At 47.8% G+C, this 70474-nt stretch overlaps 1 protein-coding gene and 1 pseudogene across 3 annotated transcripts; one reads left to right on the forward strand and one right to left on the reverse strand.

Annotated features, from left to right (window-relative positions):
• Nucleotides 1-6171: 6171 nt before the first annotated feature.
• On the reverse strand, nt 6172-7938 carry LOC104677723 (annotated as a pseudogene).
• A 9725-nt stretch (nt 7939-17663) lies between these two features.
• Nucleotides 17664-46256, forward strand: OGDHL (oxoglutarate dehydrogenase like). Of its 3 annotated transcripts, none has more exons than XM_010382838.2 (23): nt 17664-17733; nt 21479-21683; nt 23443-23613; nt 27627-27729; nt 28130-28245; nt 28397-28551; nt 29398-29544; nt 30564-30654; nt 33103-33282; nt 33415-33543; nt 34311-34490; nt 34792-34944; nt 35535-35637; nt 36171-36299; nt 37273-37423; nt 39976-40103; nt 40975-41153; nt 42549-42620; nt 42739-42864; nt 42953-43025; nt 44302-44465; nt 44642-44796; nt 45540-46256. In XM_010382838.2, exons 2-23 carry the CDS (start codon nt 21480-21482, stop codon nt 45661-45663), a joined length of 3033 nt encoding a protein of 1010 aa, XP_010381140.1. In that variant the 5' UTR covers nt 17664-17733; nt 21479; the 3' UTR covers nt 45664-46256. The 3 variants fall into 3 exon arrangements, with proteins under 3 accessions (XP_010381140.1, XP_010381141.1, XP_010381139.1); XM_010382839.2 differs by lacking the exon at nt 17664-17733 and adding an exon at nt 17778-18003; XM_010382837.2 differs by lacking the exon at nt 17664-17733 and adding an exon at nt 17807-17964.
• Nucleotides 46257-70474: the final 24218 nt, after the last annotated feature.

Here is a 70474-nt window from a genome sequence, read left to right on the forward strand (position 1 = left end):
CCCCGTCACTTTCAGGTACACCAATCAGACATAGATTTGGTCTTTTCATATAGTCCCATATTTCTTGGAGGCTTTGTTTATTTCTTTTTACTCTTGTTTCTCTAAACTTCTCTTCTCACTTCATTTCATTCATTTGATCTTCAATCACTGATACCCTTTCTTTCAGTTGCTCAAATCAGCTATTGAAGCTTGTACATTTGTCACACAGTTCTTGTGCCATGGTTTTCAGCTCCATCAGGTCATTTAAGGACTTCTCTACACTGGTTATTCTAGTTAGCCATTTGTCTAATCTTTTTTCAAGGTTTTTAGCTTCTTTGTGATGGGTTCGAACTTCCTCCTTTAGCTCAGAGAAGTTTGATCATCTGAAGCCTTCTCTCAGCTCGTCAAGTCATTCTCCAGCTTTGTTCTATTGCTGGCAAGGAGTTGCCTTCCTTTCGAGGGGGAGAGGTGCTCTGATTTTTAGAACCTTCAGCTTTTCTGCTCTGTTTTTTCCCCATCTTTGTGGTTTTATCTGCCTTTGGCCTTTGATGATGGTGATGTACAGATGGGGTTTTGGTGTGGATGTCCTTTCTGTTTGTTAGTTTTCCTTCTAACATTCAGGACCCTCAGCTGCAGGTCTCTTGGAATTCGCTGGAGGTCCACTCCAGACCCTGTTTGCCTGGGTATCAGCAGTGGAGGCTGCAGAACACCGAATATTGCTGAAGAGCAAATGTTGCTGCCTGATCTTTCCTCTGGAAGTTTTGTCTCAGAGGGGTACCCGGCCATGTGAGGTGTCAGTCTGCCCTTACTGGGGGGTGCCTCCCAGTTAGGCTACTCGGGGGTCAGGGACCCACTTGAGGAGGCAGTCTGCCTGTTCTCAGATCTCAAACTCCATGCTGGGAGAACCACTACTCTCCTCAAAGCTGTCAGACAGGGACATTTAAGTCTGCAGAGGTTTCTGCTGTCTTTTGTTCAGCTATGCCCTGCCCCCAGAGGTGGAGTCTATAGAGGCAGGCAGGCCTCCTTGAGCTGCGGTGGTCTCCACCCAGTTCAAGCTTCCTGGCAGCTTTGTTTACCTACTCAAGCCTCACCAATGGTAGGCACCCCTCCCCCAGCCTTGCTACCACCTTGCAGTTTGATCTCAGACTGCTGTGTTAGCAATGACCTAGGCTCCATGGGCATGGGATCCTCCAAGCCAGGCACGGGATATAATCTCCTGGTGTGGCCATTTGCTAAGACTGTTGGAAAAGCGCAGTATTAGGGTGGGAGTGACCCGATTTTCCAGATGCTGTGTGTCACCGTTTCCCTTGGCTAGGAAAGGGAATTCCCTGACCCCTTGTGCTTCCCGGGTGAGGCAATGCCTTGCCCTGCTTTGGCTCACACTCGGTGGGCTGCACCCATTGTCCTGCATCCACTGTCTGACAAGCCCCAGTGAGATGAACCCGGTACCTCAGTTGGAAATGCAGAAATCACCTGTCTTCTGTGTCACTCACGCTGGGAGCTGTAGACTGGAGCTGTTCCTATTCGGCCATCTTGGAACCGCCTATCAGAAGCATTTTTCAACATAGCACTCTTCATGAACACATTTCTTAAAGATTAGAAAATAAGCCATCATATAGCCATATATTAATTTATTTAGTCATTTCCCTACACTTAGACTTTTAGGTTGTTTCTAACTTAGGGCTATTCTAAATAATGCCGCAAGAAACATCTCTATGTGTGTAACTTTGCTATTTTTTTTTTTTTTTTTTTTTGAGGAGGAGGAGTCTCGCTCTGTCGCCCAGGCTGGAGTGCTGTGGCGTGATCTCGGCTCACTGCAAGCTTCACCTCCCGGGTTCCCGCCGTTCTCCCGCCTCAGCCTCCGAGTAGCTGGGACTACAGGCGCCCGCCACCTCGCCCGGCTAGTTTTTTGTATTTTTAGTAGAGACGGGGTTTCACCGTGTTAGCCAGGAGGGTCTCGATCTCCTGACCTCGTGATCCACCCGCCTCGGCCTCCCAAAGTGCTGGGATTACAGGCTTGAGCCACCGCGCCCGGCCCAACTTTGCTATTTTTAAACTTGCTTCTTTGGGCTAGATTTGCCAACACAGCATTCCACAGTGGACATTTTGAGGTTTCTGATATGTAGTTACGACTGGCTGTATGAATACTCCTATAATCTGGATGCCCCGAGATGCCACGGAGTCCTTTACCAGGTCACCCAGTAATTGACCCCCTCAGAACCCATAGCTCTGGGCAGAGGAGGAGGAAAGAGATGCTGGCAGAGATGTATAGGAAGGTGGAAGGTTTGGCAAAGGAGAGTACTGCCATGTTGGTCTTGGTTGAGCCACCATGTTTAAATACCATCTTGTCACTTTCAATACTTTGGGCTCAGTAGCATAAGATCATTTATTCAGCTTTTATAACATTCTACTCCCCTGACTGTAAAGTGCTACACATTAGTTTTTTGTTTTTTTTTTTTAATGAATTAATTCTGAAGGCTAGAGACATTTGAGATTCTGTGGCTCCCTGAGATGCTGTAAATCCAGAGCTGGGAATTGTGCCTGCAGTGGCAGAAGCTGCCAGGTCACCAGATGGCAACAGAGCGGAGGTCCAGGCACTGCCTTTGGTCCTGAAAGTTCAGATGCTTTCTGGCTGCCCACTGCTCCACACTTGGTGGGACAAGAGCATTAACCTTTCTTCCGTGATGCAGCCAGATCTCATTTCCTTTAGTAATTATGCTAAAATCTCTAGCTTTAGGAATTAAGACAACAATGAGCCAACCTCCCAGAGATTTATTTCTTTGGCCCTGTCTTAAAATAAGGGATTGCACAACTGTAACCTCAGCCGGGCCCTTTCTCTGAGTTAGGGTCTGGTCCATGATATGACCATGGAAGGATGAGAAACCAAAGAGAAGAATAGAGCCAGACATAAATTATTAACAATAATAAAAACTTTAAAAATACGCTATTTTAAAATGTATATATTAATGCAATGCAAGCTTTCCTAAAAAGAAATGTCTGTTTGTGAATCACACACAAGCAAGGCCTTCCCATTTCATATTTCTGTGGTCTTCCATAAAAGTCATAGTAGGAAACACTCCCTAGTGGCACTTGGAAGAGAAATAACTGCCTCTGAGGAAGTGGAAAAAGGAAAAATGTTTCCAAATATTGGAACTCTTGAACATACAGATAGTCAAGATGGAGTTCTTGTTTTTTGGTTTTTTTTAGAAATGAGCTATCGCTATGTTGTCCATGCTGAGCATGAACCCCTGGGCTGAAGAGATTCTTCTGCTTCAGCCTCCCAAATAGCTGAGAATACAGGTACATCACCACACCCGGACAAGATGGAGTTTTTTTTGTTTTTTTGTTTTTTTTAGTTGCTTTTCTTTTTCCACTTTTAGATTCAGAGGGTACATGTGCAGGTTTGTTTCATGGGTATATTTTGTGATGCTGAGGTTTGGGATACAAATGGTCTTATCATCCAGGTACTGACCAGGTACTGACTTCCTCATTTCCTCTCTCCCCAAGCTCTCCATTCTCTACTGGCTCAGTTTCTAGCATTTTAGTATCTTCTTTCCTGCTAAAGAACTTGTCCAAGTAACGAGTGTAAGTGTTTTCCTTCTCAACTTGTTCATCCTTCCTTACCTCACAAAACTGATTGACCTGACAAAACTGATTGACCATGTTAGTTTTTCAATCTTGGCCTTCCCCGAGTAGTCCCCAGTGTCTATTGTTGCCGTCTTCATGTCCATGTGTACCTGATGTTTAGCTCCCACTTATAAGTGAGTACATGCGGTATCTGGTTTTTCTATTCCTGCTTTAATTCACTTAGGATAATGGCCTCCATCTGCAACCGTGTTGCAGCAAAGGACATGATTTTATCCTTTTTTTCTTTTTTGGCTGTGTAGGATTCTGTGATATATATGTACCATATTTTCTTTATCAAATCCACTGTTGATGGGCACCCAGGTTGATTCCATGACTTTGCTATTGTGAATGGTACTGTAATGAACCTGCAAGTGCATGTGTCTTTTGGTAGGACAATTTGTTTTCTTTTGAACATATACGCACTAATGGGATTGCTGGGCTGAATGGCAGTTCTAAGTTCTTTGAGAAATCCCAAACTGCTTTTCATAGTGGTGGAACTAATTTACATCCCCACAAGTGGTGTGTAAGCATTCCCTTTTCTCTGCAGTCTTGCCAACATCTATTGTTTTTTGACTTTTTAATAATGGTCATTCTGACTGTGTGAGATGGTATCTCATTGTCGTTTTGATTTGCATTTCTCTGATAATTAGTGATGTTTAGCAATTTTTCATGTTTTTTCGCTACTTGTATGTCTTTTTTTGAGAAGTACCTGTCCATGCCTTTTGCCCCATTTTAATGGGGCTATTTGTTTGCTGCTTGTTCAACTGTTTAAGTAAAGATGGAGTTTTTATTTAACATATTTAAAGATGAACTCACTGAAAATTAAGCCACAAAGTTGGTCCTCTTTATGCATCCGTTTTGTTGACAGCCTTACCTAGAGCATACTTTTCTCTAAAGGGCTGAAGCATTCTTGATATTATGCAGAGCAGTGCCTATAAAATTTAATGTGCACATCACTTGGGAATATTGTTTAAATATGGATTCTGATTCAGTGGGTCTTGGGTGGGGCCTAGGATTCTGCATTGCTAACAAACTCCTAGATGATGCTGATGCTTCTGGTTTGTGGATCAAAGCCTGAATAGCAAAGACATAGGCAATGATGAAGTCCAGTTTCTAGAAGACGTTGAACACTCTGCTGCTGATTCTCTGAGCTCAAAACATTAAGGCCTGTTTCCTGGAGCTTCCTGAGTGATCAAGAGAGATCCTCTTTCTAGCTGTGATTCATGGTGTGAATAAGGGCAAATATCTCCTTTCCCCTCCTAGGTCAACCACTGAGAACATGTTGCAAACTCTCTCTTGGTGGAGTTTAAATAATGAAGTGATGTCTTGATCTGCCGATGTTTCAATAGCTGAGTACTTCCTTATGAAATCAATCTGAACCCAACCAACAATGGCATTGATTATTCCCTAAGGCCATCATCTCTAGCCCACACACTTCATATAATATAGGAGGCTCTCCCAATCTTATTAACTAACCTCAGCCTGTACTTCCTCCCTGCTTCCACTGGAAGTAATTACCCTGCTGGGATTTCTAAGTCACCGTGTTTATCATTGCCTAAAGATTTTTCAGAAAAGAATAGGATTAATAAGTGTCAGAGCCAGCTTTCTTAATTTTTATTATAATGCAAAAGGAAAAGAAACCAGGTGGCATTTGCATTCATATTTGTAGACTCACTGGAATTTGGGGTTCAAGAATGAAGCTAAATCTGGCAGATCAGGACTGAGTGACCTGCTCAATATTGTAATTACCTGCAAGTTTATCATATGATGGAAAAATGCTCCTGAGATAATTTTTTTGTTTGTTTGTTTAACCTAATTTTATTCATGCTTGCCTTGGGATGGGGAATAGATCATTCAGTAAAAACATACAGTGAAAACAAAATGTCTTATCATGTGCAACTTTAAAACTACAATAATGATGTACCTTAATTACTTCCATGCACACAAGTCTAACACTCTTTTTTTTTTTAATATACACAATTAAGACTTCTAGGAGCATTTTATAATAAAGTAATTCCTAATTAATTTTTCTTTGTAGATAGATCAAGCACCTCCAAAACACAAATTCCTACACACAGTGAGCATGTTACTTAAAATGAACACTTAAATAAATTAAGTACCTGGACAGTCTTAGGATAAGCTTACTTTATAGATTCAGCTAGGAAGGCAACAGACCATAGTGCCAAATGGAAAAAGTGTATTTGCAAATAAATTTTAAAAACTAAGTGAATTTTTTTTTTTTTTTTTTTTTTGAGACAGAGTCTCGCTCTGTCACCCGGACTGGAGTGCAGTGGCCGGATCTCAGCTCACTGCAAGCTCCGCCTCCCGGGTTCACGCCATTCTCCTGCCTCAGCCTCCCGAGTAGCTGGGACTACAGGCGCCAGCCACCTCGCCCGGCTAGCTTTTTGTATTTTTTAGTAGAGACGGGGTTTCACCGTGTTAGCCAGGATGGTCTCGAACTCCTGACCTTGTGATCCGCCCGTCTCGGCCTCCCAAAGTGCTGGGATTACAGGCTTGAGCCACCGCGCCCGGCCAAAACTAAGTGAATTTTTATAATTAAATACAGAAAATATACTGATTTACTAAAATAAGATGTGATGTATTAACACTTCACTATAAAGAATGCACACCAGAACATTTATAAAGAGTGAATGAGTCTCATTAAGAATAGTTTACTACAATAAACCCTGGCTAAATAGAAGTGCATATTGTGAAGCACTATAGTGGTATATGTTTAGCCACATACTCTTGTTACCTTGAGGTAGATAACACATGCGTACCAAATTTGGCATTCATTTTCAGTTGCTGCTGGTATTAGGTATTATGTGTTTTAAGAAATGTGTACACTATGAAAAACTTGAAAATACTCATGAATGAAAAATGTCTTAGAAAAAATAGCTATTTTCATGCAATTATGTACAGTCTCACTGTGTAAATTTCAAGGCAAGGTTTGTTTCCTGTAAAACAGATCACTGTTCTATGAGAGAATGTTCTTTACTTGTCTTAGCGCATTTCTTTTTTCCTCCTGCATTGCATTATTTTGCTCTAGTCTTTATTTTTGTGTGCAAATGACATGCCAGTTAAAATAAAAACTATCTCACGTGTAGAAAAAGAAAGTCTGGATTTTAAAAACCAAGAACTAATAAAATCCTTACTAAATGACACCATCTGATTCAAGTAAAAAATGACTTAAACATAGTAATAAAAAAAGGCAAAACACACTTCATGAAGAATACAAAGATAAATGTCTGCTGAGTGTTTTAGTTCAGATGTTTCAGAATGCTACTGTATGTTTTATGAGGAATTTGAGGGGAAGATTTCATAGCAGAAGGTGTTAATGTGGCCTGTATTGACTTATGTGGTGACCCAACTGGACTGCAAAACTGTGGGACGTCTATGGACTCGAGCTGCTTGTTAAAGAGGAACTTCCCACTGTTGTTCAGAAATCCTTCCTCATTTCCTCTCTCCCCAAGCTCTCCAATCTCTACTGGCTCAGTTTCTAGCATTTCAGTATCTTCGTTCCTGCTGAAGAACTTGTCCAAGTAACGAGTGTAAGTGTTTTCCTTCTCAACTTGTTCATCCTTCTTTACCTCACACAACTGATTGATGAGATAACAGTCCTCCCCACCACTCACAAACTGGCTGTCCCAAGAAGACTGGTACAAGGTTTCTAATTGAGCCAGATTTGCCATTCCTTTTTCCTGTTTTGCTTGGCTTACTGACTTTGATATCAAACTTTTCAATTCTAGTTAGGACACTGAGCTATTCAAGTCATTTAATTTATCAACAACATCAGTAGACTCATGTTGGGAACTAAGTTGAATAGTTCCTGCAATAAAGGAATCAAAATCAAATCCCTGATTCTTTTCTCTTGCCTTTTCCAGCCAGTTGCTGTGATGTTTCCTCTAGTGCTATCTGGGCTTTAACCAATCCATTCCTTTCACGTTTTGATTTGCCTTATCAGATTTTTCTTTGCTTGTTCTTTCCAATTGGAAAGATCTATAATGAGCTTGGGTTCACAGTAATGGTTCACTCTGTGTCTCCAAACTAAGTTATCTAAATATGATGATGACCTCGTTTTGTAGTTACAAGTATGGCTACACTCCAGATCACAATATTTGTTTTCATGATCATCTGGGTACTGCCAACAAGGCTCAGTAGAGTAATTGGTACAAAAGCAGGATCCTCCAGATACTTTTCCTGATCGCCATCCAAATATTTTCAGGGGTCGACCTGTACTTCTTCATCAGTGGCAACAGACAGAGCTCTTGGATCAAGCTGAACTTCATCAATGTCAAAGTTGTTATGTATAGGCCAATCATTGCCAATCATATTGCCTTTTCCTTTAGAATTATTGAACTTGTGTAAACAAGGAAGAAAACCGGCATCAAAAGGAAAGATCTTTCAAAAAGAGAGAAGAAAAATAATTATGCTTTCACAGCACAATGGTTTCTTGATGCTCATTGCATACGCCAAACAGACCTGTTGAGTTCCCCTTAGATTTGAAGCTCAGAACGTTCTACTCATATTGAGAATTAAAAAGATTGCAGTACTCATAGTTCAAGAAAGGGGCAGCAACTCTGCACATATTTAAATAAAACACTCAAGAAACTCAAACGGAATGAAATGATACACTATGCACTCAGATTACTGTGCTAAACGATTTAACAAATATGTGAATAAATGTGCACACAACAGGCTTCTGTGAACATTCTCCTCACAGTGCATATACATTCAGTGTTGGACTGATCCTGAGCAGCATCGTTCTAAGGTGCTGGTAAGCACTATTTCTGTTTTGCTTCTTTTCTTCCTTTGTTGCTGTATATTTCTTTCTTTTTTTTTTTTTTTTTTGAGACAGAGTCTTGCTCTGTCACCCAGGCTGGAGTGCAGTGGCCGGATCTCAGCTCACTGCAAGCTCCTCCTCCCGGGTTTATGCCATTCTCCTGCCTCAGCCTCCCGCGTAGCTGGGACTACAGGCGCCCGCCACCTTGCCTGGCTAGTTTTTTTTTGTATTTTTTAGTAGAGACGGTGTTTCACCGTGTTAGCCAGGATGGTCTCGATCTCCTGACCTCGTGATCCGCCCGTCTCGGCCTCCCAAAGTGCTGGGATTACAGGCGTGAGCCACCGCGCCCGGCCTGTTGCTGTGTATTTCAACAGGAAGCCCTGGCGGCTGTTGGTTAACAGAAGGTGTCTTTTGTTAGTGTTCAGGTGATTCCAGCTCACCGCAATCACAATCAAAGCTACCATTCATCTTACTCTGATTCAATGGGACTTCTCCGACTCATCCAGAGAGTGCAGGGACCGCGGACAGCCCCCAGTGTCCGCTCAGGTCTCCAGCTGTGCTGGCGGCAGTGGCCTCTCCCAGGCTCTCGCTCTCGCTTTGCCGCAGTCGCCGCCATGTGTCCTGCGAGAGAGCGCTTCTGAGGTAATCTTAAGTGAAAAGGGACTCTGCAAATTGTGAAGACACTATAACCACAACTTTGGTAAAAGTTTGAATGCCATGTAAGGGAAGAAAAACTGGAAGGAAAACACTAAATGATAAACTCAACTAAAGTGGTTGAGTTTAAACAGGAAAATATGAATATGCTTTCCTTTTACAATTTTTTGTGCTTTTTACTGTTTTTATAACGAGCAAGTATTGACATTGCAATTGAAAAGAAAATCTGGACTCTAAAATTAAACACTCAGTTAATGGGCCAGGTGCAATGGTTCACACTTGTAATCTCAGCGCTTTGGGAGATGGATCGCTTGAGCTCAGGAGTTTGAGACCAGCCTGTGCAACATGGTGAAACATGTCTCTACAAAACATACAGAAATTAGCCGGGCCCGTGCCTGTAGTTCCAGCTACTTGGGATGCTGAGGTGGAAGCATCACTTGAGCCCAGGAGGTGGAAGCTGCAGTGAGCCGTGATCGTGCCACTGCACTCCGGCCTGCGTGACAGAGTGAGACTGTCTCAACAACAACAAAAAGACAACAAAAAGACACTCAGTTAAGAGACCTTAACTTCTGTCTGATTTGTTAACCATGTCAGTGTTCTTTCTTTTGTTTTATTCTTTGGTCTGTCTTCTCTGCCTCTTCAGAGCTGAGGGTTCTCCCTGCACCTGTCGGAAGTCATCTGTACTCTGAAACCACTGTGAAGGCAGGGACTGCTTACGTCTCTCTCCAGCAAGATCAGGTTAGTTCTCCAAGGGTAGTGAGGAAACAATTCTCTTGACCTCAAATAAATATTAAGGCCCAGCCCTGCATAAGGTGAGGCCTCCTAGGAGGTGGTAACTGTGCCCCACAGAGGCCGGGGGACTGGGGCACACCTTCAGGGGCCCATAAGACACCCTTGACTCTTCTTCCCTTACTACCCAAAGCTAATCTGTCCCAGCCCAACTGACCCTGCCTGTGTAATGCTCTGCGTGGGTCCCTCCTTCCTAGGCCTCACTGGTAAAACCTCCATTCACTGGGGTGTTTATGGGAGCTCACCAGTTCCCCAACCAGCCTCCACAATGACCTTTCTTTTCCTTCCTTTCTCCTTTCCTTTCCTTTTTTTTCTTTTCTCCTTTCTCTCTTTTCCCTCCCTTCCTCCCTCTGTCTCCCTTTCTCTCTCCCCTCCTTTTTTCCCCCCTTTCTCCCCTTCTTTCTTTCCCAGGCTGCAGTGCAGTGCCGAGATTTAGGCTCACTACAACCTCCACCTCCCAGATTCAAGCAATTCTCCTGCCCCAGCCTCCAGAATAGCTGGGATTACAGGCACTCACCACCACGCCTGGCTTTTTTTTTTTTTTTTTTTTTTTTTTTTTTTTTGAGACAGAGTCTCGCTCTATTGTCCAGGCTGGAGTGCAGTGGCATGATCTCAGCTCACTGCAACCTCTGCCTTCCAGGTTCAAGCAGTTCTCCTGCCTCAGCCTCCTGAGTAGCTGGGATTACAGGGGCAAGCCACCACACCCGGCTAATATTTTATTTTAGTAGAGACGAGATTTTACTCTATTGGCCAGGCTAGTTTCAAATTCCTGACCTCAAGTGATGCGCCCGCCTCAGCCTCTCAAAGTGCTAGGATTACAGGTGTGACCACTGTGCCTAGCCAGAATGACTTTTCTACAAAATCTGACTGCGTCCCCTGCTGAAACCCTGAAGAGGCCCTACAGCGGTTTGAGGACTGAAATGTCAGGTAGAACATCTGAGACACTTGGCTGGACCTGGCTATCTCCAAGCCCTGCCTTGGAGCACTTGATGCCGGCCGCAGAGAACCCCCTTCCCTCCACCCGGTCTCGCCAGACACCGCAGACCCTTGCTTGCCCTCCAGGCCTTGGTCCACAACACTCCCCTCACTCCATTATCCTTTCCCTCTCGCCCAGAGAGGGCGAGAAGGTCCAGGAAAGCCTCCCTGATGTATTTGCCTCAGAAGGGCAGGCGCAGGGGTCTCGACGCTTCAGGGGCCGCTGGCATCTTTCCCGGGCTTGCCGGGGAAGATTTCCTGCGGTGGGCGCGGGCCTGGCCTACAGGCTCAGCGTCAAGAACCGTTCGCGTCCGCCTCGCCTCGCACCTTCCCCAGCGGGCGCGGCCGCGGCAGGAGGTTGAGGAGCGGAGCCCAGGGCGGCCGCGCGGCTCTGGCCTCCTGGAGCGACGCGGACCGGGCAGGGAGCGAATGGGGAGGTCCCGCGCGTCTGGCCCCCTGCCAAGGTGCCTGCACCTAGCCCGCACGCAGCCCAGGCCCCACCACACCGGCTCTCGCAGCCCCTCCCCGCCGCCCTGGGACATGACCCCGCGTCTCCTCGCGCGACTTTTGTCTGCACTCGGACAGACACAGCCGGAAAAACTTGTTCAGCCCCGGGGAATCTCCGCCCCTCCGAGGGCCTCCCAGCGCCGGGTTTCAGAGACAGATGTCGGCTCCTCCCAGCTCCCAGTCCGGTGCGCAGGCGGCGGCGTGCGCTCGCCCTGGGTCGAGAGGGGGTGACCCGGGGTGCCTGGCCACGCGGGGTCCAAACCCGGAGTGGCGACTAAGGAGACGCAGAAAGAGGAGGTGTCCTGAGAGCCGGGCTAGACAGGCGTGGGCTCCCCGCCCCTTGGGGACTCCGCAGGAGGGCACCGCCCCGGCCAGGCCTGCTTAGAGAGGGGCTTTCCGCCGGGGCCAGGAGGGCTGGGGCGAGGGCCGGAGCATGCAGCCACCTGTGAGGGGACGGGCAGGGATGCGTGGCCCTCAGCCCGAGGGCAAGCGATGGCCTGGATGCTGTTTTCTGAGGTCCAAAATCTTGGCTGTGCTCCCCGGAGGGGGGCTTCGCTCCAGGAGGTGGGAGGCCTCAGTTGCTGCAGGGGAGGTGACAGCAGAGGTTTAAGGGGCTAAATTTGCTTTTGAATCCTGCCGCCTCCAAACGGAAACTCGAGTCCCTGCTGTCTCCATGTCCTGCCCCACCTGGACTGGTGGACTGGGGCTGGTGGAAAGGCCCGCTGTAATGGAGCTGGAGGACAGGATCAGATGGTTGCCTTAGGGGCTCCATCTTCCAGGGAGGAAAACCACGGGTATTCTGGAGGTTGGGGCCCAAAGGCCAAGGCTGGGAGCAGAAGAGGCCTGTGGGAGGCAGTGGTGGAGGCTCAGAGCTTGTCAGTGGGCCTCGGCAGTCTCATGGAGAAGCTGACCATCCGGGCCTAGGATCAAAACATGCTGTGTCAGAGGAGGCGCCTTCTGCACGTTAGGGCACCCACAGATGATTTTTAGTATGTTGCAGGTCTTGATCAACTTGATATTCTTAAGGTGGTAAAATTCCCCTTTCAAAGGTTTCTTTGTCAAATAATGAAATGTTCTAAAATTGCATGGTCGGTTGCACAACTCTGGATATGCTTAAAAAAGAATTGAATGATACATTTTATATGGGTGAATTGTATGGTATGTGAATTATATCTCCATAAAGCTGAACCCAGTAACAGACCCATACAAATGTGCTTAACTGATTTTTTGACAAAAGTGCAAAAGCAATTCAGTAGGGGAAGAACAGCCTTTCAACAAATGGTATTGGGGCAATGGGCTGTCCATAGGTGAAAAAAAGAATTTCAGCCTAAGTTTCACACTTTATACAAAAATTAAAGGATAATATACTAAAATGCAAAATGTAAAACAATAAAACTTTTAGAAAAATGGGAGAAAATCTTCAGGATCTCGGGTGAGGTGAAAAAATCTCAGACTAAATACCAAAAACATGAGCCATAAAATGAAGATTGATACACTGGATTTCATCAGAACTGAAAATTTTTGCTCAATGCACAACCCTACTAAGAGGATGAACAGAGAAGCTACAGGCTGAGAGAAAATATTTGCAAATCATGTATCTGACAGTCTAGCATCTAGAATATGCAAAGAGCTCGCAGACTCAACAGTAAGAAAAAAAAAGTGCGATCCAATTAGAAAAGGGCTAAAAGACATAAAGAGACATTTTTCCAAAGAGGATATACAGATTACAAACACACACATGAAAAGATGTTCATTAGCCATCAGGGAAATGCAAATTAAAACCACAATGCGATATCATGACATACCTGTCAGGATGGGTAACACACAACACCAAATGCTGGTGAGGATGCAGAGAAACTGTGTCACCTACACATTGTTGATGGGACTGTGAAATGGCACATCTACTCTGGAAAAGAGCAGAAGTTTTTTTAAAAAATGAAACATGCAACTACCATATGCCCAGCAATTGCACTCCAAGGCATTTACCCCAGAGAAATGAAGACTTATGTTCACACAAAAATCTGAACATAAATGTCCATAGTAGGTTTATTTGTAATAGCCAAAATCTGAACACAATCCAGATGCCCTTTATGAGTGAATAGTTAAACAAACTGTGGTACATCCATACCATGGAATACCACTCAGTAATAAAAAGAGACAAATGACTGATTCACACAACAACCTGCATGAATCTCCAAAGAAGTACAGTGAGTGAAAAAAAGCTAATCCAAAAAGGCTACCTACTCTATAATGCCACTTACATATAACATTACTGAATCCAAAATTATAGAGATGGAGAACTGATTAATGGTTTGGAGGGGTTAAGGAGGAGGTGAGGTGGGAGGGAAATAGGTGTGGCTATAGAAGGGCATTTTGAGGGATCCTTGTGGTGATAGAAATGTTTTATACAGTAGTTTGTCCTTATCCTGAGGGGATACGTTCCAAGGCCCCCATGGATGCCCAAGTCCTCATATAGTATCAAACCCTATGTATACCCTATTTTTTCCTATACATACCTATGATAATTTTTTTTTTTTTTTTGAGATGGAGTCTCACTCTGTTGCCCAGGCTGAAGTGCAGTGGCACTGCTCACTGCAACCTCCACCTCCCAGGTTCAAGTGATTCTCCTGCCTCAGCCTCCCAAGTAACTGGGATTACAGGCACCTGCTACCACGCCCAGCTAATTTTTTGTATATTTAATAGAGATGGGATTTCACTGTGTTGGCCAGGCTGGTCTCAAACTCCTGACTTCAGGTGATCCACTTGCTTTGGCCTCCCAAAGTGCTGGGATTACAGGTGTGAGCCACTGTGCCCAGCCCATACCGATGATAAAGTTTAATTTATAAATTAGGCACAGTAAGAGATTAACAACAATAAGTAAGAATATAAAAGAACAATTATAATAACATACTATAATCAAAGCTATGAGAATGTGGCCAAAGCATTTATAAACAAAGTTAAGACAAGTGACAGACTGGGAGAAATGTTTGCAACATTTACAACCTACAAAATATTCTTATTCAGAATAGGTACAGAGTTTATGTGAATTCAAGCAAAACATAAACAACCTGATAGAAAAATGGACAAAGTCTATCAATAGGCATTTATAGAAAAAGAATACAAAATAAGAAACATATAAAAAGATTTTCAGTTCATGCCTGTAGTCCCAGCACTTTGAGAGGACAAGGTGGGCAGATCACTTGAGGTCAGGAGTTCAAGACCAGCCTAGCCAACATGGTGAAACCCTGTCTCTACTAAAAATACAAAAATTAGCCAGGTGTGGTAGTGTGTGCCTGTAATCCCAGCTACTCAGGAAGCTGAGGCAGGAGAATCGCTTGAATCCAGGAGGCAGAGTTTGCAGTGAGCCAAGATCACACCATTGCATTCCAGCCTGGGTGACAGAGCGAGACTCCATCTCAAAAAAAAAAAAAAAAAAAGAGAGAGATTTTAAAATTCACTTATCAGTTTTATGCAAACTAAAACAAAATGTGATTTTTCACCTATCAGATTGGCATAAATTAAAGAAAACTGATAATAAATCTTGGCAAGAATGTAAGGGAGTGGGGACTCATAAAACGCTAATGAGGAAATATTCAGTGGAATGGTCTTAGTAGATATTTATTATACATATTAAATTCTAAAGCATATATATCTTTTGACTCATTGTTAAACTTAATTTAGAAATCAGGCTGGGTGTGGTGGCTCACGCCTATAGTCCCAGCACTTTGGGAGGCCAAGGCGGGGGGATCACGAGCTCAGGAGTTCAAGACCAGCCTGGGAACATGGTGAAACTCCATCTCCACTAAAAGTATAAAAATTAGCCAGGCATGGTGGTGGGAGCCTGTAATCCCAGCTACTCAAGAGGCTGAGGCAGAGCAATTGCTTGAACCTGGGAGGTGGAGGTTGCAGTGAGCCGAGATCCAGCCACTGCACTCTAGTCTTGGTGACAGAGCAAGACGCCGTCTTGGGAAAAAAAAAAAAAAAAAAAAGAAATCAATGTTACCATAGTAGTTTCGCATGCACTAAAGGGAATATAGAGGAGGACCCTTTTCTCCTTTCTTTCTGTAAATGTCAAAAGAAGTGGAAATGTTCAGTCAGTGGGAGAGAAGTGACATACAGTCACCATACATCCCTACAATGAATACAACATACCCATGAAAAAGAATGAGGTGATCCTACACATATTGAGTTCAAAATAAAAATCTTCAAGACAAGGGAAAAAAAGAAACAAGTTGTGGAACTGTATTCTAGTGTGATCTATTTCGTGTTTTTATGTGTATGTTTGTGCAAGCAATATGGATATAAATACATAAACAGTTTTGTAAACATGTTTGCCAAACTGGCCAGTAGTTATCTCTGGAGGGAAAAAAAAGAGGTGAGGTTGGGGCAGGTGGAAGGGGGCCTTTCACATTTTGTTCTGTATCCTTCTGTATCATTTATGTACAGCTAGAATAAATAAAAACTTGCATGTTCATACACACACACAAACACACACACACACGCCACAGGGATAGGAAAAAAAGAAAAGTGTCTGTTTCTGAAGATCTCTGCAAAGCCTACAGCCACTGCCGCTAATCCTCTCAGGCTTCTGAGAATGACAGCCACCCTCATGGGAGTGTTGATTGCCCCAAATGTTTGCTTTAATCAATGCAATTAGCAGATCATCAATTAGGCTAGAAGGCTGAAAGGCTCGAAGCCTTTTGATTTGCAAGAGCCTTGTTCCTGCCTGCTGCTCTGTGTCGGGTTTTCCATCTTTCTTAATTGGTGACTCTGACTTGTAAACTTTTCCACTATTCTCCCAAACTGCATCGTCTCCTTTTCCCTAGCTCGCTGAAAAGTTTCACTGTGCCCATCACTAAAGCCAGACCACCTGTGAGTTATCTATGTCTCCACCCTCATATCTGGTCAACCACTAAACCCTCTGGAACTGATCCCCAGAAGTCTCCCAAATCTGGCTACCTTACTCCATCTCTACTGTAAGCATATAACTGCCTCTTACCTGGAATTTGAATTTTGAACATCAGAAGAGCCTTGAAGAGACAGTTCCTCTATGGCTCAGCACTGCTTCCTGAAGTAAATTTTTCAGCTTTCCTCTGATTCTGTGAGTTGCCTTGTATACAATCTTCTTATCAACTCGTTTTTGGCTGAAGCTAGCCAAGTCATTTTTGGTGCTTGTGTCCAAAGAATACCCAATGAACCCTGCCCTTCTGCACCAGATAAAATTTTACTCATCCTTCAGGAACCAAGTCAAGTGTCCGTTTACTCACTCATTCATTCACTCAACAAATATTTACTGAAAAATACCATGAGCTAGTGCTGTGCTAAGTGCTGAAGATTCTTGACCACATGAACCCCTAACTATCTCCAAATAAAGAACTTCTGGGAGATTTCAGGTGCAGAAGTTAGTTGTATTCCTTTCTTCGTGGCACTCTGTCAGCATTGATCTGGGTAATTGATTAATTACCTCATATCCACATTCCCCATCCTCCTCCCCCGACAAGCAACCATATTAATTGGTTTGATATGTATTTGAATGTATTATTGTGAAATGCATACTGTAATTTTGAGATTAAAATTCAAGAGTGCAATAATCCAGGAGAGAGTTGATGGCAACTTGAACCACAGGTGTGTTAGCTTCCTATACAAGAAATCCCTGCATTTAAATGAGAACAAAACCCAACAGAAAGCTGAAAAAAATACAACAGAAAACCCCAAACTAACAAACAACGTAAGATGCAAATCGCTAATAACGAGAGAAATGCAGATTAAAACAATAATAGCACATTGCATCTGGTATTTTGATAATAATTAGAAAGCTGATCTCTATCCCAGAGAAAGTTCCACGCAGGATCCTAAGGGAATGTGTATGAGGAAGTTCATTGCAGCCTTGTTTGTGGCCACGGGGTGGTGAGGACAGCCTGGGTCACCATCACTGGGAGGATGAATGGGTAAAACGTGTATCAGATTTGGGGTAAGCACTTTTCACGCATTATCTCATCTTTCTTTCAAAACATCCCTAAGACAGTGGAACTTTTCATAGTATTCCCATTTTACAGACGACAAAACAAAACCTATCCTCTCCTACACACAAAGGCTGCTTGTCCTTTGGTACATTCGTCCTAGTTTTAGAACGAACACACAGGGTTCAGGGCCTCAGCCCCATCCTGCTGTCTCAGAGGGGCGTCCCCCTTTCGGCCGTGGGCGACCTCGGGCCTGGGCCGCCAGCACCGCGGACAGCGCCAGGCGCAGGGCGGGGCGACCATGGAGACGTCACGACGTGCGGAGTCTGAGGGGCGCGCGCCCGTGGGCGGCTGCGTCACGTGCTCCAGGTAATTGGCACAGTGCGCGCGCACCCCTTCCGCGCAGCCCCCTGACCTGTAGCCTCCGGACCTGGCTGCAGCGTGGACCCCGCCCGCCCGGTGAGCGCGGCGACCCGCCCCTTCCCGTTCCCAGGGCCGCTGCTTCTCCTGCCGTTCTGGGGACGGGCGCCGCAACGCCTCTCTCCCGGGTCCTGGGGCGCCGCTGCCCGCAGTCCTGAGCCTGGCCCGGCCGGGGGGAGGGGGAGGAGGAACAGACCGTGACCTTGGCTCCGCCCTTGACTGGCTGCGGCCTCCCCCGGGACCCCCAGCCCATCGCGCGCGTACCACCCGGTTAGTCCAGGGTCCTGCGCAGAGGAGCGGGCGCTCGCGGTGGGTTTCTTCAGCCCAGGGACTGCCGACTGCTCCGCGCCTTCTGTGGCCGGGGGGGGGGGGGGGGGGGGGGGGGGGGGGGGGGGGGGGGGGGCGGGGGGGGCCCGGGGCTGCGAGAGCTATGCAGGGGATGGGGAGGGGCAGCGCCGTGCGCCTGGCGGGACCCGTAGGCAGCTTCAGACTTCCAAGGACCCTAATAGACGGTTTTAACCGCGGTCTCCGATCACAGATGAGAAAACTGAGTCCCGAGAAAGGGCGGCATGGCCTAAGGTCGCTGCTAGCATGGAAAGTGCTTCTTCTGCCCCTAGGGAGTTGTGGGAGGGTGACGGGGTAATCCCGAGGCCACAGCAGGCTGCAGTACGCATTCGCCCAACCGGAGAGACCCCTTTGACGCCCCTGGGCCGCCTGGCTCAAGCAGGCGCTAGCATCCCCTTCCCAGTGTCTTGGAACAGGCCCCATCTAATTAGAGTTGCGGTTTGTTGCTGAGCAAAGCTCATCCGCTTCTCAGAAAGTGGGGTCAGAGTAGATCTGCTGCTGAGGGAATCCAGGGTCTGCTGCTGCCCAGCTTGGAGGGCCCTCTGGGGAGAACCCTTCCTGGCCTCTGTTTACTGATCTCTGCAATGGGTGCATTAGGGAAGAGTCCTCACTAGGGCACCCCAGACAGGGTCATGTGTAGGGGAGTCTTAGTGGGCATGGTGTCGGCAGTTTTCTGGGGTTGGGTTGAGGTTCTGAGATTGGGTTGGAGATGCTGTGTGACCGTGTCTTCAAGAGAAGAGATCCCCAAGAGATACCCAGGGCGACTCTGCTGGAGTCTGGACTCGGCAGGGGGTTGCACAGGGTACCTGACTCTCACTCCTTGCTGCTGTCTTTGACTGTATGGGCAGGAACTAGCAGGGCTGGCTTGGGCTCTGGCTCTAGATACTGAGCCCTCATGCCCTGCTGGGATGCAGGTGGGGGTGAGTGGCAGGCTGCCCTCCTGCCAGGCTGGGTCAAGGCCACAGCAGTGTCCAGTGGCCAACCCAGACTGTTTAGTGTTTATAAAACACAGTGTTCCTGCACCGGGCCATTCTGGACACAGCCAGACTTTGTCCCTATCTGGCCCAAACTGCCCCATTCTCCTGTGGGGGTGGGAGTGGGAGTGGGGCTGGCAGAGGGAGCAGCTCTGACTCAGCTGATGGGAATTGCATCGCTAGGAGAAATCTGGCTTACATCTTGACTGCAGTAATCAGGGCACAGTCCCTGGAACCACACACAGCCCTGTCACTCTCTAGCTTAGCCTCTTGCACCTCAGTTTCTCTGTTTATAAAGTGAAACTGATCTGAGTGCTCACCCCATAGGATGTTGAGAAGGATTAAATGAGCACAGTATCTGTCCCAGAATCAGTGCTCCTGATGGTGCCTATTATGTTTTTTCCCATGACGATGGTCTTAATATCTAGTTTCCTTGCCATAGACTGGGGATGATAGAGCGTCCTGGGTTGTTGGAGTCTTTTGATGCTCCAGAAGACTCTCCCTGATGCTTCAGGAGCTCCTGGGCCCAGTGGCCAGCTGGGCTGGCACAGACTTCTGTTTGCCCAGTCCTCTGGGATGGTCAGAGGCGGAACAGGAGTTGGAACCCTGGCTGCCTGACCCCAGAGCTCATGCCTGGCGCTTGGAGAGGTCCTGCTTCCAGAGGAGCCGTCCCTGAGTGCCCCGCACTCTAGGGCTTGGCATCACTGGCTGGTGGGCTGGGCCACATGGCCCGAAGCCTCAGGGGCTGAGGATGTGGGAGGGAAACTTAAGGCACTCAGAGGCTCCCAAGCTCACCTCCCTCCTCCCTGCAGTGGAATCTTTTTTGTTTTGAAATTTTTCTCTGTTCAGGCTTGCTGCTGGTTGCCCCAGGAGCCTGTCCTCCCTCCATCAAGGTGACATTACGCCTTTCCTCTGGCTTATGTGAGTTAGAGGGAGGGCTGTGCCCTGCCCTCTGGTGAGGCCTGACCTTTTATGGAAAGTCCAGCCAGTGAGTTCCTGGTGACGTGGTTGAGCTGATGGCAGGGGTGAGGCAGAAGGGTGCAACAGGTGGCCTGTTGGCTGAGCACACCTGACCAGGAGCATTGGCTCAGGGCCTGGCCTGGGCAGTACTTGGGAGCCAGTTATACCCCAGAATGCACATTTTCTGGAGCCTGAGCTGTCCAGGGATAGGGGACTCCTGCGTGGGTGACCCCTGGTGGGGTGGTTCTTGCACCCAGCTTACAAGCTGGGCAGTCTGGGCAGGAGGGCATTAGCTGGTGTTGACGGGGAGCTCTGTCCAGGCAGTGGCTGTGCTGGAGCAGAGGAGGGGGTTCTGCTCAAAGTTGGGTGGGGAACAGAGGTCCCACTTTACACATCATGTGTAGGATGAAGTGGCAGGGGTGATCTGGGACCTCAGCGGGCCCTATCAACCCCTAACCTGCCTGGATAGGGAGAGTTGGGGGTTCTTCAGGATTGGCAGAGGCTCTTAGAACTCTTACCCTCTGAGGAATGGAGAAAGCACCCATCGCTGAAAGCCCAAGATTTAGGTATTTACCCTGGGAAGGCACAGGTGACAGAGTGAGGTGAGATGAGCTGCAGGGCCTGGTTCCCCCTGGCCTGGGTGGGTTTCCAGTCTGTAGCTGCCTGGGCTGTTAGCTGTCTTGAGTGGCACTGGTCCTGGGTGTAAGCTCTCAGGGTGTCCAGAGTATGGGAGCCAGGGAGGGCAGCTCCAGTCCAAGGGCTGTGCTGGGCCCGGGGCCTGCCTTCCATTCTACTCTTCATGCCCCTCCAGACCTTAGCCCTTCCTACAGTGAAGTGGGGCCATTGTTGGGCCTGGTGTCACCATCCTTCTGGCTGGGCCTGGGAGAGAGGGCACTCTGGGCCAGGATCGCAGTCACAGGGAGTCACTGGTCACTTTTGGTCTCTATGACTAGAGCCACAGACCTCCTGAGATACTGTGTCTCTATCATCCCCTGACACCTGTGCTCATTGAATGTTTTTGTCCCTGCTTTTTCCTGACCATGCATGACACACCTGGCCCCTGGAGGACTCCCTGCCCTGGTTCTAGGGTGGTGGGCCTGTGACCCACTCCTTCTTGGTGGTACTCCCTGCACCTGCCCTGTGGCTCTCTGAGTGGGCTCCAGGACCTAGGTTGCGTGCTCCCTGAGGCAGGGCATGGGTTCATGTCTCTGCACAGGCTTTGGGGGCTATCAGGGAAGGAGTGTGGTCTGGATGTATGGGGCACAGCAGTGCTGGGGCTCAGGGCTGTTCGATAGCTGTTATGGAGTTTACTGAGCTGGGGGCTCCCACCAGACAGTAAGCCCAGGGAGCTGGGAGAGTGTCACATTCCCAGTCTCATCACTGCCTAGCCTGGCACCATCTGCCCAGTGGGATTGACAATTGCTGATGAGCGGACAGTGGCTTGGTAGAGCCTGTTCCTGTCTTGGTCCTGTCGTTTATGCCTCTCCTTCATTGCCTGTGTCCAGAATGAATCAGCTGAGGCTGTTGCCGTCCCGTCTTGGGGCACAGGCTGCGAGGCTTCTGGCCGCACATGAAGTCCCAGTGTTTGGCTGGCGCAGCAGGTCCTCTGGGCCACCGGCCACCTTCCCAAGCAGCAAAGGTGGAGGCAGCTCCAGTTACATGGAGGAGATGTACTTCGCCTGGTTGGAAAACCCCCGGAGTGTCCACAAGGTCAGCACCCCCACCCTGCCCTGGGCCACTGCAAGGGAGGGAAGCCCCCAGGGGCCAGGCTGTGGCAGGGCAGTGGGGAGAAGCAGCTTGCTTGCTGTGTGATCCTGGGCAGGTTTCTTTGTCTCTTAGGTCCTCAGTCATCAAAGCCTGTTGCTTTCCAGTTGCTGGATCAGGCAGTGGGCGGTGGTTTTGATGGAGAGGCCCTGGCCATGCCCTGCTCTGCCACACCTGAGCCCTGCCGTGCCCCTTTTTCATGCTCTGCTGTCTCCATATGCCCCCTTGTATGTAATTAGGGACATACATGTTTGTATATGTATTGATCGGATAAGATAAACGCTTGCTGATGGTAAAGAAAAAATTAAATCAGATGGGAGGATGAAAAGTGAAGTTGCTCTCTGACACCTTCACCTGTAGTGGAAAGCAGTGCAGTCACATATAGCCAGAAGGTATAAGAAGTTACATAGTCAGAAAGCTCCCTCCTAATCTAGCCTCGTCTGCTCAGTTCCTGCTGTCCTCCAACTTAGTGTCCTCTATATCCTTTCAAAGACTTGGCATTAGGTAAACTTACTGCAAATGTTAACTCTGGATTTGTCTCCCTTTATGCAAAAGTAACCTGTAACACATACTATTTTGCTCCCTGCTGTTTCGCTTGGTGATGTATCTCCAAGATCTTTCCACATCAGTACATAAAGAGCCTCATTGTTCACTCTGTCCAGCTGTGTAGTATTCCATTGCATGTATGTTCCACCCCTATTCCTGCTGACAGACATCTGGTTCATTTCTAGTCTCTGGCTGTGGCAAACAGTGCTGCAGTGCGTCATCTTACACCTTCATCATCTTGCACCTGCACAACCATCTATAGGATAAATTCCCCAAAGTGGAATAGTTGGGTCCAGGAGTGGCTGTGTGTGTAATTTTTTGTTTTTCTTTTTTTTTTTTTTCTGAGACGGAGTCTTACTCTGTCGCCCAGGCTGGAGTGCAGTGGCACAATCTCGGCTCACTGCAAGCTCCGCCTGCCAGGTTCATGCCATTCTCTTGCCTCAGCCTCCTGAGTAGCTGGGACTACAGGCGCCCGCCACTGTACCTGGCTAATTTTTTGTATTTTTAGTAGAGATGGGATTTCGCTGTGTTAACCAGGATGGTCTCGATCTCCTGACCTTGTGATCCACCCAGCTTGGCCTCCCAAAGTGCTGAGATTACAGGCGTGAGCCACCGCTCCTGGCCTGTGTGTGTAATTTTAATGGGTATTGCCAAGTTGCTTTCCATGGGGATTGTACTAACTGAGCCTCCCACCAGTGCCGTATGGGAGTGCACGGAAGACAGCGCTTTTACATTGTTCTTCTGGAAAACACATGCAAATGCCTGTATGTGTTCACATCTGCTTTTTGCTTCTACACAGAGAGTAGCAGCCATACGTCCTCTTCTGCTTCGTTCACTTTAAAACATATCTTGGCAATATTCCATATCCACAATACCGAATGTACCTTTTTAAAAAAGACTATGTAATCTTCCACATTCTAAATGTAAAATCATTGTTTAGCCAGTTTTCTATGGATAGCCATGTAGGTTGTTTTCACATTGTCATTTTTATAAACAGTTCTGCAGGGAACATCCTTGTATGTACATCTAGGCACCCTGGGAAGACCCTGAGAGCTGTGGTCCTCAAGGAAGACCTGACACTCCCTGGGGCCCCAGCCTGGTCCACCCCGGCTCTTCCCAGGCCCTGACCTGGCTGCGTTCTTACTTCTGCCCTGCCTAGTCCTGGGACAACTTCTTCCGGAAAGCCAGTGAGGAAGCCTCTTCTGGCTCTGCTCAGCCACGGCCCCCTTCTGTTGTCCGTGAGAGCAGGTCTGCAGTCTCAAGCCGGACCAAGACCAGCAAGTTAGTGGAGGACCACCTGGCCGTGCAGTCCCTGATCCGGGCCTACCAGGTGAGGGGCAACTGAGGCACAGCCTGGGAGGCTGCACTGGCTCGTGGGGTGTGGCCAGGCACTGAGGGGAAGGGATCTCAGCTCCAACATCATCTCCCCAGAGAGCCCTTCCCCTTGTCCTCTACTGAGCGGCACCCACTTCTCTAGCCAGTCTTTGCCACATCACCATTCAGAGCACTTACCACCTGCTTGAATTTTTTTTGTGCATACTGACTTGTGTGCTTGTGGTCTGTCCCTTGCACACACCATGCCCCAAGTACGTGGAGGAGCACTTAGTAAGGGATCAGTTCCAGAGCCTGTTGAATGAGGGGTGAGTAGATTAACCCTTGTTAATTATGTTTTCTCCTCTAGAATGGGCATCCCAAGAGCACAGGGACTGATAGAGCAGGTGCCTAATTCATGTTTATGGAATGAATGGTTCAGTAAACAATTCCCCACCAGTTGCTCCTCCTGGAGACTTAGGCTCTCTCAGGCTGGGCCTCTGCTCTGTCAGAGTCCCAGTGATGGTCTGTGTTTTTGGTCTTCATCGGACAGGACTAATTGGAGGACTGCTGTGGCGTTCAGGCCATAACAAGCATAATCATTTGGAATATCTCTGGAAACTGCTGGTAGGAGGTATTCCGTCAGGGAAATGTGAGGCAGAAGCAAGCCACTGCAAGGCTAGGGTAAAGGGGGGCATTAGCAAATGGAAATGATGCTTTGCTTCTGAATGAGGTGCCCAGTGTGTGGGATGGAATGGAGTTCCCCGTACACCACCCACCTGGGGATGAAAGAGGGAAGGTGTGCAGGGTTGGGCTCCCTTGCTGGCCTGAGGACCCATCAACTGTGGGCCACCTGGGAGCAAACAGCAGCTAGTTGTATTGTGCCTTTCCTGGCTGGCTGAAGGAAGCAGTGATCTAACCCTTGACTTCAAAAATGAAGAACAAAGATGTAAAACTGTGTATTAAATACAGGGAAATGTTCAGGGTGCTGCCCGAGAGCCTTATCTTCTAAGCACAGGTCTCAGCCCTTCAGTAGCTCTTTGTTCTTTGATTAACCAAGACAAGGCATTAGTTTTCCTGGCAGGGTGGCCTCTGGATTCAGGTGTGTTACTCTCTTGTGCCTGGTGTTGATGAACTCCCACTAGAAGGGCTGCAGCCCCTTACAGGCCAGTAGCAGGCACAGCTCTGGTTAGAATCACCTGCACACTGTACTGAAAAAACCACTGTATTGTTACAGGCATTTTTAAACATATAAAAGGCAGAAGGATAGTGTGGTGAGCTCACAACCCATCAGTCATGACCAGCCTCGTATCCTCAATTTCTCCCTTAGCCTCCGCTCACTGCTGGATTATTTTGAGGCAGATCCCAGATACAGCATTTCATTCATTGAACATTTCAGTATGTATGTCTAGAGAAAAGGACTCCTTAAAAAATGTGCCATGATACCATTATCACATCTAAACATAATAATGCTTAATATGAAATATGCAGTTGATATTTGTGTTTGCCTTTTGTCCTGTGCTTTCTTTTTTTCTTTCTTTTTTTTTTTTTTAGACGGAGTTTTACTCTGTCACCCAGGCTGGAGTGCAGTGGTGCGATCCTGACTCACTGCAACCTCTGCCCCACGCGTTCAAGTGATTCTCCTGCCTCAGCCTCCTGAGTAGCTAGGATTACAGGTGCTTGCCACCACACCTGGCTAATTTTTGTGTTTTTAGTGGAGATGGGGTTTCACCATGTTGGCCAGGCTGGTCTTGAATTCCTGACCTCAAGTGATCTGCCCGCCTCGGCCTCCCAAAGTGCTGGGATTACAGGCGTGAGCCATTGTGCCCAGCCTGTGCTTTCTTTTTACTGCTTGTTTGAAGCAGAATCCAGCTAAATCCACAGGTTGCAGTAGGCTGATGTGGCTCTTATGTCTCTTGTACTTTGCAGGTTCCTCTCTGTTTCTTTTTATGATGTGGAAAAACCAGGTGGTTTGTCCTGGAGGGTTTTCCCGAGTCTGGATTTTGCTGATGGCTTCCTCATGATGTCATTTCATCCATCCCATTGTCCCATGTAATTTCTGTACTTTGACAATTAGATCTAGAGGCTCGATCCCATAGACATTTGATTTTTTTTTTTCTTTTTCAAAGTCAGCTTCCTAGTGGTGATGGTGATGGCAGTTAGCAGCTGTGGATAGTGATTTCCTAGATCCTTTAACTCAATAGGGGTTGCAGAAATGGTAATATGCCAATTCTGTTTTCCCTTCTTTATAAACTGAAGTCCTGCTATCAGGAGAAACTTCCCTTTGTTAACTCTGTTTATCCTGAGGTGCAGATTGTGTAGGAAAGACAGGATCACTGCTTGATGTTTTTCTTTTATTCACTGATTTTCAAAATTATGAGGTGATTACCTAGCACACACCAGAAGTGACTAATGAAAGTTTATCTTCCTTTTTTGGATTCATATGAATACATGAGTGTAAGCATATTTGTTGAATTTCAATCTGCTGTAGATGTACTGTCCTTACAGTTGCTCAAAACCTCTTCTTATTCCCAGCACTCGTGGTGTTTGAACACTGCTTTGATGTCAGTGTAACAAGATGCTCCAAGCTGAGCTTGTACATTTCTGCCTATTCCAGAACTGTCCAGGTCTCTGGCTGTTTCCTGCTATTGGTTTGATCATTACTTCTGGGCCATTTCAGGAATCAGAGCCGGGAAAGGGTTTATACTGATGCTTCTAGCGTGCTGTACATGTGGGATTTGGGGTTTGTCCTTGACCCTGTCAATCTTATGGCACCATTGCCTTTTAGAGATGCCAAAAAGATGCCAGTACAATGGCTTGTTTGATTTCCCACAGCCCACATGCAACAATCTTAGAATAACAATTCTTTTTTTTTTTTTTTTTTTGAGATGGAGTTTCACCTTGTAGCCCAGGATAGAGTGCAATGGCACGACCTCAGCTCACTGCAGCCTCCACCTACCAAGTTCAAGCGATTCTCCTGCCTCATCCTCCCAAGTAGCTGGGATTACAGGCATGCACCGCCACACCCAGCTAACTTTGTATTTTTAGTAGAGATGGGGTTTCACCATGTTGGCCAGGCTGGTCTTGAGCTCCTGACCTCAGGTGATCCACCCACCTCAGCCTCCCAAAGTGCTAGGATTGCAGGCGTGAGCCACTGCGCCTGGCCAGCATAACAGTTCTAACACTATTACGACTGACTGGTAATAAAAAAGACTTTATGAATTTTTTTGTTTGTCTTTAGGGAATATTCCATTAGGCAGTTGGGATAGTTTCTCTCTGTGTATTTATGCCACTAAGTGGACATATTTATTCATTTGATTCATTTCACTTTCAATTTTTAAGACTTAATTTTGTTGTATAATAATTAAAATATTTACAAGGTTTGAAAGTCAAATCTTCAAAGCAAGATAAGTTCTTGCTTAAAACTCTGGCTTCTAGCCCTGCCTCTCTATCCTATTTTGTCGCCTCCCCTAGATGATAATTTGTTTTATGTTATTTTTTTTTTTATGATTTGCCCTTCTAATGCATATATTTATTTGTGTCTTCTCTTTCTTAGATAGTGGGTAGTTCACCATACACACTTTTCTAGAATTTGCTTTTTGGCTTAACAATATTTTTTGGAGACTACCTTGTAGTATCAGATGGGGATTTTCCTTCTTCCTTTTAATGGAAAATCCTGGAGTGCTCCACTGTGTGGATCACCCATATCCATGTGCCAGTCTCCTGCTGATGGACAGTGGGGAAGTTTCTAGAATTTCACTATTACTAATAGCACTGCAGTGAACACCTTCATGCATAGGTCTTTTTCCTGTTTTTGCCAGGTGCATGTACTTCTAAACCAGGTTGAGCTCCTTCCAGCTTACTGGCTATGGCTGGGTCTTCTAGGCAGCAGTGAAGTGGCTATGGGGCAGAGACATGGGGAAGCTTAACATTTGGAAATGGGAAGAGCGGGGCTGGGGCCCAGAGCCTCACCCTGGAGGAGGTCTGTCCAGCTGGGTCCCAGCCCCACCCTGCCCTTTTCCCTCCTCCCAGATCCGTGGTCACCATGTGGCCCAGCTGGACCCCTTGGGCATTCTGGATGCAGACCTGGACTCCTTTGTGCCCTCAGACTTGATCACAACCATTGATAAACTGGGTAAGACTGGGGACACTTCCTCAGGACAGCTATGGCAGTGCCGTGTGGGTGGCCCAGTAAGGGGCACATGGGCCCAGGGGACATCCTGATCCTTGGGAATTCATGGGGCCCAGGGAGCAGCCCACAGGGCCTCCTTTCCACCTTGCCTGTGTACTGCCTGTTGTTCCTGAGAAGGACACCTGCCTGCCACCTTCCTTAGCTTGTGTCCCATATGTTCAAGCCTGAGAGGCTTGTCCTCCCTGCCACCCTGGGCTCACTCTCACTTCTGCTCCCCAGGCTGGACCCAGAGGGAGGGCACTGGGGAGACTGGGAGGTCTGGTGAGACTGCAGGACTCCACCTGGGCCTGACCCCTCTCCCTCTACTCTGCTGCCTGGGGCTCGGCCATGCCTCCTTCTCCAGCCTTCTATGACCTGCAGGAGGCTGACCTTGATAAGGAGTTCCAGCTGCCGACGACCACCTTCATCGGGGGCTCTGAAAACACCCTCTCTCTGCGGGAGATCATTCGACGCCTGGAGGTGAGCACAGGCGGGTGTGTGGGGCGTGGCTGAAGCAGCTCGTCGGAGCTCGCCAGAGAACGGGAAGGCACTGCCTTTTTTGTTCCAGACAGCAGGGATGTTAGCCATCCCTCTTCCCCGCTCCTCATGGCGTCCCAATGTGTCTCCCCAGAACACTTACTGCCAGCACATTGGCCTGGAGTTCATGTTCATCAATGATGTGGAGCAGTGCCAGTGGATCCGGCAGAAGTTTGAGACCCCTGGTGTGATGCAGTTCTCCAGCGAGGAGAAGCGGACACTGCTGGCCCGGCTGGTGCGCTCCATGAGGTTGGCACCACCCGGAGGGCCAAGTGGCTGGAGGTCCTGCTCCAGGGCTTTATGAGACGTCGCACGCCCTGCCTAAGAGAGCAGGAGGGTACCACAGGGAGGCAGAACTGGATTGGCCTCACCACTGGCTGCAGGGAGGAGAGTTGGGACCAGGTGTTTAGGCAGTTTGGCCAAGAGCTGGCCCACGGCAGAGCAGGTCAGGTGGGCAGGGATGAGGCTCTAGGAGAATAAGACAGCAGGACACTGAGCAAGGCCAGAAGTGGCGGGAAGTGGCTGTGGGAACGTTTGGGCAGAAAGTTATCCCTGGTGTGGAATGAATGTGGCCGCATCACCTGTCTGCCCACTGGACTTTTCTGAAGCTGGGTCCCGCAGGGCTGCAGGGCTAGGGGAACACCTGACTCAGCGGCTGGATGCAAAGTGGATTCCTGAGCAGCGAGGTGTGACCTGGAGTTTGGATTAAGCTGGGTGGAGATCTTTGGGACTTGGCGAAGAGAGCCCTTGGAGTGTGGCAGGAGGGTAGTGGGCTAGGAGTGGGTGGGTGGTAGCCTGTGGGAGAAGCTTGGCTATGAGGAAGAGAGAGAGTGGCAGCTGGGAAAGGGTGTAGGCAGAGGCCTTTGGTTCAGCTGGGAAGATTCCCAGCCTCCCCTAACCCTGTGTTCCTTGCTGGGTGGGACAGGTGTGGTATCCATGGTGTGCCCTGGACCATTTGACAAAAGGAGGCTTTGTGACTTCCTCTGTCCTGGACATTCAGCTCTGAGCACTCATGAACAGTCCCTGTGAGCCCCAGTCCCATCCCTCTCCATCCCTTTCCCTCTCCTCTCCTCTCCCCATCCTCTCCCCAAGCAGGTTTGAAGACTTCCTGGCCCGGAAGTGGTCCTCAGAGAAGCGGTTTGGCCTGGAGGGCTGTGAAGTGATGATTCCTGCCCTCAAGACCATCATCGACAAATCCAGCGAGATGGGGATCGAGAATGTCATCTTGGGGATGCCACACAGGTGGGTCCCCCTCCCCGCTGGCATCTTGCCCATTCTCTTCCAGCCCAGGGGACAGAGGTGGGAGGGATGAGATGGAAATAGGAGCAGAGGTGTTGGTGGGACCTGGGGGAGAGGTGGGTTTTTGGACAGTTCTAAGTCCCTGGGCCTGGCCTTCTCATCACAGAAATTGCCAGGCACTCAGCCAGAGTCACCTGGGGCCGGGTACTAACCAGGTTATCAGGCACCCTCTCTCCCTGGCCATGTTGCTGCTGTCCCTAGCAAGGGTGAGATCTCAGAAAGGGGTGCAAAGTGCTTCTTGAGGTTCCTGTGAATAAGGAGAGGTGGAGGGGTTTCTTCCAGGGAAGGGAGGGCAGGGCCTGGGCAGTTGTTCCCAGGTTGTGTCTCCCACAGGCAGGTCTGTGGAGATGAGCCGAGGGTCTCTGACCTGGCTGCAAGCTGACTGCATGTTTCCCTTGACCTTGATGAAGATCTGGGAGGCTTGCTCAGCAGTGGGGCTTTACCTCTGAAGCTGGAGCCTGTGAGGAAGCAGGAGGGGGAGTGCAGCCTGGGGGGCGGAGACCTCTGTGGCTGGGGTCCTGCTGAGTGGGCGTGTGCACATGTGCAGAGTGGCCTGTGGGAAGGGCCCTGGGCCTTTCCTGTGACCAGGAAGCTGCTTGTGCTTGGGCTAGCCCAGGACCGCATCAGCATGAGGGCATCCAAATGCATGGTGCAGGGGTCCCCGTCTGTGGCTGGCCTGCCGGGAACTTGGGGTTTGTCATGGGGGGCCTGGGAATGCCTAGTGTCTGGTCAGAGGGTTAGGCAGAGCTGGCCTAGTGACCTGAGGCAGCAAGGAAACACAGGACCTCAGGCCTCGGGCCATTACAGCAGCAGGAGAGGATGGTGCCTGGTGATCGGGTGGCCTGAGGAGGGCTCTGGACATGAAGGGGCTGTATTAGGCCAGGCCAGGCCTCCACAGTGGGGGAGGGAACCCTGAGGCCTACGGGCTTTGCCAGGTGAGAGCCCGGCCCCTCTGGCTCCAGGGGCAGGCTGAACGTGCTGGCCAACGTGATCCGCAAGGACCTGGAGCAGATCTTCTGCCAGTTTGACCCCAAGCTGGAGGCGGCAGACGAGGTGGGTGCCACGCTCAGGTCCCGGCACCCTTGGAGAGCTGGGTATTTGGGAGGTGAACTGGGGAGGGGCTGGACTGGGAGCTTCCGGGCTGAGATAAACCTTGAGATGGATGCATGTGGAGAAGCCAGCGAGAGGCTGGGTGTTTGCCTGAGGCCCCTAAGGCTTTTGGGAGCAAGAGCTGCAGTCTGTGGTAGCTGGGAGGGCCCTTGGATAATCTGGGTCAACCTCCCTGTTTTGAGCTAGGGAATCTGAAGCCCAGAGACGCAAAGTCTTGCTGGAAGTTGGCTCAGTTCTGCTCATGTGGCTGTGCCTCCATGTCCAAAGTCCTGTCCATCAGCCAGGAATGACTCCCTTGCTCGTTTGTTTGCCCAACAGAGCCTTGGGTGGTGAGGATGGTTTTCTTTATCCATCGACCTGCTGAGGAAATGTTGTTCCTGTGCCCGCCCCCTCCCTGGGAGGCCTTGGCCAGGCCTTCAGCCCAGACTGCCTAGCCTCTTTCTTTCCTTTTCTTTTTGAGGCAGAGTTTTGCTCTTGTTGCCCAGACTGGAATGCAATGGTGCGATCTCGGCTCAATGCAACCTCTGCCTCCTGGGTTCAAGCGATTCTCCTGCCTCAGCTTTCCAAGTAGCTGGGATTACAGACACGTGCCAGCACGCCTGGCTAATTTTTGTATTTTTAGTAGAGATGGGGTTTCGTCATGTTGGTCAGGCTGGTCTTGAACTCCTGAACTTAGGTGATCTGCCTGCCTCGGCCTCCCAAAGTGCTGGGATTACAGGCATGGAGCCACCACTCCCGGCCAAGTGCCTAGCCTCTTTCAAAGTCCTGCCCATCTTCCCTTGCAGTAGCTCTGTGGGTCCTCTGGACAGTGAGCCTGTCACTCCCTCCTCTGTGTCCCTTTGCTGTCAGGACTGTCTCCTGCTGTCTCCAACCTGCTGCCTGTGTGTGTGTGCATGTGTGGACCCATACCTACTGGCTCCTAGCCTAGGTCTTTCTGACATCCTGTTCCTTTTGTTCTAGCACTTTCAGCCTTCTAAGCCTCAGTTTGCTCTTCTGTAAAACGGATAAAAGCGATGAGTCAAAGATGTGTGTATACTGGAAAACTTGGCCAAAGGATGTTTAAAATGAAATTACTATTTTTTTCAACTGAAAAAGAAATTTGATCATTGTAAAAACAACAAACAGAACAACGGTTATACAATGAGAAGGTGTTCCTCAGTGAGACTCCATTCTTGTGGCCAGTTTTGTTTGTGTGCTTCTGTTGTGTTTAGGTGTGTACTTCTAGAAACATTTCATGTTGATACTGACAAACCTCTTTGTCTAGCACAGCTTTATTTGTAAGAGGCCATGGGCATAGCCGTGACGCCAGGTGGCACCTTGCTGTTTTCACTTAACAAGTTGTCATTGTTTCCTGGCTGCACACAGGCTTCTTACAGCTAGAGCATCCCTTGTGCTGGACCTTGGGTTGTTCTAATGAGGGTCCTTGCACATGTGTGAGCGAGTTTATCTGTTAGATGGTGTTGGAGCAGAGCAGTGACTGGAGCTAAGGGGGTGGGACTGAATGACCCTCCCAGGAGCTGGCAGATGTCAGCAAGCCCATCCACAGTGTGTGACGGTGCCAGAGCCCCCACCCCACTTCCTTCCACATGCTCTCGAATCCTTTCATCTTTGCCAATATGATAGGTGCAAAAGAGGATTTTGTTGTAATGCATTTCTTTGTTATGAATTCAGTTGCTTATCTTTTCACATGCTTTTGAGCCATTCGTATTTTTCTGTAAATTCCCACTTGTGGCTTTTGCTCATTTTCCTGTGGAGTTTTTGGGCTTTATCTTCCTGATTTGTAAAAGCATTTTGTACATTGAGGGAATTTGCCCTTTTCCTGCATTTGTTTATGAATGTTTTTCTCAGCTTGATATGTTTCCCCTATCGCTGGGCGGGGGTTTGCTCCCCCATGACAAAGTTGTTAGAATTTAGGTGTCTTGTATGTTTTCGGTCTTAGGATATTGTGTAGAATGCTGTAAGTCTTCCTTGCTTCAGGATCGTAAAATGTTGTGTGTCCCTCATTGCTGCCCTTGGTGTGAGGAGTTGGGGGATTCAGCTTCAGTGTTTGCTGGCGGCCTGGCCGAGGGTCTCCGCACTGATGCCTAGGCCCTGCCCTTCTCTCCCTGTCTTCCCTGCCGCTGGATGGCCTTCCCCACTCCCATGCTCTCCTGCTCCGTGGTCAGTGTGCAGAGAGGCTCTGAGCCAAGGCCCAGGGTCCCTGTCTTCCTCCCTGGGGCCAGTGAGGAGGGGCAGTGTGATGAGGAGAGAGGGGTCAGGGACAGCTTGGCCCTCCGAGGCAGTGGGATCCGGGGATGTGCCAACCTGACTATGGGCTGCAGTGCCTGCCTGTGTGTCTACCTGTCTGGTGTGGGAGGGGAGGATCCATCATGTTCCCACTTCCACCTTCAGGGCTCCGGGGACGTCAAGTACCACCTGGGCATGTACCATGAGAGGATCAACCGTGTCACCAACCGGAACATCACTCTGTCGCTGGTCGCCAACCCCTCCCACCTGGAGGCAGTGGACCCTGTGGTGCAGGGGAAGACAAAGGCAGAGCAGTTCTACCGTGGAGACGCCCAGGGCAAGAAGGCAAGCTCACCTGAGAGAGCCCCGAGGACCTGGACCCTGCGGGGTGGGTCCAGAGGGCTAGGCCCTGGGTCTCCACAGTACAGGTGCGGGGCTGGGCTACGCAGCCCCTCCTGGCTCACACCTGCCCTGCAGGTCATGTCCATCCTGGTTCATGGGGATGCTGCCTTTGCCGGCCAGGGTGTGGTATATGAGACCTTCCACCTGAGCGACCTGCCCTCCTACACAACCAACGGTACCGTGCACGTCGTCGTCAACAACCAGGTGAGCATGTAGGCTCCACGCTGGGTCTCACAGCGTCAGCATTCCTGGAAATCCAGGAAGTAGCTTGGGGGGAAGGTGAGATGCTTCTGGCTCTGAGCCCACTGCTGTGCTGCTTACCAGGCAGGACCCTGATCTGCCCAGCCTTGGCATCCGGTCTGTGAAATTGGGGGACACAATAGGGAGGGATAAGCAGGGCTGGAAAGACCAAAGGAGCACCTGTGTAGCGAGTACCTCATGGAGGCTGGCTGTGTGCAGCCCCGCATTGGCAATCTTAGACACAGGGACCTTGGTGCCCTTTCTCTAAGGCAGCTGAGCTTCTAACAACTCATCTGGAGTTTAGAAAGCCCGGTGTTCATTGCCTTATTTGCATTAAGTTACATCATCTTCTGTGAACATCCTATGAGGTAGGAATTTAAGTGAGCCCTTTTTATAGATGAGGAAACAGGCTGTGGGAATGTAAGCACCTTGCCCCAGGTTGCAATTAGCAGTTTTTGGGACTGGGATTTTTCAGGCCTGTGTTCCTCACTACCAGTGTGTCAAAGTGACTGGCAAAAAAGAGCAGGCTCCATCCGGCTGGTGTTGCTGCTGTCTCCGTGGGAGCTGTTGCCGTGTCCAATTGTGGGGCTGCTCACCATCACCCTGTCGTGTCCCACATCCCCCCGGACACCTCAGTGGACCTTGAGCATCCCCCTGCTCAGTCCCCGAGGCTGGCACCTTCTATCTCGCTCTAAGTAGAGAGGCGCAGCAGGTTTCTCCTGCCTCTGCAGATTGGATTCACCACAGACCCCCGAATGGCCCGTTCCTCACCATACCCCACCGACGTGGCCCGGGTGGTCAATGCGCCCATCTTCCACGTGAACGCCGATGACCCAGAGGCTGTGATATATGTGTGCAGTGTGGCAGCCGAATGGAGAAACACTTTCAACAAAGACGTTGTCGTAGACCTGGTGGGTCTGGAGACTGAGGCCAAGGCATGGGTGGGTGACTCATCCCTGCTGTGCTGAGCCAGCCTGGTCTTCAGCATCTTCAGCACTCAGGGCTGGGAGTGCTTCTTGGATGAGAGATTTGTGCCACCAAGAGCAATCTGTGCAAAGGCCTGAGATGGGACACTCATTCGGTGATAGGTGATAGTGGAGCTCAAAGGGCTCCCAGTGGGTGTGCCCTACCTGGGTATTCCCCAATTTTGCAGCAGCTACATTGAGCACATAGCGTAGGGGAGGGCATGAGCCCCTCTGGCTGCTCCTGCAGGTCTGTTACCGCCGGCGCGGCCACAATGAGATGGACGAGCCCATGTTCACCCAGCCACTCATGTACAAGCAGATCCACAGACAGGTGCCTGTGCTGAAGAAGTACGCAGACAAGCTGATTGCCGAGGGCACGGTCACCCTGCAGGAGTTTGAGGTGGGCAGGCAGGCTGCATGGGCACCTAGGACAAACTTTGCATGGGGACCTAGGGAGGGGTTGTAGATGTTACCAGCCCAGTGCTGAGCCCTAAGGATTTAAAGAAGTAGCCACTGTGGTCCTTGTCCCCAAGAGGCCCCAGTTACCAAAGGGGACCAAGAACTAAGGATGCAGTTACAGCCAGGTGGGACACAGTGGGTACTGCAATGTGGGGGAAGCCCAGCCTTGAGCAGGCGTGCAGGAAGGCTTCCTGTAGGAGGCGGCCCTGAGCTAGGGTTGTCCCCATGATTATCTATGGAGTGTTGGTCCTTCCACCTTCATGGAACTCTGAGAGCAAGGACTACAAGTTTCCGGAGTCTTCTCCGATCCGCTTGCTGAGCATACTGCAGGCCTGCCCAGCCTCGTGGTACCCGTGTAGGATCCCCTGAACTCTGAGACTTTGGCTTCTAGCCATGAGGTCCCTACTGACCAGAGACAGAGAGTTCTAGAAGAACTTGGTAACGGGGACCAGGACTTATGAGTCCTAGTGGACTGGGCCTCTGGCTGCCCAGGGCTTTGCTGCTCTGTCCACACCTTCCCCCTGATTCCAGGAAGAAATTGCGAAATACGACCGGATCTGTGAGGAGGCTTATGGCAGGTCCAAGGATAAAAAGATCCTGCATATAAAGCACTGGTTGGACTCCCCCTGGCCCGGTGAGCAAGCAGTGTGTGGCTCAGACAGACTACCCTGGGCCTTCAGGTCTTGCACTGGGATCAGGTCTGGAATGGCCCTAGGTGACAGCTGTCATTGCCTAGTCTAGAGGCTGCAGGCTCTATCCCTGAGGTCCTAAAGCTGTGTGTGGCCGATTCCTGCAAGTCAAGGATAACATTGCTCTCTGAGCATGGATGGCCAGGTGCTCACTGAAAAGGGAGGGCACAGTCAGGTGGGAGGAGGGAGAGGAAGCCCTGGGCACTGGATACTTGGGTCCGGGGTGCTCAGAGGGCCTCCCTGGGGGCAGGGTTAGAACAGCTGTGACCCTGGGGCCCAGAGGTGGGTGTTGGGTCTGTGGGGGAGTTGCAGCTGTGGCTGTCCAGCTGTCGCAGGTCCCAAGGGTGGGCTCAGGGTGAGTCTGAGTGACAGTGGAGTTTAGGAAGCCATGGGCCCCTCAGTCCTGGGGAGGCAGGCTGGCCAGGGGGATCAGAGGCCACCACTGACCCAGTGTGGACAGAGCCTCTCTCCCTGTCAGGCTTCTTCAACGTAGATGGGGAGCCCAAGAGCATGACATGCCCAGCCACAGGGATCCCTGAGGACGTGCTCACCCACATTGGCAGCGTGGCCAGCTCTGTGCCCCTGGAGGACTTTAAGATCCACACCGGTGAGGTTGCTGGGCAGGCTGCAGCCCAGGCTGCTGGCCCCACCCCAACATTGTGCCTTGTAGGGAGGTTGGTTGGGATGCAAGAGAGATGGTGTGTCGCATTCCTGCTCAGTCTGCGGTGGGTTCACGTAGCTCTCGGCACCTCGTCTGTGCCTGTGACAGTAGTTCTTCTCAGGGTGGGCGTGGTGAGCTGGGCAGCTCCAGATGCCACACTCCCAGCTGGGTACCAGTGACAAGTCTTAGGTTGGGTTTTCAAAATGACTTTGCTGGGGCGTCCCTGGGTCAGGCAGGAGAGCAGGAAAGCGAGGACTCCCATGCAGGGGCTGGAACACAGCCTGGAACTTGGGCAGGATTCTGCAGCTGAAAGGACAACGGCTTGCCGGTGCCTGGACCAGTGACCGCGGGCAGCCACCCACTCCGGGGGCCCCTTGGCTGGGGCCACTGTGACCTTTGCCTGGGAAGTCCGGAGGGTCCCCTGTGGCTGTACTGAGGTGCTACACACCCTCTGACCCACCTGGAGGAGTTCTGAGGGGATTCCCTTACATTTTGCACCAAGACCGAGTGCCCTGGGGCAGCTGCTGACAGCGTCTGGGGCATGTGCCCGCTCTGTTTGTGTGTTAGCCTCTGTGTGTGGGGCCAGCAGGAGCACAGCATAGGCCTGGGGACTTGGGGTCAGATCCGAGTACCTTGACAGCTGTGTGATTTGAGTAAATGACTCCGTGCCTGATGGTGTCTGGAATGAGGCCAATGCTCGCCAAGTGGTACCTGCTCCACCTCCCCACGGGCTCAGGGTGGCCCCTTGTCTCAGCTGGAGGAGGGATGCCTGGCCCTGGGCCCTCCTGCAGCATCCTTGCCCTCCAGCCACATCAACAGACGGCTGCCCTGCTTTGTGCGGGGTGTGTGCTGAGCACCTACATACCCCCGCCAGGGCTGGCTGTCCCGTGGCCCTCAGGCCAGCACTCTCCTCCCACAGGCCTCTCTCGCATTCTGCGAGGCCGTGCGGACATGACCAATAACCGGACAGTGGACTGGGCGTTGGCAGAGTACATGGCCTTTGGCTCCCTGCTGAAAGAGGGCATCCACGTGCGGCTCAGCGGGCAGGATGTGGAGAGGGGCACATTCAGGTGAGCACGGTGGGGCTCAGCATCCGCACAGGAGACCTGGAGCGGAAGCTGGGCCTGGCTTGGGGATCCCGAGGGGGGCCTTTGTTGGGGTGGGATCTTCACAGCATCCCTAGCCCCTGCCTTCTGGCGGCATTATCAGAGGGCCACCTTGCTGACCCCCCAGGGTGAACGTGCAGAGCTCACTGCTGGGCCCAAGCTGTCCACTGAGGTCAAGCCTGTGGCCCTCTGTGATGCTCAGGATCGTGTGTGTGTTGGGGGATTGTGTGTTGAGTGTGGGGGAGTTGTGTGTGGTATGTGTGTGTGGTATGTTTGGTGTGTATGTGTGTGTGTGGTATGTGGTGAGTGGGGGGAGTGTATGCGGGGTTTGTATGGTACGTGTGTGTGGTGTTTGGTGTGTGTGTATGGTGTGGGATATGTGTGTGGTGTGTTTGATGTGTGTGTGGTGTGGGTGTATGATATGTGTGTGTGGCGTTTGGAGTGTGTGTGGAGTTTGGATTGTGTATGTGGAGTGTGTGTGGGTGTGTGGTGTGTATGGATGGGGTGTGTATGTGTGTGGTGTGTATGTGGGGATGTGTGTAGTTTGTGGTGTGTATGTGGTGTGTGTGTGGAGTGTATGTGGTGTGAATGGTGTGTAGTATGTGGTGAGTAGGGGGTGGGTGTATGTGGTGTGTGTGTGGTATTTGTGTGGCATATTTGATGTGTATGTGGTGTGTGTGTGGTTGTGTGGTGTGTCGTGTGTGTGTTGTATGTGTGGGATGTGTATGTGTGCAGTGTTTGTGTATGTGCGTGGTGTGTCTGTGGGGGTGTGTATGGTATGTATATGTGGCGTGTGTGTGTAGGGGGGTATATGTGGTGTGTGGGTGTGTGTGGTGTGTAGTGTGTGGTGTATGTGTGGTGTATGATGTGTGTATGGTGTGTGATGTATGTGTGGTGTGTGGAGTGTGTGTGTGGTGTGTATGTGTGTGTATGGTGTGTGTGGGGGTGTGTGGTGTGTATGTTGTGTGTGTGTAGTGTGTGGTGTTTGTGGTGGGTGTGGTGTGTTTGTGATGTGTGTGGTGTGTGTTGCATGTTGAGTGTGGTATATGTGTGTGGTGTGTGGTTTGTGGGTGTGTGTGTGGGGGTGTATATGGTGTGTGTGGTGTATATGGTGTGTGTGGTGTATATGGTGTGTGTGATGTGTATGGTGTGTGTAGGGTGTGTATATGTGGGGTGTGTGTGAGGGGGTATGTGTGTATGGTGTGTGGTATGTGTGGAGTGTGTGTGTGGTATGTATTATGTGGCGTGTGTGATGTATGTGGTGTGTGTCATGTTTGGTGTATGTGTGGTTTGTGGTGTGTGGTATATGTGGGGTGTGTGGTGTGTATGTATAGGTTTGTGTGTGTGTGTGGTACGTGTGATTGTGTTTGTGGTGTGTAGTCTGTGTGGTGTGTGGTATGTGTAGTGTGTGGTGTGTGAGGTGTGTATGTGTGGGTGTGTGGGTGTATATGGTACGTGTCTGTATTAGTGGTGTGTAGTCTGTGTGGTGTGTGTTGTGTGGTGTGTGTGGTGTGTGTGGTATGTATGTGTGGTGTGTATAGCGTGTGTGGTGTTTGGTGTGTGTGCATGGATGTGTGTGGTGTGTGTGTGTGGTGTGTTTCGTATGCGTGGTGTGTGTGTATGTGGTGTTTGGTGTGTGTGGTATGTGTGTGTGTGTGTGGTGTGTGTGTATAGTGTGTGGTGAGTGGGGATACGTATGTGTGTGTGGTATGTGTGGCATGTGTATGTATGTGTGTGGTGTATGTGTGTGTATTGCTGTTAAGCCAGCCCCTATCTTGCTTGTTTGCAGGTGTCTTTGTGAGTCCAAGTGGGGACTTGACACTTGTCAGTTGGCCACACCACATTTCCTCTGGTCCAGGGCCCTAAAATGTTCTAGGTCCTGCCTCAGTCCGCTCCTGGTTAGCAAGCCAGGGTGGTGTGGCTTCCAGGACTTGACCAGCTGGCTTTCTTATTCCTGGTTGCTTGTCTCTGCTGGTCTTGCTCCAACCAGGACCCAGGTGGTCCTCTGATGCACCCTGAGCTACATGTCAGTCCTAGCCAGGGTCTGGGGTTCAGCCAGGCGCCCCTCACTGTGCCCACCTCGGCTACTGCAGAGTGGTTTCTGTCTCTTGTGAATTGGGACAGGGCTGGTGAGATGATAAAGAAGCCAGCAAGACGGGGCAGCTTCTAGGCTGCCCTAGGAGGTGGCTCTAGCTGGCACCTGGGAAGTGTCTCATCAGGTCCTCTTTATGGGTGAGAAGCTGACACTCAGGGAGGTGCCACAACTCAGTTCCTTCCCACAGACCCCTCAGTGCATGTTGTGTGTGGGCTGCCGGCAGGCAGGGGGCATACTGCAAGGGGGACCACATGGCTCTGGTTTTTCACAACCTTCTTGGATGCCATCCTGTGGGACCCTGCAGGTTTCCTGGGACAGTGACGGAGGCTTGCCTGCCTCCTGCTGCCCAGCTCCCCTGCTCCAGGTGAATAGGTACCAGGCCACCTGCCCTCTGTCCCTGCCCCGGTCTGTGTCTCTGCAGTCACCGGCACCACGTTCTCCATGACCAGGAGGTTGACCGCAGGACGTGTGTGCCTATGAATCATCTCTGGCCTGACCAGGCCCCGTACACCGTGTGCAACAGCTCCCTCTCGGAGTACGGAGTCCTGGGTGGGTCCACACTCTCCTGCAAGCCAGGCAGGCCCCAGACACCTGGGGACCAGAGATGGGCTGGGAAGGGACTGGGGCCAGGGCCTGGGAGGGGCAAGAGATGCTCAGAGCCCCTGAGGGGATGGCCCTGGGGGATGGTGATTGGGCTGCCCCCACCTAAGGCCATGTGGGAGATGAAATCGTGTCCCATCTGGGCCCCTTGGGGATCCCAGTTAGGGGGCCCTGCTTGCTTTGAGGGGGCTCTGTGGGTATCAGGGCCCCAGTGGGCACAGACAGAGAGCCCAACAGAGTCTGCTGCGGGTTCCAGCTGCTGAGCAGTCCAGTCTTGGCCCAGCCCTCCCGCATTCCTCTGAGCCCCATCTCACCTCCTGTGCCCTGCACCCTAGGAACGCTGCACTGAGATCCCTTCTCTGGGCTCTGGGCTTCCCTGCCTGTGTCCCCTGTACATGCTGTCCCTGAGCTGCATCATTAGCTGGCTCACCTCCTCCTCACTGCCTGCCACTAGAGGCCAGGCAGATCCCGCCCCCAGGGAGATGCCTCTAGGGTTGTTTCTGCCCCTTCTTAGCAGCTCTGCATGTTTTTAAGGAGTTATTCTTGACAGATGGTCCCTGCTGCCTCCCCAGGATACCTAAATATGGCTGAACCTGACCACACATGATAGCAGGGCTGAGGGTAGCATCTCTGGGCATGTTGTCAGCCCCCAGGATGGTACATTCTACCCTTTGAATCCCAGGGAATCCCTGGGTTCGTCCTGGCTTATGAGAAGGATGAGTGGGGGCATGGAGGATATACTGAGAAAGGGCTGAGTTTGACTGGAGCCACTGCTACTTGGTGACAGCGTGCAGCAAGCTCTATCTTGTCTTCTGTTTAGGCTTTGAGCTGGGCTATGCCATGGCCAGCCCCAATGCCCTGGTCCTCTGGGAGGCCCAGTTTGGGGACTTCCACAACACGGCCCAGTGCATCATCGACCAGTTCATCAGCACCGGCCAGGCCAAGTGGGTGCGGCATAACGGCATTGTGCTGCTGCTGCCCCATGGCATGGAAGGCATGGTGAGGGCTGTGGTGGTGGCTGGTGGCTTGGTGGGCTCTGGTGGGCCTCGGAGGGACGGGATGGACCCTGGGCCCCTTGTCGAGTTGGATGGTATGTGCTTTCCAGGCCCCTGGAGCACGTGGGTCTGCGCAGGGTGGGGTCTGCACATATGCGTGCTGCAGCTGCTGAGACGATGATGCTACCCCTGGCAGAAGGCGCTACCGCGTATGAGTGCGTGCTATGCACCAGGCGCTGTTCAATGCTTCTGAATGTTAACTCTTCCAATCCGTACAGCAACCTAATGAAGTAGGCCCTGTTCCTGCGTTTCAGATGAGGAAACTGAGGCACAGAGCAGGGGAGTAGGTTGCCCAAGGTCTCACAGCTAGTAGCTGGGCTTTGAAACTATCCTGTGCAGTACTGCCTGTCCTCTGGTCCCCTCCTGTGTGACCTGCCTCTGCATCTACACGTGGGACAGAGGGAAGACATGCAGGCTGGCCGCATCCTCTGGAGGCTCCTGGGCTAGCAGGAGGGGAGGAAGGAGCAGAGTGTCATGTGATACCGTCTGGTGGGGAGGCGGCCTGACCAGGCAGAAGGAGACAGGCAGGGGGCTCATCGCCACCATTATACCCGCGCGGTGTTTAGTTCTGAGCACTTTACAGGCTGCATACTCGGCATCCTCACAACACTGGGGCTCAGTGAGGAGGGAGGTGAGGCTCCCTGCTTGGGGCTGCCTACTGTGAAGGCAGCTTCTTGGGAGGCGGGAGCTGGGCCAGGCTGGGTGTAGGGGGCTGGGTCCTTGGCCATCCCCACCAAGACGAGGCGAGTGACGGCTGTGGGGTGGGTCACCCCCGTCCTGCAGGAGCCGGCTTGGAGATGCCCCTGGGCTTGTCTTGCTGCTTTCATGGAGCAGAGCGGTCCATGTGGGTGAGGGTGGGCGAGGCCCAGGCTGAGTTGGGTCGGCCCCTACCTGGCTGTGTGGTCATGGGTGGTTTCTTACCCTCTCCTTGCCTCTTCATCTGTGCAGTGAGGAAAAGTCTGCATCATGGGGCTTTTGGGTATTAGCGAGTAAGTTGTGTGGGGTACCTAGAACTCTGCCTCCTGTAGCAGGTGCTCAGTCAGTGGCAGCCACTGTTCCAGGACATTCCAGAGAAAGCACATCTCAGTGTGGGCTTTTTGCTTTTTCTTCTGTCCCTGTGAGTTCACACACTGTGCTAGCTCTGGGCAGGCCCCACTGTGAGGATGCCCATTCTGCTCTTGTTCCACGTTCTTGGTTCATTTCTGTGGTTCAGGCTCCAGGGTGAGGGCGCCTCCACTGAGATGCCCTCCAGACTCTCCCCTGAGCTTAGGGTCCCTGCAGGGCCAGATGTCTGTCCCATGGTGGGGGCCAGCCTGGGCCATCTGGCATTTGCTTTCAGGGCCCAGAGCACTCGTCTGCGAGGCCCGAGAGGTTCCTGCAGATGAGCAATGATGACTCCGATGCCTACCCCGTGAGTGTTGCTGCTGTCCCCAGGACAGGGGCGCACCCTATTGTGCCCACAGGGCTAAGAGTCCAGGGTGTGGGTGCAGCAGACAGCCACCCTGGCCATACGCATCTCGTCCCCACAGGCATTCACCAAGGACTTCGAGGTGAGTCAGCTCTATGACTGCAACTGGATCGTGGTCAACTGCTCCACACCGGCCAACTACTTCCACGTGCTGCGCCGGCAGATCCTGCTGCCCTTCCGCAAGCCGGTGAGTCACCGTCCCAGGGCAGGGGTTACACGCAGGGGCCCTGGCCAGACAGGGCCAGCTGGCAGCTGAGCGTGTGTTTCCCTTCCAGCTGATTATCTTCACACCTAAATCTCTGCTGAGGCACCCAGAGGCCAAGTCCAGCTTTGACCAAATGGTATCCGGTACGTGCCTGGCCTGGGTGTGGGGCGGCCCACACTGGGGCGGTGGCCTATCGCGTGGCTTCTGCTCCTGGGGCTCCTCCATCCTCCCCTCTGTCTGTGGCTCTGCTGACCTGCAGCAGCTCCTGGCATGGTCCCACTAGCAATAGGGTTGGGAGGCTGGCACAGTGGCTGACCTGGGCCAGCTCAGGTCATGTGGGCTGAGTCCATGGCAGAGTCCACTGGGGCCCCGTTAGGCCCTAGCAGGGCTGGTTGAGGCCTGCCAGAGGCCTGCTGAGTTTGCAAGATATTGAGTATCATTCATTCCTTTGTCCATTTTTAAAATTCATGAGCCAAACAGACATTACAGGCCCTGGGGTCCTGGTGTCCCCTCCAGGAGTCTTTGACCTTATTTACCTGGGAGTCAGATCAGATAAAACACCTATAGTTGCAGTTGAGAGGTGACTGTGATCCAGGGAAGGACAGGTGTGAGGCTGGTGGAGCAGAGCTGTCTTGGAAAATGGTCCTGGGCAGTAGGGGGAGGGCCGGGAAGGGCCTCAGCGTGGACAGGGGTTGGATTTTCTCCCACGTCTGTTTGAATGTCCCCTCTGTGCGGGTGGGTGGCTGAAGTGGGCAGTTAGAGCTCTGATGTCAGGACTAGACTACCTGGGCTGCTTGCCCTGTGCTGGCTTCTCTCTTGAGGGCCTGGGATCCGTTTGGCCTTTCTGCCCTAGAGTCCTCACCTGAGATGCAGGGATGCAGGGACACTACAGTAGCCTCCTGAGAGGTTTTGCAGTGGGCATGACCTGGGGTCAAGATCATGGGCTCAGGAAGGAGGAATGGATGGGGCTTGCAGGTGAGGGCTCAGCTGCCAGGCTGAAAGAGGAGGAGCATGGAGCAGCCTCCTGGGACATCTGCTTAGTGATGGGGGACTGCAGTGCTCTGCAGGAGGTGGGCACAGCTGGGCAGAAGCAAGGTTGGGGCAAAGGATGATGCCATCATGTCGCCTTCTCTATCTCCTTCAGGGCCCTTCTCATTGTACCCCCACCTCCAGTCACCTTAAACATGATGCTCTCAGGGCTCAACCCTTGGGTGTCTCCACCCCTCTCCCTATGACAGCTCAGGGTGTCAACTGTCCCCTGCTCCATCTTTTAGTTCAATAGGTGTCCACTGCAGCCACAGGTCCAAACCTGCAGTTAGTCTCAGTGGCTAAGGAGAGCCTGGGGACGCAGGCCTGGTCCTGAGCTGCCCCAGCCCCTCTGGATACCGACATGTCTGCAGTGTCCTATTGGTCCCTCAGGGACCAGCTTCCAGCGGGTGATTCCTGAAGATGGGGCTGCAGCGCGGGCCCCTGAGCAGGTGCAGCGGCTCATCTTCTGCACGGGAAAGGTGTACTATGACCTGGTGAAGGAGCGGAGCAGCCAGGGCCTGGAGGAGAAGGTGGCCATCACGCGCCTGGAGCAGGTGTGCCTGAGCCCCTTGCACAGTCAACTATGTAAGCTCATGTCGCTGGCCCCGGCTCTGGCCAGTGTGCCAGCCAGGCCAGGTGAAGGCTGGTGAGGCCCTGTGCCTCCTGTTGGGGGGTGCTGGGGACACACCGCCCCTCCTCTGGCTATGCTCCTTTGTTCCTCCCTCCCCAGATCTCTCCATTCCCCTTTGACCTGATCAAGCAAGAGGCAGAGAAGTACCCAGATGCGGAGCTGGCCTGGTGTCAGGAGGAGCACAAGAACATGGGCTACTATGACTACATCAGCCCACGCTTCATGACCATCCTGAGGCGCACGCGGCCCATATGGTACATGGTGGGGCTGCTGATTGCCCCTCACCTCGGCCCTGAGGCTCCATCCTGGCTCCGCCTATCCCATGGGCCATGCTACCTGGAACTGGCCCTGCCTTTCTCTGGGCTGCATTTGGAAACCAAGGAGTTGGCCCCATAGTCTGTGTCAGCTCTGTGCACCCTGTCTGTGGTGGGACAGCTTACCCATGAGGGATGGGGCATCATCTGGACTGGCTTTGTGTTTGTTCTGCAGCCAGAACTGAACTAGAGAACCTGCTGCATGTCTCAAAACTCCTGCCTTTGATCTCAGGCCAGTTATGTAGCCCCTTGGAGCCTTAGTCCCTGTATCTCTACAAAGGGCGGTGATAAGATTAGATCTGATGTATGTATTAGCCCTGGCACATGGTGGGTGCTCAATACTGGCATCATGTGTCCGTGGGAAGATGGGAGAGGGTCCTGAGAAACTCCAAGAAGCCAAGTGTGTTTGTCCCCAAAGCCTTTGAGTTGTTGCCTCGTTTGTTGTCCTCATGGGCAAGTGCAGTGACATGGGGGGACAGTTTCTCTCCACTCTTCTGTGGCTGCGTGACTTGAGTTTGACCCAGGCTTCGCAGCTCATTGGAAGTGGTGCCAGGGCCAAAAGGCAGGGCCTGTAGCTTCGAGGTCAGCCGTTCTCAGATGTGTGCCCCCTGCAGTCCTGGGGTGAAGGTGGGGGTGGGGAGGTGGCTAGGCCCAGCCTTCACCTTAGCTTGTCTCTCCTCCAGGTATGTCGGCCGGGACCCAGCGGCTGCACCAGCCACAGGAAACAGGAACACTCACCTGGTGTCACTGAAGAAGTTTCTGGATACTGCCTTCAATCTCCAGGCCTTTGAGGGCAAGACATTTTAGAGCTGGGCAAGACCTGTGTAGGTCTCGCTGTGGGTTGGCTGGGGACCAAGGAGGTGATGGAAAGGGTAAGGGTGAAACTCCCGCCCAGGAGAGGGGCTACGGGGCCCCATGATAAAACAGACTCACACAGTGACAGGACCAAAGAACCAGCACTGCTGGCCTTGGTTGTCATGCCAGAATCTACCAGGACTGAGGGAGCCAGAGGAGTCCTATAGGCAGGCTGCTGTGCTGGCGCATCCCCCAGCTGCTCCCATCTTGCTGGAATTTCTTGTGCGGCTTCTCCACCTGCATCTCAAGACGGACACCCAGGGACCTGTGTCTGTGGCTGCTCCCATCCTCGCAGCCCTGGCTGCTGCTCGCCACACCCTCGCTCATCTGTAAATTCAAAGCGATGTTCTCTTCTGTGCTCTTAGAAGTAGGGAGTTGAGCAGTGACTGCCAGGGGCAGCGAACCTGTGGGGTGATGTGTTTGCGCTCTGTTTTATGGGGCATTCTTGCGAGATGTGTCATCTTCTGTGTGAAATGCAGCCACAGCTCATGTGTACCAAAGTAGAAAACCAAATCACGGAGAAATAAAAACATGCTTCAGAGAGATTTGCTGTTTTCATTTCATGTTGTAAGACTGGGGGAGGGATAGGCGGTTGAGAGAAGGTAGGGAATGGGGAGAAAGTTAAAAAAAAAATGGAGAGAAGAAAATATCCGCCTCTGTGGATATTTTTTTGAGATGGAGTTTCGCTCTTGTCGCCCAGTCTGGAGCGGAGTGGCGCGATCTCGGCTCACTGCAACCTCCATCTCCCAGGTTCAAGTGATTCTCCTGCCTCAGCCTCCCGAGTAGCTGGGATTACAGGCGTGCGCCACTATGCCCAGCTAATTTGTTTTGTATTATTAATAGAGGCGGGGTTTCACCATGTTGGCCAGGCTAGTCTCGAACTTCTGTCCTCAAGTGATCCACCTGCCTCAGCCTCCAAAGTGCTGGGATGAGAGGTGTGAGCCATTGTGCCAGATTTTCATTTGAGCACCAGGTAGTGTCTGTTGGCTTCTCCACTCTGGCCTTTTGTTGGTTTTGCTTCCCTGTGGAGATCCTGGAGAAGCTGCCGCAGGGGAGGGATGTTTTGCTTGGAGCAGATCGTTTGTTCATTTATCCCCTTCTCAGAGCACTTCCTCCTTGGTGGACACTGGGTTTCAGGTGGAAGGCATCCGTCTGCGTGCTGGCTCTTCACATCAGGAGTCCACTGGGGAGACATGTCAGCTGTTCAATTCATTGAGTTGTGAGTTTACGTTGGAGGTCAGTGCAGACGGCTGTGGGTGTCAGGGAAGGATCCCTGGAAGAGCTGGTGTTTGAAGGAAGAGGAAAAGAGATGAACCTCTCTGGAACAGACACAGAAATACCATAGGGCTGGCACGAGCAACCTAAAACAATCAGCATGAGGTTGGGCGGTGGAGTGTTAAGTTTCATCAGCCTCAAACATAGCTTGCTGAAAAATTAGCCAGGCATGGTGACGCGTGCCTGTAATCCCAGCTACTCAGGAGGCTGAGGCAGGAGAATCACTTGAACCTGGGAGGCGGAGGTTGCTGTGAGCCAAGATCGTGCCACTGCACTCCAGCCTGGGTGACAGACTCCCGTTTCAAAAAAAAAAAAAAAGTATATCTTGTTGAGAAATACTTTGATTCCTACCACAGGGGCTTTCAAAGTGACATAAAGTGAAAAGAATTGTAGCCCCCATTTATGGTGTCTGCCGTGTCTTGGGCCTTCTGCTGGATGTTTTGCGTGTGTAATTAAATGCTGTCTAGTCTTCACCATGGCTTTGCATGTTGGGAATATGTCCATTTTAGAGATGAGGAAATCGAGGTTCATATAAAGTTATTTGCCCAAGGCCACTTGCTAAGGAAGTGGTGGTTTTGGACTTCACCTCTGTCCACAAGACCACATTGCTTCCCTTGGGAAATGAGTTCTTCCCATACCGTGCATTCCTGGCCCCACGGAGAACCACTAGTCTGGGCTTTCCCTGCAATTGGCTGAGGCAGCAACTGGTGAGGCACCTGGGCTGTGCAGGAGCCCTTGGGGATCAGATGATGGATGTGGCCTGCCTGAGGTGCATACAGTCCCTTCCTCAGTGTGGGTACAGGAAGGCTGTAGATGGGCTGGGAGGCATCTCCTGCAGGAAGAGGTACAGTCAGCCAGGCACGGTGGCTCCTAGCTATAGTCCCAGTTGCTCAGGAGACTAATACAGGAGGATCACTTGAGCCCAGGAGTTTAAGACCCTGTCTCTTTAGGAAAAAAAAAAAAAAAAAGGAAAGAGGTGCAACCACCAGATTACCAAATTGGGGAAAACCAACCACATAAAAAAGGACTCCAAACCCTATAAACATAAGAACTAACCCTGGGAGGCTGGGCGCGGTGGCTCACAACTGTTATCCCAGCACTTTGGGAGGCCGAGGCGGGTGGATCACGAGGTCAGGAGATCAAGACCATCCTGGCTAACATGGTGACACCCTGTCTCTACTAAAAATACACACACAAAAAATTAGCCAGGCGTGGTGGCGGGCGCCTGCAGTCCCAGCTACTTGGAAGGCTGAGGCAGGAGAATGGCATGAACCCAGGAGGTAGAGCTTGCAGTGAGCCGAGATAGCACCACTGCACTCCAGCCTGGGTGACAAAGTGAGACTTTCCGTCTCAAAAAAAAAAAAAAAAAAAACCTAACCCTGGGAAATAAAACAAGCTCAAGGAACAAGCGGAAGGCTTTAAATGAACTGCAGTAACCAGAGGGCTAGGAGAATATTGCTGCTATGAAACAATAACAGACTATTAAAACAGACTATATTTAAAATAATTGGACATCAAGAAAATATGAAATTTTGCCAAAATTAAAACCTCAATAGATAGGCTGAATAGCAGAACAGACACAGCTGAAATACAAAATAAGTTTGAAGACAAGCCCAAGGAATTCTCCGAAGAAAGTAGAACAAAGAACAAAGATACGTATTTTACAATTCTTTAAAGAAACATGGAGAACATAGGAGTTCCACAGTGCTGATACTGCGTCTAACAGGAATCGCAGGAGGAGAAGACATGGGGGATCTTTGTGATGGAGCATCTGTTCTTGACTGTATCAATGTCACTGTGTCCTGGTTGTGATTATCCTAGAGTGTTGTAAGATGTTATTATTTGAAAAAAATGGGTAAAGGCTAGGCCCTCTGTGATGTAGTTCTTACGACAGCATGCAAATTTACAGTAATATCAGATACAAAAGTTTAATTAAAAAATGAGTTGTCAGATCTGGCCACTGTGCTCCAGCCTGGGTGACAGAGTGAGACTCCGTCTCAAAAAAAAAAAAAAAAAAAAAAAAAAAAAAAAAAAAAAAAAAAAAATGAGTTGTCTGCTCCCTGTTGAGTTGTAAGCATTCCTTATATACTCTGAAAACAAGTCCTTTACCACATGTATTTTGCAAATATTGTCAGTCTATGGCTTGTATTTTAAATTTCTCTAAGAGTGAAAGATTTTTATTTTCATAAAGTTCAATTTATCATTTTTTATTGTTTGTGTTTGTCTCTTTGGGCTGCTATAACATAATGCCATAAACCGGGCAGCTTGTAATATTTCTCACAGTTCTGCAGGCTATGAAATCTAAGATCAAGGTACTGGCAGATCTGGTGTCTGGTAAGGGCCTGGCCTCCTCAGAGATAGTGCCTTCTTGCTAGGCCCTCCATGGTAGAAGGGGCAAACAAGCCTACTCCTGGACCTCTCTTTTAAAAATTTTTAAAATTAATTTAACTTTTTGAAATTTCAATCGGTTTTTGGGGAACAGGTGGTGTGTGGTTACATGAATTTTAGTGGTTGATTTCTGAGATTTTTGTGCACCCATCACCTGGGCAGTGTACACTGTACCCAATGTGTAGTCGTTTATCCCTCACCCCACTCCTACCCTTTCCCTTGAGTCCTCAGAGTTCATTGTATCATTCTTTATTTTCTTTTTTTTCTCACTCACTCTGTTGCGCAGGCTAGAGTGTAGTGGTGCAATCTCAGCTCACTGCAGCCTCCACCTCCCAGGTTCCAGTGATTCTCCTGCCTCAGCCTCCTGAGTAGCTGGGATTACAGGTGCACACCACCTTACAAAATAATGTTTGTATTTTTAGTAGAGATGGGGTTTCACCATGTTGTCCTGGCTAGTCTTGAACTCCTGACCTCAAATGATCTACCCGCTTTGGCCTCCCAAAGTGCTGGGATTACAGGTGTGAGCCACCATGCCCGGTTCCATTGTATCATTCTTATGCCTTTGCATCCTCATAGCTTAGCTTCCCCTTATGAGTGAGAACATACAATGTTTGGTTTTCCATTCCTGAGTTACTTCACTTAGAATAATGGTCTCCAGTTCTATCCAGGTTGCTGCAAATGCCATTATTTCATTCCTTTTTATGGATGAGTAGTAGTCCATGGTTGTGTGTGTGTGTGTGTGTGTGTGTGTGTGTGTATATATATATATATATATATATATATATAACATTTTCTTTATCCACTCATTGATTGATGGGCATTTGGGCTGGTTCCATATTATTGCAATTGCAAGTTGTGCTGCTATAAACATGCATGTGCAATTATCTTTTTCGTATAATCACTTCTTTTCCTCTAGTTGGATACCCAGGAGTGAGATTGCTGGATCAAACAGTAGCTCTACTTGTAGTTCTGTAAGGAATCTCCACACTGTTTTCCATAGTGATTGTACTAGTTTACATTCCCACCAACAGTGACAAAGTGTTTCCTTTTTACCACATCCATGCCAACACCTATTTTTTTTTATTTTTTGAATATGGCCATTCTTGCAGGAGTGAGGTAATACTGCATTATGGTTTTGATTTGCATTTCCTGATCATTAGTGATGTTGAGCATTTTTTCATATTTTTTGGCCATTTGTATGTCTTCTTTTGAAAATTGTCTATTCATGTCCTTCTCCCACTTTTTGATGGGATTGTTTGTTTTTATTCTTGCTGATTTGTTTGAGTTCCTTGTAGATTCTGGATATTAGTCCTTTGTCAAATGTATAGATTGTGAAGATTTTCTCCCATTCTGTGGGTTGTCTGTTTGCTGATTATTTCTTTTGCTGTGCAGAAGCTTTTCAGTTTAATTAAGTCTCATGTATTTATCTTTGTTTTTGTTGCATTTGCTTGTGGGTTCTTAATCGTGAAGTCTTTGCCTAAGTCAATTTCTAGAAGGGTTTTTCCAATGTTATTTTCTAGAGTTTTTATGATTTCAGTTCTTAGATTTAAGTCTTTGATCCATCGTGAGTTGATTTTTGTATAAGGTGAGAGATGAGGATCCAGTTTCATTCTTCTACATGTGACTTGCCAAATATCCCAACACCATTTGTTGATTAGGGTGTCCTTTCCCCACTTTGTTTTTGTTTGCTTTGTTGAAGATCAGTTGACCATAAGTACTTGGTTTTACTTTTGGATTCTCTATTCTGTTCCTTTGGTCCATATGCCTGTTTTTGTTGTTGTTGTTGTTGTTTTGTTTTTTTGAGACAAGGTCTTACTCTGTCACCCAGGCTGGAGTGCAGTGGCACCATCTAGGCTCACTGCAACCTCCACCTCCTGAGTTCAAGCAATTCTCATGTCCCAGCCCCTCAAGTAACTGGGATTACAGGTGTGTGCCCGGCTAATTTTTGTATTTTTAGTAGAGACAGGGTTTCACCATGTTGGCCAGACTGGTCTCAAACTCCTGGCCTCAAGTGATCCACCCACCTCGGCCTCTCAAAGTGCTGGGATTATAGATGTGAGCCACCGCACACGGCCTATATGTCTGTTTTTATACAAGTACCGTGCTGTTTTGGCGACTACAGTCTTATGGTATAATTTGAAGTCGGATAATGTAATGCCTCCAGATTTGTTCTTTTTGCTTAGTCTTGCTTTGGCTATGTGGGCTCTTTTTTGGTTCCATTCATGTTAATTTTAGGATTGTTTTTTCTTGTTCTGTGAAGACCTAGACCTTTCTTATAAGGACTAATCCTATTCATGAGATATCTACCTTCATGACCTAATCACATTCCAAAGGTCCCATTTCTTCATACTATCAGCTTGGGGGTCAGTATTCCAACATGTGAATTTGGTGAACACAGATATTCTAGCCATCATAGTGTCCTAACTAAAAAAAAAAAAATTTTAACCTAATGTTCAGATTTTCTCTTGTATTTCCTTCCATATATTTAATAGTTTTAACTTTTAACTTTAGGTCTATAAACATACATTTTGAGTTATTTTGTATATGGTGTGAGGTGAGGGTCAAGATTTATTATTTTCTGAATGATACTCAATTGATCTTGTACCATTTGTTTAAAAGACTATCCATTACTCATGGAATTAACTTGGCACCTTTGTGTACATAATATATAGTCAATTACATAGCATAAAAATGAGAAAAAATGTGCAAGACCTGCACACTGAAAGTATAAAATATTACTGAGACAATTAAAGAAACTCTAGTAAAGGGAGTTATACCATGTTCATAGATTAGAAGATTTAATGCTGTTAAGAATCAATCCTTCCCAAATTGATCTATAGATTTGACACAACCCCCATTTAAATTACATCAAACTGTTTTATAGAAATTGAGAAGTTGATTCTAAAATCTATATGTAAATATTTAGCTAAAACAACTTTGAAACGGAAGAACACAGAAGACTTTCATTACCTAATTTCACAATTTATTATAAAACTACCATAAAAGCCTGATGGGATTTTGATTTGTATTGTGTATATATCAATTTCAGGAGAAATGATACTTTACAATCCAGCAATATGTTCTATACCTGCATTTATCTATATCTTTTAAAATTCTACTCAACAACATTTTACAGTTTTAAGTATATAGGAATAACACATATTTAGCTAAATTTATCTGTAAACATTTTAGTTTTTAAAGCCACCATCAATGGTATTTTTAAGATTTCAATGTCTAATTATTAATTGTTAGTATATTAAAATGCAATTGATTTTTATGTACTGAGAACATGCTTACTGGTTCTAATGGCTTATTAAAAATAGATTCCCTTGGATTTTCTACAAAGATAATCATATAATATGCAAATAGTTTTATATCTTCATTTGAAATCTTTATGTATTCTGCCTATATTATTATTTTTACCTTACGGCCCTGGCTAGGATCTTCTGCAATGTGTTGAATAGAAGTTGTAAGAAGTTGCCTATTCTTAGAGAAAAGCATTTAGTCTTTCACTATTAAGTATGATGTTAACCAAAGTTTTTTCTTGGATGCTCTTTATCAAGTTAAGCAAAAATTTTCTATTCCTGTTTGCTGAGAGTTTTTATAAGGAATGGATGTAGGATTTTGATAAATTTGTTTCTTGTCTATTGTGATGATCATATAGTTTTTCTTTTTAGTCTTTTAATATGGTGGATTACATTGATTGACTTTTGAATATTAAATGTATTTTCCATTCCTGGGATAAACAACATGATCATAACGTGTTACTTATTTTATATATCGATAGATTTGGTTTGCTAAAATTTTGATTAGGACGTTTACATCTATATTTATGAGAGACATTGTTCTGTAGTTTTTTTCTTATAATGTCTTTGTCAAATTTTGATATCTGTTGGGAAGTGTTCCATCATCTCTTGTTTTCTGGAAGAGATTATATAGACATGGCATAATTCTTCTTTAAACATTTGGTAGAATTAACCAGTGAAGCCACTTAGGCCTGGAGTTTTCTTTGTGGAAGGGTTTTAAATCAATAAATTCAATTAAAAAAATAAATTTAGGGCTACTTGTATTATCTGTCTTCTCTTGAGTGAGTTTTTGCGCCTGTTATGAGCTTGATTGTGTTCCCTAAATTCACATGCTGAAGTCCTCACTCCCAGCATCTCAGAATGTGGCTGTATTTAGAGATATGACCTATAAAGGGGTAATTCAATTAAAATGAGGTCATTAGCATGGGCCTGAATCCAAAATGACTGGCATTCTTAGAAGAAGAGAAGATTAGGACACAGACACACACAGAGGAAAGACCATGTGAATGTGAAGACACAGAGAGAAGATAGCCATCTACAGACCAAGAAGAGAGGCCTCAGAAGAAAGCAACCTTGCTGACACCTTGATCTCAGTCTTCTAGTCTTCAGAATTGTGAGAAATTGTGAGGAATTATGTGATACTTCATTATGGCAGTCCTAGTAAACTAATACAGAGTCTTTCAAAACAGTTTTCCATTTCAGTAAGTTGTTGAATTCATTAGCATAGAATTGTTCCTGCTATTGCCTTGTTACGCTTTCAGTGTCTGTAGGCTCTGTAGTGATGGCTATTCTTTCATTTCTGCTTTTGGCAATTTGTGTCTTCTCTCTTTTTTTCTGACAAGGCTGACTAATATTTATCTTTTTTTTGGCTCTTTTCAAAGAACCTACTTTGGGTCTTATTGATCTTCTCTCTTTGTTTCATTTTCTATGTTACTGACTTCTGCCCTCATCTTTGTTACTTTCTTCTGCTTATTTTAGGGTTCATTTGCTCTTACTTTGCTTTTCTTCTCATAAGAGTAGTCATACCCCATCAATTTCTCCCTACTTTTGGTTGATCTACAGTGCCTCAAACAGTTGTTCTTTTTACGTTTTGTCCAGATTTTTGTAAATGTTATCAGCAGGAGGGTTAATCTGATATGAATTCCTCTTTCATTACCAGAAGCTGTTCCCTAGAACCACCATCTTTGAAGGAAGATTTGGCAATATGTATTAAAAATTTAAATACCTCCATTTCTTGGTTTCTATCCTAGAGATATTCTTATACATGTGTATACAGAAATGAGTACAAAGATTTTTCATTTCAGCATTATTCAAAATAGTGAATTAATAAATCCCTAAATGTTCCATAGCAAGGATTGGCAAAAGTTTTCTGTAAATAGCTAGATTGTAAGTAATTTAGGCTTTGTAGGCCATATGATTTCTATAGCAATGTCTTAGTCTATTCAGGCTGTTGTAACAAAAGACTATGGCCTGGGTAGCTTATAAACAACAGAAATTTATTTCTCACAGTTCTGGAGGCTGGAAAGTTCAAGATCAAGATGCTGGCAGATTCAATGTCTTGTTAGTGCCTGCTTCCTGGTTCATAGATAACTATCTTCTCACCGTGTCCTCACATGGTAGATGGGGTGAGAGAGCTCTTTGAGGTCCCTTTATAAGGTCATTAATCTCATTTATTAAGGCTCCACCTTCATGGCCTAATCAGTTCCCACAAACCCTACCTTCAAATACCATCACATTGGGAATTAGGTTTCAGCATATTTAGGGGACACAAACATTCATTCTATAGTAAGCAGCAACTCAACTCCATTGAGGTAATGTATAGATAATATGTACATGAATATATATGTCTGTGTTCCAATAAAACTTTACCTGGGGACTCTGACATTTGAATTTCACATAATTTTCATGTATCACGAAACATCATTTTTAAAAATTTTTTAACCACTTAAAGATACAAAAATTATCCTTAGATTGCAGATCATATAAAAATAGGTGGTGGCCAGATTTGATCTATTGTTCATAGTTTGCCAAACCCTAATCTATAGATTTTATTTAACTTTATACACAAATAAGTGATTTTTTTCTTGAATTTTAATTTTAAAATAATTATAGATTCACAAGAACTTGCAAATATAGTACAGAGTACCTTTTAGCCAGTCTCCCTGAGTAGGTATGTTTTATATAATTACATTGCAACAGTACAATATGTGTATAGTTTTATGCCTTTTTTTTTTTTTTTTTTTTTTTTTTTTTTTTTTTTTTGAGACAGCCTCACTCTCTGTCACCCAGGCTAGAATGCAGTGGCACAATCTTGGCTCACTGAAACCTCTGCTCCCGGGTTCAAGCAATTCTCATGCCTCAGCCTCCCCAGTAGCTGGGATTACAGGTGTGTGGCACCATGCCCGGCTAATTTTTTTTTTTTTTGAGACACAGTTTCACTCTGTTGCCCAGCCTGGAGTGCCGTTGGACTATCTCAGCTCACTGCAATCTCTGTCTCCTGGGTTCCAGCGATTCTCGTGCCTCAGCCTCCTGAGTAGCTGGGATCATAAACACCTGACACCTGAGTAGCTGGGATCACAAACACCTGACACCATGCCTGGCTGATTTGTGTATTATTAGTAGAGATGGGATTTCACCATGTTGGCTAGGCTGGTCTCGAACTCCTAACCTCAAGTAATCTGCCCACCTTGGCCTCCCAAAGTGCTGGGATTACAGAGGTGAGCCACTGCACCGGACCACATTTTTGTATTTTCTGTAGAGACAGGGTTTCTCCACGTTGGCCAGGCTGGATTTTAACTCCTGGCCTCAAGTGATCTGCCTGACTGAGCCTCCCAAAGTGCTGGATTATAGGCGTGAACCATCACGCCCAACCAATGCCATTTTATTACATATGTAGACTTGTGTAACTACCGCTGCATTCAAGATACAACACCATCCAGCACCACAAAGATCTCCCTCATACTGCCTATGTATAGTTACAGCTTCTCTGCCACTGTCCCTAACTTCTAGCAACCATTAATCTCTTTTCCATCTCTATAATTTTGTCATTTCAAGAATATTATATATGTTGAGCGTGGTGGTGGCAGGCACCTGTAATCCCAGCTACTAGGGAGGCTGAAACAGAAGAATCCTTTGAGCTCAGGAGTTTGAGGCTGTAGTGAGCTATGATTGTGACACTGCACTCCAGCCTGGGTGATAGAGCAAGGCTTTGTCTTGGAAAAAAAAAAAAAGTTATACAAATGGAATCACACAATATGTTACCGGTTGAGATTAAGCTTTTTTCATTCAGCAAAATGCTGTGAGATCCCTCCAAAAAATACCTGCTTTGTGATCAATATGAAAGCTAGGCAGCGCTAAGTTGAACACTCTGATTATATTGACATGCTTTTTGGTTTTAAATTGGAGTTGCTGGTTAAGTTGTTGCTTAAGGAGCAACTGTGTCTATGAAGCTTATATTCCCTGAAACAGTGTAGAATGTGGATCTGAAATATCCCATGGCTTGAATGCTACTTCAGTTTGCCGATCTTCCTCCTAACTGCTGAACTGGATTTCCTCATGTAGACATTTCTAGCCCAAAGGTCCTGAGGTGCTGGGGAGTGAGCAATGCTGAGAAGCCAGCAGAAAGGGGACTCCAGTTGGCAGCATTGTCTTTCTTCCTTCCCTGTGAGCCCCATGCAGCAGCCAGTGGGCCCCTGTCGCTGGTTCCCCAGGGTGAGGCCAACTGGAGGACCACACCTGCCACCCATGTGGAATCTTCCTCTGTGGAGGGTCAGAGATCTCTGCTTGGCCAAGCTGAGTCCACCAAGCTCCCTGTCTGCACCGTCTCTGTCGGCTAGTCTCAGCGCTGGGACCATGGTTGGGAGGGATCAGTGACCACACTTGCTGTCTACTGTGGTAATTAAGGTAAAGATGGGAATCAAATGGGGATGTATTTGATCCTGATTTAATGCTTACGGTTCTTTCTAATTCTTAAATAATATTATGAAATATTTAAAATATACAGAAAAGGAGGCCGGGCACGGTGGCTCACACCTGTAATCCTAGCACTTTGGGAGGCGAAGATAGGCAGATCACCTGAGGTCAGGAGTTTGAGACCAGCCTGGCTAACACGGTGAAACCCCGTCTCTATGAAAAATACAAAAATTAGCCAGGCATGGTGGTGCATGCCTGTAGTCACAGCTACCTGGGAGGCTGAGGCAGGAGAATTGCTTGAACCTGGGAGGTGGAGGTTGCAGTGAGCCAAGTGAGACTTGGTCTCAAAAAAATAAAATAAAATATACAGAAAAGTGAAGAGGATATGAGAACAGATATCAGTATATCCATCAAGCACTCATCTTGATGAAATTCTGATGTCTTGCTCTACATGCTTTCCATATTTTTACAACAATGAAGAATAACAAATACAGTGGAAGCTCTTTCTTACTTCTCTTTTTCATCTTGGGTTTTAGCAGTTGTTTATAAATTCTAGAATCTGAGCCTTGACAGTTACATGTGCTACAGGTATCATTTTCCAAACTGTAGGTTATCTTTCCATTTATCCCATCTTTTGTTGAATAAAAGTTTTAATTTTCTTTTCTTTTTTTTTTTTTTTTTTTTGAGAAGGAGTTTTGCTTTGTCGCCCAGGCTAGAGTGCAATGGCGCCATCTCCACTAACTGCAACCTCCGCCTCCTGGGTTCAAGCCTGCCTCCGCCTCCCGAGTAGCTGAGATTACAGGCATGCACCACCACACCCAACTCATTTTTGTATTTTTAGGAGAGATGGGGTTTCTCCATGTTGGCCATGCTGGTCTCGAACTCCTGACCTCATGATCCACCCACCTTGGCCTCCCAAAGTGCTGGGATTACAGGTGTCAGCCACCACACCCAGCTTAATTTTCTTATAATCCAAATTATCATCTGCTGGTTTGGAAGCAATACATATTAATATTCATTTTAGTATCCATTCTTCTTTTTTTTTTTTTTTTTTTTTGAGACTGAGTCTCGCTCTGTCGCCCAGGCTGGAGTGCAGTGGTCGGATCTCGCAGCTCACTGCAAGCTCCGCCTCCCGGGTTTACGCCATTCTCCTGCCTCAGCCTCCTGAGTAGCTGGGACTACAGGCACCCGCCACCTCGCCCGGCTAGTTTTTTGTATTTTTTAGTAGAGACGGGGTTTCACCATGTTAGCCAGGATGGTCTCGATCTCCTGACCTCGTGATCCGCCCGTCTCGGCCTCCCAAAGTGCTGGGATTACAGGCTTGAGCCACCGCACCCGGCCGCCATTCTCCTTAATAATTCTTTTGTATGCATGATTTTATTTAAAAATCTGTTATTTAGTATTTCTAACTTCTTTAACAAAGGAACTTGTTGAATGACTCCCATTTTAGTCTTCTTATCTAAAAATAATATTGTTAAACACAGAAATTATATTATTTTAATATGACTATATTCTTTTTTTTTTTTTTTGAGACAGGATCATGCACTGGCATGATCTCTGCTCACTGCAGCCTTGACCTCCCTTGGTTCAAGCGATCCTCCCACCTTATCCTCTCCAGTAGCTGGGACTACAGATGCAAGTCACCATGTCCTGCTAATTTTTCTACTTTTTGTACAAAAAGTGCAAGAAGAGATGGGGTTTTGCCATGTTGCCCAGGCTTGTCTTTAACTCCTGCGCTCAAGCAGTCTTCCTGCCTCGGCCTCCCAAAATGCTGGTATTATAGGTGTGAGCCACTGTGCCCAGCTATTTTTTTATTGTTAATTAAATTTAATGATGTTTTATTCATCCTTGTGCTTAGCATTGTATTTTGAATCCCACAACTTCCCTCTTGGTTTGTTTTACTTTGAACTGAAATACAACTTTGTAATTGATCTTTTTTTTTTTTCTTTTAGAGACAGAGTCTCACTCTGTTGCCCAGACTGGAGTGCAGTCGTATGATTATAGCTCACTGCAGCCTCGAACTCCTGGGCTCAAGTGATCCTCCTGCCTCAGCCTCCGGAGTAGCTGGGACTACAAGGCACCTGTTACTACACCCGTCTACCTTTAAAATTTTTTTTGTAGAGTCGGGGTTTTGTTATGTTGCTGAGGCTGGTCTCAGACTCCTGGCCTCAAACAATCTACCCAACTTGTGATCATGTTTTTTATTTTCTGATTCTTTGACATCTCTGGACATTGCTAACCCTAGAGGGACTGCCACTTCCAGGGCCAAACAATTTGTGGAGTTAGTAAACAACTCCCCTGAGAATAGGCTTTCTGTATGCAAACCAACCAATGAAGAGCCCATTCCCCAATCACAGGCCCTAATCACCCCAGGGCCCAGTACCAGATAATTAAGGACAGCCCCTTTCCATTCCCCATGAGGATTAAAAGCTTGCTGAAACCAGTCAAACCAACCAATCCTAAGCCTGCTTCCCCTCCTTTGTCCTTTTCTTCCCATAGAAACTAATAAAAAGGCTCTTACCCACATTTCCTCCTTACTCCCTCTGTCCCTGACCCACAGTGCAATGCCTGGCATGTGATATCTCCTGTTTCTAGCTAGCTGTGAGTAAAACAAACTTCTTTCTTCATGACAGCCGTTTCTGTGTTTGTGTGTCTTACCACACCTGATTAAAGCAAAACCCAGTGGCCCTTAAAATAAGCCATGCCTTTAGTGAGAATCTATAGGTGGTAAGACCTCTTAGTCTTTTGGTTATAAAAACTCTTTTATTACTCCTCATAAATGATAGTTATCTGGCATAAAATTCTAAGTTGACAGTTTTTTTTTTTTAACCCTCAGTCCTTTGAAAATTGTTCTTCCATTGTCTTGGCTCTCATTTTGCTGATGAAAAGTCTTCCATCAGTTTAGTTGTTGTACTCTTAGCAATTTATATTTCCTTTCTGGTAGGTTTAACGTTTTCATTTCATTTCTTTTTTTTTTTTGAGATGGAGTCTTGCTCTGTTGCCCAGGCTGGGGTGCAGTGGTGTGATCTCAGCTCACTGCAAACTCCACCTCCTGGAGTGGCTCTTCTCCTGCCTCAGCCTCCCCAGTAGCTAGGACTACAGGCACCTGCCACCATGCCTGGCTAATTTTTGTATTTTTAGTAGAGATGAGGTTTCACCATGTTGGCCAGGCTGGTCTGGAACTCCTGACCTCAAGTCATCAACCCACTTGACCTCCCAAAGTGCTGGGATTACAGGTGTGAGCCACTGCACCTGGCCTAACATTTCCTCTTTTACCCTTGATGTTCTTCAGTTTTGTTACAGATTCTCTAGGTGTAGACTTATCTTTCTTTGTCCTGGCTCCATATTCATAGTGCACTCTGAGAACCCTTTCTTCAATTCTATAAATTGAATTATTATCTCTTCAAATATATATTTTTTGCTATTTTTCTCATTCCCTACTTCTGTAACCCTTGTTAGATAGGTGTTAGAACATCTCAAAGTAGACGTCAGGTCTCATAACTGTTTTTTTCAAATGAATCTTTTAATTTCTGCTTCTCTGTGTCTTGTCATGAGTGAATTCTCCAGGACTATCTTCCAATTCAGTCATATTCTTCTCTATTAGTTTCTATATAGAGTTTATCCAGTCTAGTGAGTTTTAAAAAATGTCAATGACTATACTTTTCTAAGATTTTGAAATTGTTCATGTGTCCTTGATATCTCTCATTTTAGTATACGTTCTTCATTTCTGCCTGTTTAAAAGTATTTTATTTTTCATGGATGCTATTTAAAAAATCTCTTGGAGCAGCTTATAATAATTATGAAGCATTTGTCAGATTGTTTTATAAACCTAATTTTGTCTGGAGTGAGCTCATGTTCCAACAAGGTTGACTTTGTTGGCCGTCTTTTTTAGTACTTGCATTCTCCCTTATATTTGGAATGTTGATTTGCCAGCTTATTTAGAGTGGAGTGTTTTAGGCCTTTTGTGTTGTTTTGTTTCTCTTCTCTCTCCTGCCTTGTGCGTCAGTTTTTCATTTTTGTGGTGTCTTTACTAAGCCTCATCTAATCTCATTTGGACTAAACATTATAATGAAGTTTTATGGATTCTCTTCTGCGGTGATGCTAGACAGATGTTAGGTCCAGGCAAGAAGCCAGCAAGAGATCTTGATTAAGTTCTTTATCCAGCCTCCTCTTTAGGTCCAGAACCTCAAATAAACCAGTGTTCCAGGTGGTAGGTCACAGTTGGTTTCTGCCGTATTTCCTGACCAGTAGATCCACATCCCAACACCTGGTTTTAAGCAGAGAAACTGCTGCAAGCCCTCAGTCTCACATGGGATATTTTTAGTCCCATTACCCTGTGAAAGCCAAGCTCCCGGGTTCCTTCCCTGCCCTGGTGCCAGTGCTCAGGAGCGTTGTAGCTTCTGTACTGCCACTCCTGTGTTGGGGCTCTCCCTGCACTGCCTCAGTCAGTTCCCACCACAGCCTTATGAAGAAGCACCTGAGTCCAGAGGCAGCGTGGCTTACGGGCTCAGTATACGAACTCTAGACCCAACTGGCCAGGTGTGAATCAGAGCTGTGTGACCTTAGGAAAGTTACTAGATGTGTCTGACCTATCATAAATTGCACTTCTGTCCTGTTTCTGCCCCCAGATATTTTTTTTATTTGTATTTTTTTAGATGGAGTCTTGCTCTGTCACCCAGGCTGGAGTGCAGTGGGGCGATCTTGGCTCACTGCAACCTCTGCCTCCTGGGCTTAAGCGATTCTTGTGCCTCAGCCTCCTGAGTAGCTGGGACTACAGGCATGCACCTCCATGCCCGGCTAATTTTTGTATTTTTAGTAGAGATGAGGTTTCACCATGTTGGCCAGGCTAATCTCAAACTCTTGACCTCAACTGATCCGTTTGCCTCAGCCTCCCAAAGTGCTGGGATTATAGGGGTGAGCCACTGTGCCCAGCCAAGTTCCAAGAGAAAATACCTGATTGGCAATTTTTTGGGCGCTATCCATATCTTTCTTGGGTTAACTTGATTGACAGTTTACCCAAGACTGTGTACAATGAATGGGGGAGGAGCCACCAAATAAAATTGGGATATGGTTTCCAGAAGAAGGGGATTTGGATGTTGAGCAGAACACCTGTGGAGGCCCATTCTACTTTGCTACCAGGTAGGTGTGAGAACAATAATGGCAGCTGATATTTATCAAGTAATTTCAATTCCTTACCAGGGGGCCACCATTGTTTTCCATCCCTTCCACCTAATCCTCACTATACCTTATGAGGTATGTCTTTACTGCTATGCTACTGATTAAGATGTTGAGGTTCAGACAGGTCAAGTAACGTTCCTAAGGTCACACAGCTGAGATTCACATCCGGCCGATTAGGTCTAGAGTTCGTATACTGAGCCCCTAAGCCACGCTGCCTCTTGACTGAGGTGCTTTTTCGTAAGGCTGTGGTGGGAACTGACTGAGGCAGTGCAAGGAGAGCCCCGACATAGTGCTTGGTCCTTGCAGTGGCTCAGTGCCTGTCAGCTCAGTCAGTGTGGATCTGTTGGGGTTCACTGGGTTTTCTCCATAGGTGGGGGGAGGGAGGGAATGATGTGAGCTGTTTTCTCTTTAAATACCCAAGGGAAGTTTCCAGCATAACAAGAAAGAATTCTCAAAATTTGGAGGCTGGGGTGGAACTCCGTTACACGTTATCTGCCTCTGCGTTCTGTCACCTCTCTCCTCAGGTGAAGTGTAAGATGAAAACATCTTGCAGTCACCTCCTTCTCAGGACTGCTGGGCCCAGAAGAAAAGGCCAAAAACAAACAAATGAAAAACCCCAAATGCTGCTGCTTTATTGTAGATGATCCTAAAAACCAAACTTCATGTTTTTCGTGGTGGAAAAGCAATATATGTCCTTTGAGTAAAAATGAGAACCTAAACAAAAAAACCCGGAATGATAGTCGCTCACATTTACTGCTGGCTTAACGGTGTGCCAGTGGGCTCAGCTCCCTACAGTATTTCATTTTATCCTCATAATAGCCTCAGGAGGGACATGTTATTGCCACCCCCATTTTATAGGTGACAAAACTGAGAATTGAGAGGCTGAGTACGTTTTCAATACTACAAACAGCAAGAGGGGAGCGGGCATTTACATCCCAGCTCTGCATCTCCACCCCTGAGCTGTGCATATTGTGTGGCTGACAAAGAAGACGGCAATCTTTTCTTTTTCCTATGCCCCCGTTCCATAAAATGACACACATACTTCCATCCGAGCAACCCTCAAAGCGTTTGCTTACACATAGGCGTGCCCAAGGTTGTCTTGTGCAGTAAAGGGATTTGGGGCGCTTTTTTGCTGGGATCTTAGAGCCTGTTGAAATGTGTGCTTTGAAGGACACAGCAGCTGTCCGTGCTGGCAACTGCACACTGGGAGGGGCCATAAGTCATATAACATGCAAGTCAAGCTGTCTGGAAAATGGCAACAGTCACTGTGACAAACTGAACAACATATTGGAAAAGGGGGCTATTTTCCCAAATATTTCACAGTTACAATTTTTTCAGGACAACCTCTACAATATAGATGTTTGTACTTTGGCTAAAAGCCCTTATGTGTTCTAGCACCTTCCTCACGTCTCATGAAGTGAATCTGTGTGTTCTCAGCTCCTCCGCTGCCTCCTCTTTTGCTCATCAGCACTCTGCTCGCCCACCTCAGCTTCATCTGGCTCACGCAGACCTGGGTATGAGCCCTGACTCTGCCCCCAGCCAGCCTTGGAGCCATGGGCAAGCGACTTCACTCTCTGAAACACAGTTTTAAGAATCTGGATAGCAAGGCCTGTTAGCTCATAGGTTGCCGAGAACTCATGAACATCCATAACGCCCATGCCATGGTTTCCTCGCTCACAGCAGGTAACAGGGTGAAGTTTCCAGAACTGTGGTCTATGCCTGCCCGGAATCAAACACAGAGAGGCATTAGCTGCCGGAGGAGAAAACAGGAAAGTGTTTATTCTTGAAAAGAGGGAGGAGGCAGAGCCCTGGGGAATGGGGAGAAGGAAGGAAGGGCTGGGCTGGGGTGGATGAGACAGAGAAGAGACTAGGATGAGGGGGAAAATGTGGAGCTAAAGCAGTCAGCTCCTACAGCGGGGTGTGGGGGACTCAAGTCCTGGACTAGAGCTGGGTGTGCCAGGAGCTGCAGGGAGCTGTCCCTTTCCTGTGTAAGAGGAGGCCCACTTAATCCTGCTGGGCACCCACTGTTGAGTTTAGAGGCTGATGTAGCAAAAACCATTTCAGTTCTTATTACAAGTGGTAGGAAGTCTAACTCACACTGGCCTAAGAAAAGCTGATTGCTGTGGCCTGGGCGATGTACTCTGACTGTTTGGATAGGAGTTTCAGCTGCAGTAAGGCAAGGCGTGGAGTCCGGGGGACCACGTAGACTGAGAGTGGGGAGAGGCAGGGAGGCAGCGACAGCAGCAGCCCCTGTCCACCACAGTGGCCAAAAGAGACAGCCACGTCTTCCCTGCTCCACAGTCACAAGGCTCTTCCAGCCACCAGAACCTGAGAGAGACAGCTTTCCCAGCCAGTCAACTGATAACCCCCAAGAGAGATGCCATGGAAATGTCCGCAATAATTTGTACTAAGCACTCTTCCCCGAGACATTCAAACATTTTCCAACGTATTTTATTAAGAATGCCACACTGGCCCTCAAGCAACTGTTGGGTGATGTGTCCAGGGCTGGCAGGATGGAGCATTGATTTCCATCCTTTGTTAACTGTGTTTGTTGAGGGCTCACTATGGGACAAGTGCTGTGCTGGACTCTAGGGTAGGAGGCACAAAGACGTGGTGGGGGGTGGGGGGAGATGACATGCTGTTGCTTTGAGGAGCTCTATGACCCTCCCAAGACCACACACACACACACATACATACACACACACAGATATAGGGTGCCAGGCATTCATCAGAGCCTATGCAGAGCGAGACTGCAGGGGACCAGAGGAGGGAGCCCACCATTCTGCTGCGAGAGAAGGGAGGAGGGGAAAGATGATGGCAGGAGTTGCTACTTGAGTTGGGCAGCATTTACCAGGTAGAGAAGGGGATGAGAGGAGGGCAGAGGCCTGTAAATGTGAAAAGCCTGCTTTGCTCATCACGTAGGGCTGTGCGGTGGGCAATGGGCCAGAGAACAGGTGAGTGAGGCTCAGATCATAAATCTCATGTCTGGCTGAAGAGTTTAGATTTTCTCCTGAAACCACTCAGGAGTGTCTCGGTCAAGGTTTATAGCTGTGAGCAACAGAGCTGGCTCTGGCTGAGAGAGTCTCAAAAGGAATTGTTTGAGAGGAAAACAGGATCTCAAGGAATTGCCTAGAAGGCTGGAGAAGCAGGCTGGACAAAATACAGGGACACAAGGAGAGGCTCTGAATCCAGAGGTTCAGCCCATGTCACACCACAAAACCGGGCCTGGAAGGAGCCCATGGTCATGCTGCCGAGGCCAGAAATGGCAGCTTACCCCATTAACCTTGCTAGATGCTGGATGTCGTGGCTACCATGATTGCCCTGGCTGACCCCAGAAGTCGGATGTAGCTGCCGCTGCCAGAGCCACAGAACACATCATTCATTCTCTTACCGCCCTTGTGCCACAAGCCCTAGAGTTGAGGTCTGGGGCCAGTGCATCCCCCTGGTGGAGCGTGCATTACTTGCTCATGTCAAGACTGTTTCCACCAAGCTCACAGTGTGGAGAGGTCCCCAAGTATAACATGACGATGGAAAACCAAAAAATAACAAATACACAGGGAAGAAACAGGGGCAGATCAATGCTTGGGAAAGATGATTTTAGCAGCCATGTGGAAAGTGGTTTGCAGGAGGAGATAGTGGAGACAGAGTAAAGAGATAATGGAGACAGAGTAACGAGATAGGAATCCAGTGAAACAGCCTGGGGAAGAGATGCCAAATCCCAAAGCAGGGCGAAAGCACTGACATTGTTGAGAAAAGGGCAGATCAGTTTACTTCAGAAGATGGTGAGGCTGTCCCCAAGTTCCCAAATTGAGGAAGTAGTTAATCGATCATAACTTCAACACGGGAATACAGTTGTAGAGACTCAGAGCTGGGAGAAACGTGTTGGGTTTGCCATAAGTTGTCTGTGGGACATCCAGCTGGAGAGATTCGGGAGATGTGGGACAATTTTTGTTTTGGGGAACTCAGTATCTGTTCACCCTTATTCTGGAAACAGACCCACCATTTTTCTTTTGTGAAATGAACGCCTTTCCCACAATCTGTCCTGTTGATTTCAGTAGGGCTGAGTTTCCCTCTTTTCTAGTTCAGAAATGAGCATGTGATCCAGGCCTGGCCAACCCAGGTCACAGAGATTGGTTTGGAAATGGACACATGATCCAATCCAGGCCAATATAAAACAATATAATACAATACAATAGAGGGAAATATTGCAAAGGAAAGGCTTTCATCCCACACGGGCTGCTAAGCTGGTGAAATGTCAGCCTGGAGCTGCTGATGGTCCTCTTGTCACTACTTGGGGTGAGCTTGCTTGAGAACAAAGACAATAGAGAAGAAAGCAGCATCAAGAGATGGAGACAGAGTCCTGCTGTCATTGACCGAACACTCATATCCAGCCATGCCTATAGCTGGACTTTTCGGGTATACAAACCGATATACTTCCTATATTCTTAAGCCGATTGCAGCTGGCTTAAACTGCTTGAAGATGAACATTTCCTGACTTAACCATTCAGATTTGGGATCCAGCACATAACAAAGAAATCAGGGCTGGAGAAAGATGTTGGGAAGTAGAGCCAAAGCTATGGATATGACCATAGAGTGTGCAGGGGAGAACACATGAACAGAACCAGAAGAGAGGCCAATACTTGGGTGGTGTACAGAAATACATTTAGAAACACTTAGAATTCTGGGCACTAATACTGGTACCCTTCTTATAAAGCACTAATGTTTGTAGCAAATTGAGAAAAACTTTAAGACATTTAAAAATACAATGAGGCCAATGGTTTTTTTTTTTCTTCCATTTCTAAGGAAAACCACTGAGATACTATTAGATGCTTTGGAAGCATTTTCAAAACAGAGGAAAATGGATATCCCTCTGAGGACAGTTCCCAAGAAGCACACACTATTCAAATGTTGTGTGCTACCTGGCTTCCATGCCACTCCACTGCTTGCTTCAGAAAAGACAGCAATCAACAAGTGGTTTAAGATATTTTTCCATTATGAATTGGGTATTTAGCTCATTTAACCCATTTCCCCAGAGATGCTGAATTTCTAATGAACAGCTAAATGACTGGAACATTTTAAAGACAAGAATCAGTCAAGTCTTGGAGCCTGATCCGCAGCTGCTCTGAATCTTACTTGGTGTTATTTAGGCTGTTGCCTAAGTTCTGGTGAAACCTGAGAATTTTTGCATGAACCTGGTTCATTGTATATGGGCACTGTAGTTGGTTGTGCTTGTCATTGATTATGGTGAAGTAGACTTCCTAAGGTCAGTTTTGGGGAAATTACAAAAATAGCTTGAGTCCCATCCCAGCAATGGGAAGGGATGGAGTGGGAAAGCTTAGCACTGGGGTCCATCCTGTGGATATGGGGTGTGCTTCCAGGCTTGACCACTTCTCTCCTGTGTGAGTGAGCTTGGTCAGATTCCTCACCTCCACTAAGACCCAGTTTCCCCATCTGTTAAATGGAGAAAACACTGTGTAGGATGTGTAGGGCTCTTGTGAGGATTAATGGACAGGAGTTACCTCTGAGATGGTCCATGTGAGGCACGTGGCCAGGGCGTGATCATTGATGAATGCCAGCAAAGGAGCTCATTTTTTGTTTTTTATTAATTTTTGTTGTGTGCTAACAAAGTAGCATGTGCTCATTGTAAAAAAAATCAAACAACATAGGAGTAAAGGAATGTTTTCCTCCTGTGCTCCTACCTACTCATCTTACTTTCAGGTAACCCTGGGCAAGAATATTCTTGCTGGCATATTTTTGCTTGTGCACACACTATACACACACCAGAAAATTGTTCATGTAAATGTGATATGGACGTCTTTGCAAAATCAGTACATACAGATAGATGTAAGCACTGCATCAGTGCCTTTAATGTTGTTCAAATAGTTTGGAGGGAGGAGGCAACTGACTTTTTTGACAGTTAGGTATAATTCACATATGTACAATTCATCCATTTAAACCGTACAATTCAATGGATTTTACTATGTTCATGAACTTGTACAACCATCACTATAATCAATTATAGGACATTTTCATCATGTTAAAAAAAAGAAACACCTTATTCTTTAGCCCTCATCAGTCCCCCTTCCCCTAGTGCTGTGCAACCACTAATCCACCTTCTGTCTCCAAATGTTTGCCTATTTGGACACTTCATATGAATGAACTTATACAACACGTGGTCTTCCTTTACTTAGAATGATATTTTCAAGGTTCATGCCTGTTGTAGTATATATCAGAACTTCATTCCTTTTTATGGTGGAACAATATTCTATTATATGGATAGACCACATTTTGTTTATTCATCAGTTGATGGACATTTGGGTTATTTCCAACTTCAGCTACTATCAATAAATGCTGCTATAAAGACTAGTATACAGCTTTTTGTGTCAACATATGTTTTCATTTCTCTTGGGTATATACCTAGGAATAGAATTTCTGGGTCAAAGTTTTACTTTTTTAGGGGTTGCCAGACTGTTTTCCAAAGTGGCTACCCATCTTCCATTTCACCAGCAGTGTATGAGGGTTCTAATTTCTTTACATCCTCATCAATGAACACTTGTTGACTATTTGATAGAACCCATATTTGTGGGTGTGAAATGGTATGTCATTGTGGGTTCGATTTGCATTTCCCTCTGATGATGCTGAGCATCTTTTCCCATGCTTGTCACCATTTGTATGTCTTCTTTGGAGAAATGGTTTTCCCATTCTTTGCCTGTTTTTAAATTGGTCTATTTGTCTTTTTATTATTGAGCTGTAAGAGCTCTTTATTTTAGATACAAATACTTTATCAGATATATGATTTGTAAAAACTCATTGTGTGAGTTATTTTTTCATTTTCTTGGTGGTGTTCTTTGAGAGACAAACATTTTTAATTTTGATGAAGTCCAATTTATCTGTTTTTTCTTTTGTTGCTTGTGTTTTGGTTTAATACATAAGAAACCCTTGCCAAATACAAGGTCGTGAAGATTTAGCCGTAGGTTTTTTCCTAAGAGTTTTATAATTTTGGTTCTTACATATAGGTCTTTGATCTATTTTGAGTTAATGTTTGTATATGGTGTGAGGTAGGGGTCCAACTTTATTCTTTTGCCTGTGGCTATCCAGTTGTCCCTGCACCATTTCTTGAGGCAAGTGACTTTTGGATCTTTCTCCAAACTGAATTATCTTATTAGTCCAAACAGTCTTCCAGTTGATTCCTGTTTCTCATATCTTCCATGGCCCTCTGCTATGCTAGGGTCTGGCTTCTCTGTCAAACTAAACACAACTGCTTTATTTTTAAAACATTATTTTTGAATGGATAATATATACAAATTTTCGAAGATAAAAAGGATGTATAGTGAAAGATCTCCTGCTCACTGCTGTCCCTCTCCCACCCCAGGCCTCCCTCTCTAGAGGTAGCTTCTTCGTGTTTCTTGCTATTTTAAGCAGATTCAATGCATACCCATATGTTCTTTCTCATTGTTTCATAAATCATAACAGTATATACATTCCTCCACACCATACTTTTTTGACCCTAGCAATATATTTTAGAGAACTTTCCGTAACAGTACTCCAAAGGTCTCTCTCATTCTTTTGACTGGACACATAGAATTCCACTGAATGAATGAACCAGGGTTAATTTAATCAGGCCCTTGCTAGTGACACAGGGCAACTTTCAATCTTTTGTTATTACAAGCATTTCCTTGTATGCACATAAATTTGTTGTATAGATTTAGATAGTATCTTTAGAACAAATCCCTTTAGGGAGGTATAAAGATATATGCTTTAGATTTTTTTTGACAATGCCAGATTGATCTGTAGACATTTTGTCAACTTACTCTGCCTCTATCAAGCACAAGTGTTTGTTTACTACATCCTTACCAATACAGAGTCCTATAACATTTTTTGATTTAGTATTTCCTTATTTATTTATTTATTTATTTATTTATTTATTTTTGAGACAGAGTCTCGCTCTGCCACCCAGGGTGGAGTGCAGTGGCACAAACTTGGCTCACTGCAACCTCTGCCTCCTGGGTTCAAGCAATTCTGCCACCTCGGCCTCCTGAGTAGCTGGGGTTACAGGTGTGCACCACCATGCCCAGCTAATTTTTTTGGTATTTTTAGTAGAGACAGGGTTTTCACCATGTTGGTCAGACTGGTATCAAACTCCTGACCTCAAGTGATCCACCCACATCAGCCTCCCAAAGTGCTGGGATTACAGGTGTGAGCTA

This window comes from Rhinopithecus roxellana, chromosome 11, assembly GCF_007565055.1.
Source record: "Rhinopithecus roxellana isolate Shanxi Qingling chromosome 11, ASM756505v1, whole genome shotgun sequence".
In the NCBI taxonomy this organism is placed as follows: Eukaryota; Metazoa; Chordata; class Mammalia; order Primates; family Cercopithecidae; genus Rhinopithecus; species Rhinopithecus roxellana.

Excerpts from the sequence above, each read along its gene's own strand:
- OGDHL (XM_010382838.2), top strand. The coding sequence starts at position 21,480 with ATGAATCAGCTGAGGCTGTTGCCGTCCCGTCTTGGGGCACAGGCTGCG. Across the intron at positions 21,684-23,442 it reads ACCCCCGGAGTGTCCACAAG|TCCTGGGACAACTTCTTCCG; the intron begins GTCAGCACCCCC and ends TGCCCTGCCTAG. Across the intron at positions 33,283-33,414 it reads GAGACGCCCAGGGCAAGAAG|GTCATGTCCATCCTGGTTCA; the intron begins GCAAGCTCACCT and ends CCTGCCCTGCAG.